At 39.6% G+C, this 60453-nt stretch overlaps 2 protein-coding genes across 10 annotated transcripts; both read left to right on the forward strand.

Annotated features, from left to right (window-relative positions):
- The first annotated feature begins 720 nt into the window (after positions 1 to 720).
- Positions 721 to 49358, forward strand: ubr5 (ubiquitin protein ligase E3 component n-recognin 5). Of its 7 annotated transcripts, none has more exons than XM_032557869.1 (58): positions 721 to 1067; positions 8031 to 8075; positions 8733 to 8814; positions 9058 to 9134; positions 10236 to 10355; positions 11616 to 11916; positions 11995 to 12154; positions 12748 to 12897; positions 14329 to 14540; positions 16480 to 16596; positions 16710 to 16820; positions 16908 to 17062; positions 18035 to 18152; positions 18255 to 18439; positions 18543 to 18652; positions 20747 to 20859; positions 21832 to 21978; positions 22078 to 22189; positions 22276 to 22430; positions 23330 to 23527; positions 24143 to 24353; positions 24532 to 24658; positions 24761 to 24912; positions 25002 to 25097; positions 25858 to 25981; positions 26101 to 26198; positions 26463 to 26611; positions 26751 to 26842; positions 26947 to 27093; positions 28178 to 28296; positions 28412 to 28538; positions 29251 to 29380; positions 29513 to 29673; positions 29774 to 30013; positions 30168 to 30291; positions 31357 to 31468; positions 31585 to 31716; positions 34001 to 34258; positions 34338 to 34606; positions 35025 to 35236; positions 35328 to 35561; positions 35678 to 35751; positions 36163 to 36335; positions 36735 to 36848; positions 39019 to 39236; positions 39339 to 39459; positions 40070 to 40415; positions 40628 to 40715; positions 41837 to 41981; positions 42078 to 42208; positions 44296 to 44356; positions 44492 to 44670; positions 44761 to 44845; positions 44945 to 45100; positions 46676 to 46789; positions 46892 to 47036; positions 47147 to 47232; positions 48585 to 48797. In XM_032557869.1, the coding sequence occupies exons 1-58, from the start codon at positions 1006 to 1008 to the stop codon at positions 48795 to 48797; spliced, it is 8493 nt and encodes a 2830-aa protein (XP_032413760.1). In that variant the 5' UTR covers positions 721 to 1005. The 7 variants fall into 7 exon arrangements, with proteins under 7 accessions (XP_032413760.1, XP_032413756.1, XP_032413761.1 ...); XM_032557865.1 differs by having other exon boundaries at positions 723 to 1067; positions 40070 to 40442; positions 48585 to 49358; XM_032557870.1 differs by having other exon boundaries at positions 725 to 1067; positions 18543 to 18550; positions 40070 to 40442; positions 44489 to 44670; positions 48585 to 49358.
- Positions 49359 to 49987: 629 nt separating this feature from the next.
- LOC116716904 (protein LYRIC-like) lies at positions 49988 to 57469 on the forward strand. 3 transcript variants are annotated; one of them, XM_032557872.1, is made up of 13 exons: positions 49988 to 50665; positions 50887 to 51006; positions 51336 to 51417; positions 51589 to 51780; positions 52035 to 52085; positions 52359 to 52499; positions 53606 to 53674; positions 53784 to 53852; positions 53974 to 54116; positions 54985 to 55101; positions 55260 to 55376; positions 55614 to 55740; positions 56494 to 57469. In XM_032557872.1, the coding sequence occupies exons 1-13, from the start codon at positions 50336 to 50338 to the stop codon at positions 56556 to 56558; spliced, it is 1623 nt and encodes a 540-aa protein (XP_032413763.1). In that variant the 5' UTR covers positions 49988 to 50335; the 3' UTR covers positions 56559 to 57469. The 3 variants fall into 3 exon arrangements, with proteins under 3 accessions (XP_032413763.1, XP_032413765.1, XP_032413764.1); XM_032557873.1 differs by having other exon boundaries at positions 49990 to 50665; positions 51601 to 51780; XM_032557874.1 differs by lacking the exon at positions 53606 to 53674.
- Positions 57470 to 60453: the final 2984 nt, after the last annotated feature.

Genomic DNA, 60453 nt, shown 5'->3' on the forward strand with positions numbered 1-60453 from the left:
TGACCATCTTTCCTGTTCACAGATAATGTGGGAGAAAATGTCAGTTTGTTCCTGATTTCTATTGGTTTAATTTGCTCTGAGGCGTTAAGTTAAATTTATTCTTTGATTGATCTTAGTTCAGTCCCTAATGATTTGCATGCATGCACATATTTATTGGTACCATGTATTGTTTTGTGTAAATAATTATTTCCATCTACCTGAATTGCCTAGGTTGTTCTACCTACAAGATGCTTTGCAAATATAACACATTTCATAATATTTGTGCTGATATTATCTATTAAGAAACTGTAACTGCTTGTGTTACATATTATGCTTTTCTAAATTTCCGTCAAGTATATCCTTTTTTTTTTTTTTTTACCCTAATGGAGAAAACTATATGAAAGGAAGCTAGCATTATATTAAAAAGCCTTAATATAATCAGCCATGATTAGTTTGCAAAGTACTACCACTATACTAATGCGGTTTATAACAAATGTTCGATGTGGTCTCTTCGTTTGACTGTATGTGTAGGGGATATTGTCTTTATTCTACTGTTTTGTCTATTCAAGAGAAAAAACGAATAACATAACTGACCACTGTCTTTGAACTACTCTTTTTTTAATGTACTGACGGCAGTTTAGCCCTTACATACCATCGAGAACTAAATGCATATGAACTAAGACGAAGTATACGCCTTGGTTAGAACCAACGCTTTGAAGCTCGATGGTGTTCCTTTCTGCAGAATTGCTCCTGTGGCAATTTTCGAGGCTACTCCGATCCAAATTGAACACATTTCCTGTTTGTGCTGGAGCTCCAAGCAGTGGAGCGGTTGCATGTGCACTTATCAACACTAACAGAAGAAGCTCGGTAGAGTTAAGATGGCGGCATGTGGGTGAGGAGGCAGGGATCCAAACTCTTGGTTTTTCGCAATTAAACGATTCCTATGAACGCACATACGTACAGCATTTGAAGGAATAACAGTTTCCACACCGTTCACGCATCTGTGTGTGATTTTGGACTGACTCCATGACATCTATTCACTTCGTTGTTCACCCGTTGCCGGGGACCGAGGATCAGCTCAATGACAGGTATTTTGTTGCAGTACACGAACAAGAACAAATTAAGCCACTCTTTATGGGCTGGTTGCGTTAAAGTGCACTCTGCGTTGTGTTCGCCGCCGGTGTTGATACTGTCATGTGTTTGCTTTTGGGTTTGAGCGATTCAAATATGAGCCCTTTGGGATGATAGAAGGCCCGGCATTTTGAGCAGTCCTCGTTAGCTAGCTGCTAACTGTGAAACGCTAGCAGGACGTTTCTTGGTTCTTTGGACGGATTGGCTCGCACTCAAAGTTGAGATAGACAATGCGGGTTGGGGGATGGGGGCAAGAGGGGGGGAAATGTTGGACTTTTAACACAACCATTTTTAAAATGTCCACGCTTTTGGCATAAATTACGTGTATCCACTTGGGGCATGAGTATTAATTTGTTTTGCAGGCGTTCGGGGGATTATTATGATCAATGAAGTAGCTAACGCCTGCTAACTGTTAGTTAGCCACGAATGCTAGCTGGCTAGGTTTTCTCAGCCGCGCGCATAACAAAGGCAAATATTCTTACTTCAGAGTCTTTGGTTCATTTTTTTTTCTCATCTTGTAACTTAGTTGCACATTTTCTCACTAATATTTGAGGAAAAATTACTTCATCTTTTGTTGCTAACGTTGCGCACTGAGATGCATATCTAAAATCTGCGGCGAAGCAGAGCTAGCAACATTACATTTACATGAATCCTATCGACTTTATAACGATGTAGAGCCCAGGGTTTCAAACTGCTTTTTAAAAATGATATCTGAGCACACAGTCGAGTCACATTTATTTTAAATACCGGCTTCGTTTTAAAGGCAAAGTTCCTCAATAACACGGTGCTGTTACATATTCTGTCCTCTGACTCTTACTAGTTTATTTTTACATATGTAAAACAAAAAACCCGTCATGAATCAGTCGTATTTTGCGTTAAAGCGATCCTAGAATTTGGGTGAACTCTGTGTAGTTCGACTCAACATGTGATTTATGTTGGCTCTATTTATACTATCCTTCGAGATCGAACTGATTAATGAGCTGTTCCACTTAGAGACAAAGAGGTGAGAAGTCACCGTTTTGCTTTTTTTAAATTTTATTTTAACACATTGACCTTGAGATTAAAGGCTAGATTAAAGCAGAGTTTTTCATTTTAACTGGGCTTCAGTCTGACAGGAAAGATCAGTTTACTCTGCCGGAGCAATCTTTGGTGAGACCAGCCACAGAAGTGTATTGGTGACATTGGTGACATGGACCACTGGTTTCCTAAAGAGGGCATGGCAGTTCCATCCCGCGTGTCTGTCACCATGTGCTGTTAAGAAATCACCCCCCTCCTCACTCCTCCAGTCTTTCTCATAGCTATCACTGAACTTCCGGTTGTCAAATCAAGTAGGTGGGCCTCCATCTGAAATAAGAAGGGATTGGTCCAGTTGAGCCGTTTGCTGTAAACATCTGGTCCGACTTCCTCAGCTAGATGTCTTTTTTTTTTTTTTGACACGCTGCTGTTTTGTTTTTAGTGTCGCTGTTGCAGAAGGTGGAGCTGAATACATCGAAGTGTAATCACAATATCTCGATTGCAGAAGACTGCGTGGACGCACCGTTTGGGGGGCTTCCTGCCCTGTACCGCCTTCTCGTTTTATAGATTTTGATGACATAGATGCCTCAGCTTGCTATAGGGAATTTTCCACCAATCCGGTTCCAGCGTGTACCAAGTTGGTGGTTCTCCACCGGAGGAAAGAAGCTGTTTTCATGAGGAGCTTGGGGGGGGTGCTCACGGGGAACCAATCAAAACTCCAGAGTTTGTGTTGCATTTCATATCTAAAAGCATAAAAACAGTTCAACGAGAATAAAATGTGAGATTGGTGTCAGGATAAAAGCAGCAGACTGTCTCTCATCTCAAAAAAGAAAAAAAAAAAAAGTCACTCATCCTGAAGTTTTAAGTAGGTCAGTTTGCCGCTGCGCTCACAGCTGATTTATTTTCCACTGAATTTATAAACGTTATTCCTGACTCGGTTCTCTTCAGACTGGTGTTTTTCTTTTTATTAATTTTTTTATTTTACCATGTGGTTTCAATAAATACTGCTTCATAAGCTGCGTTTAATTCCTATGTTCCAACTTCTGGTGTGGATGAGAGGTCAGCTGATCAGGATTGAGAGGCGTTCACAAGCATCTCTGGTCATATAAATCGGCGTTAATAGATTAAGTTGGCAGGATCTGCCAAATAGCATCTATTTGCAGAATTAAAAAATGAATTACCGGTAATCTTTTAATTTTTACCTCGCTCTCTTCTGCAGTCACAATCCCACAAAAAAAAAATCATTCTCTAATACTAAAACGCCATTACAGAGAAGAAAGGTTTGAAATCAGAATTTCTTTATTGTCATTGTGCCAGAAATGTCCAAAATATAAACTCTGGAAGGAAGTGCAAATAAATAAGTGTATATAGTAGAAACACACAAACAAGCTGGTTGTTTTAAAAAAAAAAAAGAAAGAAAGAAGTTGCAGCCAGACTTGCAGCTGTACGCCTGAACAGTTCACAATAATTGCAATTGATTATATTATAAAACAAACGCTGCTGCTTTTATTGATGACCTCGTCAAACCAGTTTGTGAAAATGTAGCTGTGACTGTTTTGGGGACTTTTCAGAGTTTACTGAAAAACTCTATGATAATCACATTAAACTGCGAATGCATTGGACAAACATTATAATAATTGTCTTTTTCCATCCTGTACAGTTAATGTGTCATTTACAGGATGACTGATTTGAGCCGTTTGCTCCTGGATCCCTGCAGTAATTTGGGCTGATGCATGCTCATTGTACGCATTACTTTGAGAGGGAAAAACTTCCTTTTAATAATTTAATTTTACTTATGGCATAAGAAATGAATACTAATACACAGCTTGTAATTTTAAAGCATAAATCTGCTTTTAATTTGCTGCATACTGACGTAATTTTGAGTAACGTTCTTCGAAAACCTGCTTCCCGCACGACTGAAGTATCGTAACATTTGTGTGGATTCATTTAAAAGAAGTTCAAGTTTACAAGTAAAACTGAAGTAAAACCCAAATTCAGCCTTTCATCAAATGAAGTGTTGTGGTGTGTCTGAGATGACTGACTGAATAAAGCTGCCTTCCAGGAAGATTAGGAGGATTGTTGTGACTCACCTGAAAAGAACTGGTCAAACATTTGGGTGGATGTTTAAAAAAAAACCCAAACATCCATGTAATCCAGGTTATGTACAGAGCAGTAAATATAATTTCCTTAATACTCTTAGATTCCAAATGACCCTAAACAGATCAACACTTGTTTGTACTTCAATTGAAAAGTTTTGAAGCGGAAGACGAGATGTTGTGACGTTATCGAAGTTGGAGGTCTTGATGACTCTGCGTTTACATTTCCTTTTTCTATCTTATTGAACATTGTGGCTAAAAAATGAAATATTTCTTCTGTCTTATTGCCATGACTACACATCAAAGTTATAATAGTTTTGGGTTTTTCATTACACTGGTCAACAGACAAAAAAATTGTCTGGGGCTTTTCAACTGTCTTATTTTGATGAGCTGGATCCAAAAATCACATTGGTTTTGCTCAATCAGGTCAACTTTCTGAACTATGGAGGCAACACGAGCATCAAAATGCACGACTTGTTTCCACAAATGGATCAAGTTTCTGAGAATCTGGGATCAATGAGCGATGAGCAGGAGGAGAGATTCAAGTTTGTAACATTTTAATTAATAAAACTCTGTTGGAAAACAATTTTTTTTCTCCTAAAACCTTTTTTGGATGGGAAATATTAATGGAAATTAACTGATAATGTCACAAAAATGTCATCAATTTAGTCAGAAGATGGGATTTCTCTACATCAAATTGGAATAAAAACCTGACCTGATTGAGAAAAATGGACGGCAGTTTTGGATTCAGCGCTGCAAAAATATTCCTAGTTCAGTTGGAAAAAAAACAGACAACTTCCAAAAAATATTTTTTTGTAACCCAGTGTTACAAATGAAATTTAGTTTTATAGTTTTAATTTTATTTTTATTTTTGTTACATCTACAGCTTCAGTATGTTTTAGCTCGTTTTACAAATGGACAATATAGTTCCAGCTGGTTCTAGTTTTTCCCCATCAGCTGCTGTTTTTATTTATGTCAGTTAACAACAAATGTTTTCTCAGTTTCCGTTTCCGTTGTCTCGTTTTAGTAACGACCTCGCCACAGATAACATAGGAAGTTAGGACTGCTCAGGGTGCATTGAATGTTGGCTAATATATTCCACTTGTAATGAACATGAATTTTTCATGCTAATGTAATATTTAGCCAGTTGGACAGTCTCACCGCAGCAGATGCTCACACCGGACTCTAACGACATTGCCCGAAACGTTAAAAGGTCACAGAGGGATGGAAGCTCAGATGAGAACAAGAGGAAATGAAAACAGACTCGTATAACAACTGATATTGCAATATTTGCCAATATTATCCCCACTGGAAGATTTCCTAATATCACTCAACCCAACAGGCTCCGGAGTCTCGTATGAAACAGAACATGTTAGCTTTTCATATTTGCTTTGGGGAGCAAAACCACGACTTAAAAATTCCTCGGCAGATTTGACTCGGTTTGGTTTGCACTTTGTTAGGAGCTGCATGTTTAACCGTGACACTTTGTATTTTTATCCCCCCGCAACAGAAACTCGAATCCAACCTGTGAAAAGCTGATATGTACCTCGTGTTTGTCGCTTTGGAGGAAGTGAGTGAACTAAGCTGTTGTTCTCTGAAGGCTGCTTCATGCAGAGCTGCAACAAGCACAAGTCACCTCGACCTCAGAGTGAAAGGAAAGGACGGTCAAAACCAGGGAATCTGTTGAGTCTTTATAGAAACGGGCCGTTATGTTTTCCGAGGATTTTTTCCCTTGACAATTTTGGTTGCGAGCTTCTTTCAGAAAACACTTAAAATTGTGATAAAGAAACTTTTTTGTCATTTCTGTCTGCTTTCTGAAAGAAAAACGTAACAATCCAGCATCATAATCTGGCTCTTGTAATCCGAGTCCTGTGTTGGTGCTACATGGGTCTGACATAACAAATTTTACATGGGTGATAAATTGTCCCACAAGTTATTGCTGTAAACGTTGACAAAGGGGACATTTTAAAATAAAGGTAAAGCTGTTGTTTCGAGACCATTTCCAAGTAATGTAATAGTAATTGCATAATAATGGAAGAACACATTCTTAAAATTCAATAAACTTTAAATTCTAATGAACATTTAACACTGGAACCGGAAGATGTTTTAAGTATCCAAAATAAATAATCAAAACAACAAATAAAATGAATCTTGAAGTCTCTGTTAACACAACCGTCCTTCGTAAAAAGGGGCTAGTTGAGACCAAAAATCTTTTCAAGACTTTTATCATCCAGTTTTTGGTAGAAAAAAAGAAAACCAATGAAATCTTGCAAATGGAAAGTATTGGGCTTGTTTTATTTCATCATGCAATAAATTGCTTTACTGCTTATTTCCACAGGCTAGAACTTTAGTTTTATAAGTGTCTTGGTAATGTTGAACTTCGCATGATGAAATCAGTTGTATTTTGCCAATATTTTCCATACAGCGTTTTTCATAATTATGTTTCTGTTACACTCTGTTAGCATTTGAATCTTGTTGAACTTGATCGGAGTTGATGTGGGCACCCATCCACCACGGCAAATTTAGAAATCCTAAATTTGGATTTCAGCTGCTAGCGATGACGATAATACTAATGGTTAACAAAAATTTTTTTATATATATTTTATATACATATTTTTTGCTTTTTAAGCATCACAACTGTGCTCTTATTTTGTAAAGTCAGCTGTCTGATGTGCACTTCCACCTGTTTTGAAGGCTGAACCTTCGACAATTCTTTGTTGTTTTTCCAAATCAGTGAAACTAAAGATGGCGGAGTACAGATTTTTAAACCTGGAAAAAAATCGTCTGGGAAATGAACAAAATTATAACAGCATGACCAAAAAAAAAAAAAAAAAACCCCAAAGAAAAACAAATGTCTTGTGTGGGAATGCTTCAAATTTTAAGATAAAAATACATTGATTGTTTAAATGCTAAAATGATTAGGAAAAAGTTTATATGCACCATTGCCACCAGGGTAGTTCTACCTGAATGTGTATAAAATGTCAAGAGATTTTCTTCATGTACCTTGCAGATTAAAATATTTCCATATGGAATTTTGAGGTGAAAACGAAATTGAGAAAGGAGTTATAAACTCCTCAAATAACATTCCTCAAAACCCGTCCGTAGCGAAAAGTGTAAACATCCCAGCGCAAGAATGTCTAAACGTTAATAAAAGCAAAGAGTGAAGCAGTCACTCCTTTTACATACTTGATCTTCAGAATCACATTTCCCTGTCAGTTATTATTCTAGTGTGTCCTTTTAATACTCTGCTATTTATATGTTGTCTCTGTCATAGAAAATGGTTTATTTTTACTGGTTCCATTGCTTCTCTGGTGCCTAAGAAGAGAGATTGAGATACTTTCGATTTATTAGGGGACAATGAGTGAGAGATCACCCAACAGCGGAGCTCCTAAAAGTCTTCATGGATCTCCTAACAACTCTCCGGACAATTTGAAGTTCATAAAGCTGACAGGAAGTGTAGAAAAATAAAAGGGGGGGAGGAATATTTCTCAGGACAAGATGGTAAAGAAAGCCATGGCCTGTTATCCTGGGCAGAGCGGAGTGCAGTGGGTTTAACTGCAGAAAGAAGAGCAGCTATTGGCTTCCAGTTCTTTAATAAAAACATAAACATGTCAGCTGAGCCCTTCGTCAGCCTGCAGCTGGTAAAACAATGTAGTAGATCAGGATATGACTAAAGAATTGCACACATTTGCCGAACCCCAAGGAAGGACGACTACTTTTTTTTTAGTCTCATTTATTTTCTGAACATTTTTATCATTGTTATTTTTAGTTGTTTGCTTTGTGTTGATATATTTTGTTTATTCCGTCCAGGCTTCGGGAAGTCTCAGAGAAACTCAATAAATACAGCTACAACAGGTGAGTGGAGTCAAATTTCAATTTAGAGATGCAAAAATCTGATAATATCTGTATCTGTTCACTCTAATTGTATGTTTTGTGCTCTGAGCGACGTCATGTTTTATTATTTAATACAATATATCTAGAATTCCTAATTGCACTTTGTAAACCATTTAAAAGGTTTGGTGCAGTTTATTTTTTTATGTTTGACCAAAGTGGCCAACCTTTATCTTTTTTTTTTTTTTTTTTTTTAACCTTGGCTGTTATGCTTCTAATTACACTGACTGCACAAATTAAAGTTGTATTTTTTTTCCCATGTTTGACCAAGGTATTGTGAAACGATTTGGCGCACTTTAGTTTACTGTACTGGTACAGAGTACGAAACTTAATTCAGTACCATTTGAAACCTTTTTTTTTTTTTTTTTTTTTTTTTACTGAATTACAAATTTATGTCTGTTTTTTTTTTTTTTTTTTTTTTTTTTAAGCGTTTTGAATTAATTCAGCTGTTTTTCTGCATCAGATCGGTTTCTACAGATACTAAACCTCACATATCGATATTGGAAATGAAAAAGCGGATCGATACATCCCTATTTAAACTGATACTATTTGCTTACTTTAAATAGTTTTGGATAGGGAACATTATTCCTTTGATTCTTAATTGTTTTGTTTTCATTGCAGTCACCCACATCTTAGTCTGCTGGAGCAGGCCACCCTAAAGCAGTGTGTTGTTGGTCCGAACCACGCTGGGTTTCTCCTGGAGGTAAGCTTAGAAGACAGACTTCCCATTGGCATTTGGCAAATATTTGGATTGTGGTTTCAATTGAGCTTTGCAAATGTGTTTAAGTAACGTCTTGTACTGTTCACTAGTTAGACTAGAAGAAGACTGTTTAAATGCCTTCTGCATGAGACGCAGTAAATGCTTGATAAATGTCGGTAAATGTTTTAAATGAGTGACCTTTACAGCTTTAAGTGTGCAGCACTGAGAGTCCTGAATGTGTTTTAGGATGGACGGGTTTGCAGAATCAGCTTCGCTGTTCAGCCCGATCGCCTGGAGCTCAGCAAACCGGATGGCGGCGATGGGTGAGAGACTTTGTTAGGTTCTATCCTGGAGACGATTATATAGATATATAATATATATAATTATAATTTCACGTTTCTTCAATATGTTAATTTATTAGTTTCTGTTGTAGAATTAAACCTCTTTGCTAGGATGATTTCCATCTAGCAGATAAATAGCCATTCCATTTGGAGCTGTGTGTTAAAGCTATCTGTTAGCATCTTTTTAAACAATGTTAAGCTTTTCTATTTGTGCACTAAAACAAACACCGTTATATTTCAACCGTTTTCGGACTCAACTCAGGCTTCTACCTGAGAGTGTTTTTTATTTTGAAATATTTTCTTCTCTTGAAGCTTTTGAATTATTATTTTCTTTACTAGCTGCTGCCTTTTGGGTTGACTGGTTATGCATTTGGCTGAATGTCTGCTACTGATGTCCTGCCAACAGAATATTTATTGGTTATTTCTTTTGAATTAGTTGGTTTTAAACTGTCACAGCCTTTCTGTGTTGCATGCTTGTGGTCTTGTGGAAAAGGGGGAAGGACAAAATATGACTGGGTGTCTTTGGAAGGTTGGGCTGCCTGATTTCTTCCATAATTTAATATCTTTTATAAAAGTTTCATAAATACAGTCAGGATCTTAAAATCTAGTACAAAAGTGCTTTTTCTCTGTATAATTTGATTCTTTACTCATATTCTATAGATTGTCAGGTAGTTTAAAAAAATTTTTTTTGTTTAATTAGCAATTTTGTCTTCTTGCTACTACAAAACAAAATGTAGAGAATTAATGTTTTTTAGAGCAAGTGATTGAAGCAGATTATGATCCATCATAAAATAGGAGAAAGCAGTCGCAGCCCCAAAACCCAAGAACTTTTTACAAAAGAAAAGTCTTGAAAGAGGAACGAGTTGCAGACAATTCTGATTCCCAAGGGTGTTGCCATGCTGGTCTCCAAAAATACCCCTCCTGTTTTTCAGAGTAACAAAATTAATCCTGGACTAAACGTACCGTCAGCTGACCCAGGACTGCAAAGAAAATATATAATAATAAAAAACTCAAAACCACCTTTTATCGGTCCTACTGGGACTGCTGTAGGTTTGTAACTCATCTCCCATCTTTTGTTTCCAGTTCAAAGTTGAGCAGTGGTTCAGGGACAGGAAGGAGCTCCAGGCCAGGCAGGACCAGTGATCCACCCTGGTTCCTGTCTGGTTCTGACACACTGGGCAGACTGGCAGGCAACACCCTTGGGTAAGTTCTGGCAGGGCTGGCAGACATATGGTCCTGTGAAAGGCTGGTGCTTGGAGGACAGCAGCGGGTTAGGGGTGTGTTTTCTGTCAGCTTCGGTGCTCTACACTCCCCACAGGGAGGCGGAATTGAGAAATGTGTCCCAATAATAATAACAACCTGCAAATAAATGCTTTTCTTTTTTTTTAAATTATAGATGACAATTTCTTTCCTCAATATTTTGGTTATCCTCCTGGTATGTTTGTTTCTGCACAGAATTCAGAAGTACCTTCTAAACTTTACCTCGTTAAAATGCAAGCAACTCGTTATTTGAACCATTATAATAAATATGCTCTAGGGCTAAAACGATTAATCGAATTAGTCCGATTAATCGACCATTGAAATAATCTGCAACTAATTTAATGAACAACTAAACGTGGGAAATACATAGACTAAAATTTGCTGTTTACTGGAAGAACAAGGCAATCCGAGCTGTATTTAAACCAAAACTTTAGACAAATGTATACATTTTACATTTAAGATAAAAACTAAATAAAAAAAATAATCCTCTGTCTGTCTGGATAGAACTTAAAGAGCTCCATATAAGACTCCTGAAGTGGCAGTTTTTGCTTCACCAGTTTCAAATTTTGTTAAAAAATCTACTATCACCTTCTGAGGTCAAATTATTAATCAAAAAATGATTAACTGATCAGCTGATGCATCCTTTTGCTACAAATGATGAAATATGCACTAAAAGAATGCTGTTATTGTATTTTAAGCAATAATATTTTCTTATTTAAAAAATGAATTTTCATTATTTTCTTATTTGCATCTTCTAATATATTTCTATGTTTTGTAACAAAGGCTGAGGTGGTTAAATGAAAAAGCTGCAGAATGTGCCAATTTTCTAAAAATCAGATTAATCGATAGACTCTTTTATTAGTTGCAGCCCCATATGTCACTGTCCTCATCTAACAGGCAAAATCCTTGAGCTCAGAATGAGACCCGATTTTAATTAAAAAAATTTAAAAAATCTGATTGTCAGAATAATCAATAATTGATTACTAATACCTTTTTATTTTTGGGTTGTAGTAGAGCTTTATTTTATTGCTTCCTATTTAAAATAAAAGGCGTACATTTGTTCTTACTCGATTTTGCTCATCTAAAAAAAAAAAAAAACAACACGAATGTGGATGTAATGCTGTTGTAGCCCAATGTGTGATTTGCATCTGCTCTAAGTTTCTGGCTGCTGTTTCTGACCGTTTCCCGCTGTGTGTATAACAGGAGTCGCTGGAGCTCCGGGGTGAACGGAGGCAGCGGAGGAGGTGGGAGCGGAGGAGGAGCAGGAGGCGGTGGCGGAGCAGGAGGCGGTAGCAGTGGCGGAAGTGGAGGTGGAGGAGGAGGGAGCGGCGGAGGAGGCGGCGGAGGTGGGAATACGTCAGGCAGGTCATCAACGGCGGCTCGAGATTCCCGCCGCCAGACCAGAGTGATCCGCACGGGGAGGGACCGTGGCTCTGGGCTTCTAGGCAGCCAGCCACAGCCGGTCATCCCAGCATCAGTCATTCCAGAAGAGCTCATTACCCAGGTATGGTTGTTTCTTTAGCAATGTGTTTTATTTGAATTAACTATGCACATTTTGTAATAAACCAGTGCTTTCCTCTAGGCCCAGGTTGTCCTACAGGGGAAGTCAAGAAGCGTCATCATCAGGGAGCTCCAACGGACTAACCTTGACGTCAACCTCGCTGTCAACAACTTGCTGAGTCGCGACGACGAAGATGGAGATGATGGAGACGACACGGCCAGCGAGTCCTATCTCCCAGGAGGTGGGAACACATTCGGCCAATTATTCCTCAGCATCAGAAATGCATTTGTAACTAATCGTGATTAATTATGATCAATGTAATCTTGATTAATCAAGATTAATTTTGATTAATTTGATTATTGTGAATAATTTGATTAATCATGATTAAATTAATCAAGAACAATTTAATTTACTTTTATTTTTGCCAAAGCTTTTCAAATCTTAAAGTTTTAGCTTCACCTGGTTCAAAGTTGCTAAAGGAATGGTATGTCTTTGCATTTTAGGAAAACATTTGTTTATAAACGGAATTGAATCATTTATTTGCATCTTTTAAAGTATTTCTAATATTGCATAAACAAGGCTTAAGTGGATAAATGACAAATCAGCAGATTGTGGCAATTTTTGTATCCAACTAATTGTCAAAACAATTGATTATTAAAATAATTGTTTGTTGTTGCCCTATTTGTAACATTCCATTATTACTGCTCATAAGAACATGGTGAGACTTGTGCAAAGCATCCCGTACTTCACCTCATTTAGTTATAATGATTGAAATGCTGCTAGTTTTACAGTTATCCTTACACACGGATCTTTTTCTTGTTTTTTTCCACGCAGAAGACTTGATGTCCCTGTTGGACGCGGACATCCACTCGGCTCATCCCAGCGTCATCATCGACGCCGACGCCATGTTCTCCGAGGACATCAGCTACTTTGGCTACCCGTCTTTCAGACGCTCCTCGCTGTCACGGCTGGGATCCTCCAGAGGTAACGCAGCATCTCACTAATGACTAATCACAGGAAGGCTTTGGTGGCAGCACTGGTGATGGCTGGTTTCTGTTGGGGTGGCTTCAAAATCCAAAATAATAAGCAGATTTTTTCCCCATCCTACGTCAAAATGAAACCCTCGTGTTTTGCAGGTGTACGGAAAATATAGGTGTGATGTGTAACGTTACTGATTAACTGAGATGCATTGAAAAATTTGAATTTGGCAATTTTCAGGTTGTTTGGTCTTGATCCGGTGGTAGGAATCTCTCATGTCCGATCCTTTTCCAATCAGTGAATGCAGCATACCTAACAATCTTCAGTGCGGATGTGGTTATAGACTGAGGAAGGCACAGTTAGTTAGAAAGGAGGTTAAAACTCTAGTCGGAGAAATAGGAAACCATTTAGAAGAAAGCTGTATTTTCTGTGGCGTCGTGACATTTCTATTATTCACTCAGGCTGCAAGAAAGCCAGAATGAGCAAGGTTTTTTAAGACAGAGTCGTACAGCAAAGCTGCAATGTCTTTTTTATTTTTTAGAAAACATGCTGGTTTTGAAAATGTTGACTTCTTTTTTCAATTAGCCTTGGCATAAGGTCTAGATTTTCTAAGATGAATATCTGTAACTCCAGTGCTAAATGCAGGTGAGATACTGAAGGCAATTTAAAATATGAACTCCAGATCTTTTTTTTTTTTAAGTATTAGTAAACTTCTGTCTTACAGGCTCTCTCATTCTAATAGTGATTATTAGCTGCTGCCCAAGGCAAGAAGGTGTTAAAAGTATGGTGAATGCTGATCTATCTTATATTATAGATTTTACAGAGAAATTGTATTGGCCTAAAATTGATATTAAACTTTAAAGAAACCTGAGACTAGAAAGTAGAAAATGGCCTTTACATTCTGATAGGAACATGTCTATCAAATACTACAAAGGAAACTTTCCTGAATGTTTGTTTGCATATTTTTCTTGATTCAGTTTGTTACGGTGAATATAAATGCTACATGTTTGGTGTTGTGTGCTGCATGGCTGTAGTAAATACTATGAGCTCTCTGAGAAAGGCCCGCCAGGCCCACATGTCTTGATGGGGACCCTATTAGACAGTTTATTTTTTTCCTTAAAAAAAAAAAAAAAAAAAAAGCCCACTTCAATCCATATGCATGCTTTCTTTTGTTCTTTCTCTCCTTCTCCTCACTTCCTGTTAGCTCACTCTTTAACACACGAGCGTGCAGAGTGACTCACCCTTCGTATATTTTCGATTTCCCGCTCAATCCTTCCATGATTGCAACTGATTGATTTGCACTACATTGATTCTAAGCAGTATTTCTCTCTATTATTAAAAACTTTATTTTATTTATTTATTTATTTATTTTTCGACGGGTCTTTCCCAGAGAGTGGCTTACTTCTATCCCACTGGTGTGACCTTATTGCATACCAGTTCTCCTTCTTCCCTTAGAGCGTGACTCAGAGCTGTTGCGCGAGCGTGAGTCTGTGCTGAGGTTGCGAGAGCGCCGGTGGCTCGACGGGGCGTCGTTTGACACGGAGCGGGGTTCGACGAGCCGCGAGGGCGAGCCCAGCCTCGACAAGAAGAGCATCCCCGTCCAGAGCCCCGTCTCGCTGGGAGAGGAGCTGCAGTGGTGGCCCGACAAGGTAGGACTAAAATCAAAGAGTGCTTTTAAAAATAAAGATGCTCAACTGTTTGTGATGAGGATTTCTTACTCATGAAGCAGATTCTGCTAACACAATTTAAAACTCCGTTTTAAACTTCTGATTTATCGCCCGTGTTGTATCCACTTTTTCCTGACTTTTACTCAGTGATATTGAAGAACACTCCAAGCAATGTTTCTTGACAGTCTTACACATATATACATATGTTTAAGCTTGAACTTTCCTACTTGGGAGTTCTGAACATAAACGATTAATCGATTACTAAATTAATTGATGACTAAATCGTCAAGTAATTGATTAATCATGCTTTATCTCATTAATCCAAGTAATGATTTTAGCCCTACGAAAAAATTAAGAAGTCCTGGCTGAAGCCAGTCACCTGTGAGCTGGATGTGTCACCAGGAACCAACAAACAACCAAAGTCACACGAAGCCGATCAGATTGTAGTTCTGCCGACACATCACTGAGTTTAAGTCTGAAATGTTACATCAGAGTAGAACCCCACGTCTTTACAGATTTGTCAGTGATTTTCTGTTTTAAGGTCTGATAGGGAAAATAATGGTTTTATTTATTTCTTCATCCTCTGAATTGATCTCAAGCAAAAGATCTACTCATGTTGGATGGACGTTTTGTTTCTGTCAATAAAACAATGATTGTGAATGTTTGAATGTCTCATTTAACTGAATAAATGATGAGAGCTGAAGTTTCCTTTAACATCATCTGCAGCTCTATGGGCTGAAACGACACGTATCTCATTTGTGATCTTCACGCTGCTCGCTGCATTGACATGTGATTGTTGAGTTAGTTGCATTAGATCTGAGCTGCTCCGTGTTCCCCTGAGTTCCAGAGCCTCACGGTGCCAATAGCAGTTCACCTTCCTCTCTCAACAACCCGTTTCTGCCGACTGTGTATTTGAAAAAACTTTTCTAGAACCAAAGGGAAAATGGAACAACGCTATCACCGTTTTAACAATAACATTAAAACAAAAATGTGTAAATTGATCAAATGGGTTTTACTTGAAAATGGAAGAGCCACAGTTACTACATAGTTGCTGCTTACATAACCTAATCTATTGATTATTACATTAATAATGTCTAGAGCTGAAACGATTAATTGGCTTAGTCATGATGAATTGATTATTGAAATTATCTATTTTAGTAACTGCTTAATTATTACCTGGACTGTACAGACTCAAAAAAGGCCACTTGCTGAAAGAACATGTTGGAGTTAAGATGAGAAAAAACATTCTTTGTCTGAAAAAAATGTTTGAGTGTACCAATTTTTAAAATTCAGTTAATCAATTAATCATCAGAATAATTGATAGATTAATCAGTTTTTCACTGGCCACTCAGACATTTCACCAGCCACAATTTTTTTTTTCTTTTGATTACAAACACCACCAGTACAAGCAAATTGTATAAAATATACGATTTATTCTTAACTCTCCAGCAGGTAAAGTTTGTCTGGTAATTAACAAATCGGTTAGTTCGACACGTTTTTCTGAATGGGCTTATGCGCTTTTAAGCTTTTGTTGTCGTAGTTTTTCTGACCGGTCTCGTATCCGCTCACTTTTCTCGTACTCCGGTTAGCTGAAATGGCGCCACTTGTAACCTTAGAGGGGAGGGGCGGGACAAGGAGGACTGAGGAATTTCATTGGATAAGCCCAATGTCCGTCAATAAAATCAGCCAATGGGTTGTCGTGGTTGATAAAAATTATATTTAATATGCTTTTATTATGATAGCCTAGTTATGGACAGTATGTGCATCAGTCTGTACTCCAGATGTTCAATCCTCCCCTGGACAGAAGTTCAAACTGAATGGAGCTTTTTTTTTTTGTATTCTGTTCAAATGGTCAGCTTAGCTCAAATAAACTTTCAGTTTATGAGCCCTTATTTCCCTTCACCTCTCATTTTCCTTCCAGGAGGGTGTGAAGTTTGTGAGCATTGGAGCGTTGTTCTCAGAGCTGGTGGCGGTGAGCTCCAAAGGAGAGCTTTATCAGTGGAAGTGGAGCGAGCCTGAACCATACAGGAATGCACAGGTGGACGATGACCACCTGCATGAAAGACACTTTAAAAATAAATACTATATAAAATGTGACTCTAATGGATTTTTGTGCTAAACTTGTTTTTAACCTCTCATCTGTCACATCAGAATCCCTCCGTTCACCACCCTCGTGTTTCCTTCCTGGGCCTGGTTAATGAGAAGATCACGTTACTGGCTGCTAATAGCATCAGAGCTACTGTAGCAACAGAGAGCAACAAGGTAGATTTGCCCTAAAAGTGTAGGGTGCACATTTAATACATTGTTCATTACATATTCAGACTGTGTGTGTGCTTTATTTTTCAAAAGGTGGCCACCTGGGTGGATGACACACTAAGCACAGTGGCCTCTAAGCTGGAGCACAGTGCCCAGTCTTTCCCAGAGCTGCAGGGGGAACGCATGGTGTCGCTGCACTCATGTGCACTTTACACATGTGCACAGATGGAGAACAGCCTCTACTGGTGGTGAGAGAGTCACCTTTTCTCCTTTTTTCTCTTTTATTATTGTCTGTCTGTTTTGTGGATCATAATTATTCTGTGTTAGTTACAGACATGGGCAAAATTCATGTGTTTTTTTTTACTGATTTATTTTTTATTAATGGTGCTTAGTTTTATTTCTAAATTTAGATATAACAAACTCAAGTTTTTTAAATTAAAAAATATGTATTTGTTTCTAGAGATGTAGGGGGGAAAAAAATTATTTAATATTTTTTCATTTATTTTAGTTTCCAAGTTATGTAAATTTAGATATATTTAGTTTTTGTTGTTTTTAAATTTAAATATATAATCTTAGGTTTTTTATAGTTTTTTCAGTTTATTTCTCCAATATTTGCATTGAATTTCCACAGAAAATGTCACTTAGCATACTAGTAAAATGCTTTACATAAATGTTTCTTGCCATTAGATTAGAATATGTGCTTTTTTTTAAAAAAAAAAGCAACTTTTGTATAATTTTCCATCCCACAAACATAATCTATCCCATTTTTTGCTCATATTTTAAATTTGACTAATAATTTAAAAAGGCGAATCTTTAAAAATGACAATATATTTTCTACAACAGATATTTATCTAAAATTATAATTAGCCTTTTTTCAAAAAAGTCACGTGACATTTGCAGGTTTATTTGAGAGTAAAAATGGGCTTATAGCTTGATATTACTGTGATAAAGTAACTATAAAAGAAGCTTTTGAAACTGGTACATGATTGTATTCTCGAAGCAAAAAATCTCAAAAATGTTTTGGTTAAGGGAATTTTAAAAAGTTGCAGACCTTTGATCTGGTGTAAAGGTTTTGATTGGCCACTCTGACCAGAAAAGTGATGTTTAAATTGAGTTCATTTGCTATTTCTCCAAAAAGCACATTATGCTTGAACAGCAGTCATTCTCTGTAACCTTTTTCACATTTTGCTAGAACCTAAATAATTTTCATCTTTCTGCAGGGGTGTTGTGCCTTTTAGTCAAAGGAAGAAAATGCTTGAGAAAGCGAGAGCCAAGAACAAAAAGCCAAAGTCCAGTGCTGGCATCTCCTCAATACCCAACATCACTGTGGGAACGCAGGTAGGGGAGGGGGAACCTTGTGATTATTTTTCAAATTTGCTCCATCTTCATCTGAAAACACCCTCCCATTGTGCTGACAATCCAATGGCTGCCTTCTCCTAGGTGTGTTTGAGGAATAATCCCCTCTACCATGCCGGTGCAGTGGCCTTTTCTGTCAGTGCCGGAATCCCCAAAGTGGGCGTCCTGTTGGAGTCTGTCTGGAACATGAACGACAGCTGCAGGTTCCAGCTGCGCTCACCGGAGAGCCTCAAAAACATGGAGAAGACCACAAAGACCCAGGAAATCAAGTCAGTCCCTTCCCTAAAATATCACTCAGTTAATTGGTAAAGTTTTATTGTCGTAACGCTAACGCCAGGGCTAAAACTTGTCCCGTGTTTTCTTCCGCCGCAGGATGGAAAGTAAGCCTGAGCTGGTGAAGACTGAGATGGGTCCTCCTCCATCCCCTGCATCCACCTGTAGTGATACCTCTTCCATTGCTAGCAGTGCCTCACTGCCCTACAGTATGTCTCCTCTCATGCTATCTCAGCCCATAAACTATTCGCTCTTTGAACAACTCACGAGTCTCGGCTGCGCTATCTCCCGGGCACGCCACCAGTTTCTCTCTCGCTGCGCGCTCTCATTAGTCCTTTGACTTTGAAGCAGATGGTGCACAGGCTTTTATCAGCAACTTTCTCTGCTGAATGTGTTCCTGTGAAGCAAATGTGGCCAACTCACAGTATATTTGCCTGCCTTGTTCTTCCTTCTTTTCTTTTTTCTTTTTTTTTTTTTACAGCATCTTATCATAAGGAACATATGGCAAGCTCTTGAGTGTGATAATTAATTTTTCAAAGTTGGCCATCTGTTTTTTTAAAAAATATTCTTATTTAAATGGCATTTAATTTTTTTAATGGATGTAATTAGGGATTTTATTTTAAAACTCTTTGCAATTTCACCCATTTATTAGCTGCATAAAATTGATTCTGTAGAAGCTGTGAGGAGCAGGTATGGGGAATTCGTGAAATTTACAAAAGAGGAAATATTTAAGCAGCATTTGCTTTACACCTCGGCTTAAAATTTTTTAAGGAATAAATATTTATTCCATTTTTATAAAAGGAATAAAAAAATGTGCGTCCTGTTGCGCTCCATATAGAACACACACTATAACTTGACAATAGTAAGGCTGTAACAGAACTGTAGTAGAAAGATGGAATACTGCCACCTGCAGGTTGGAATTAACAGTCACTTAAAGGCCATGTTTTTGACCATTTCTGTTGAAAATTTGCAATACAATCACAATTATGCATTAGCATGCAAAAAATGCAAGCATCTATTGATCTTGCATAAATTCTGCTTTTGCACTATTGTGAAAAACTACTTAAAAATATTAGGTTTTAATAATATTTATCAAATTTTAAAGATCATTAAACAATAAGATTGAGTGGAAGATGGTGGAGGTATCTATAAAACAAAAATAAACTTGTATTCCAGTCTTGAGATGGGGACAAGCGGTTATTGTGAAGGTCTCTGCTTGCTTTATGTTTTTACTTGTCTGATTGGTTGAAGAGCTCTAAAACCGGTGGGAAAAGTATTTCAACTTCCTGCCTGGCCTACTTTCTAACAGCATAGGCTTTATCTGTTAACTTATCAAACCTTACAGTGTTACTGAGAACGAGCCGTGTTGTGCCTTGGTCCCAGAGCCAAGGCACAACACCTCACTGTCACTGCAGTGATACTTACTGAAGAGGATTAGTGCAAATGGGGGGGAAAAAAAAAAATTCTGACTTGAATCTTTTCAGATCAAAAGTCAGAATTCTGAGGAAAAAATCATTTATTTTATTTTTCTTACAATTCTGAGGAAAAAGGTAAAAAGAATTCTGGGACTTTGAGGAAGAAATTCTGAGAAAGAAGTCAGAATTCTGAGGGAAAAAAAAGTTAGAATTCTTATTTTTAAATTTTTTTTTCCATTGGTCCTAGTCCTTTTCCGTAGATACTTGTGCTGGTTCACGACAGCGTTAAATGTTTTACAAGTTATAAATCAGGAAGTCGAAAGTTGATTGTAGTTTTTATCGTTCATAACATAGAAAAATCTTTTTGCAGCTCACTGAAATGTCTCAGCAGACACTTGACAAATCTTAAAATGGAATAATCTTAATCTTAAAGATTATTGTTTTGATTTACCAATTAATGACTCATGCTTTCTTGTTGTACCAACACACACTTTTACCCCACGATCAATAAATCAAGATGCATCATGATGAAAGGGTTAAAATCCTTCTGTTAAATATGTATTTTTTCTATCTGTGCATTGAAAATCCATCAAATTATTAGCCTAGTATTTAGATGCATATCTTATCGACCACAGGAATGCCATAGTAGAAACAATAATTTGGAAGTTTTTGCAATGACACGTCTTTGAAACTTAATTATCTACATACTGGTAACTGTGCAGTGAGGGAGTCACAGGGACTTGAGAATTCCCCTGACAGCCAAAGGCAGCAGGAGGGAATACGTAGGGGATGGAGGAGTGCCAGATATTTAATATGTGCAATTAAGTATTCATTTCAAATGTGCTTTGGAGGAAATCGGTTAAAGTTCACCCTGTGTGTCGTTTTCAGAGCGCAGACGTTCGACCCCAGCTCCTAAGGAGGAAGAGAAGGTGAACGAGGAGCAGTGGCCTCTCAGGGAGGTGGTGTTTGTGGAAGACGTAAAAAACGTTCCCGTTGGGAAGGTGGGTGTGTCTGACAGCTGGAGGTTTAGTGAGCCGGGATTTCATGGAGCTCCATTGGAAACTGCTCCAGAATGATGTGCGTTCATTTGCTGTTTGTGTACATTTAAATGCACATTAGTAGTCCAGTAATAGATTGAGTTTGGATTTATTTCTGAACAAGACTCGCGACAATATAGACTAGGTGGACAAAGAAAAACTTAAAGTGCCTTTTATTTTTTTTATGCAAATTCAGGTGGTCGGTAATGAAATTAAGATGAACTGAAATACTACAGCATAGGGGTGCTCTGATTAAATATTCTCACTGATCACCAGTATTTTATCATTTTATTAAAAGCCTGTAATATCATTACAGATTTTTACATTCATATTATTGTTATTTTTATTTATTTAAAAAATTTTTTTAAAAACTGTCAATTGCTAAAGGTCACAATACGCCTTCGGTGGTTCATATTCAGACCATAGCGGGTGTAGATGAGATCGATGGATGAGATTGGTTTCATATCCAAGTATCGGCCAAAACTTAAGAAGATCGGAACAGATCAATCGGCTGATCGATTGGAGCAACCCTACTGCATTAATGACATGTAAACGTCCGTGTAAAACGTTTTATTGATCTTTTCAGGTTTATAGAAAATTAAATCCATTTCTGTTTTTGTTTTATTTCGCATTAGATAACCTGTAATGACTATAGAACTAACTGATGGCAGGTTGTTTAATGAACCCGATTCTGTTGAAGACCAAACATGCAAAGGATTAATCAGTATTGATTCCATTTCAATTGCCATTGGAAAATAGTCACTTAAAATTTCCATTTACGTATGTTATTGTGTTGTTTTAATCTAAGCAAAGAAACTCATGCATAACATAGAAAATAAATGTTACACATTGAGAACTTGCGTTGAAATCATAATAAACCAAGCTTCTCCTAATCATCTTTGATTCCAAGTGTGCCGTCTTCTCATCACAACCCAGGTGCTGAAGGTTGATGGTGCGTACGTTGCTGTGAAGTTCCCCGGAACATCAAGTAGCATAACAAACCAAAGCAGCGCTCCTCCTCCAGACTCGGATCCATCCTCACTGTTACAGGACTGCAGGCTCCTCAGGATAGACGAACTGCAGGTAGACGCTTCACTTCTACTGTTTTAACGTTTTTTTGTTTGTTTGTGTTTTATCTCCAGCTTTCCAACATCAGGTATATGTTGATGCTTTAACTTTCAGGTGGTCAAAACCGGTGGAACCCCGAAGGTTCCCGATTGCTTTCAGCGAACGCCTAAAAAGCTCTGCATCCCAGAGAAGGCCGTAATCCTGGCTGTAAATGTTGACTCCAAAGGTTGGTCAAGTCTGCTTATGTTGCGGAAATTGGATGAATCATAATAATATTTTGGGACAGTATTGACCCCTTTCGTTGTCTTGCAGGAGTCCATGCAGTTCTGAAGACCGGTAACTGGGTAAGGTACTGCATCTTTGACCTGGCCACAGGCAAAGCTGAGCAGGAGAATAACTTTCCTACAAGCAACCTGGCCTTCCTGGGCCAGAGCGAGTGCAACGTGGCCATCTTCACTGCAGGGCAGGTAAGGTGGCCTCCTGAACAGCTGCAGCTTTTCCTTCAGTCAATTGCATTCTAATTATTAGTGTGAATGCTGCATGCATTCACACTTTTCTGGTTCCACTTTTCTGGTTGCTCTGTAAATTTCGCCGTGCTTCTTCTCCTGCATACTTTGTGCTATTTTCACCATTCAACTCTTATACTGTTCAGCTTGTTCTCCTAATGCCGGCTATATCTCTTGGTGTTCATAACCCTCATACTTTTTATAACATTCAGCTTTTTATGAATTTTTTCATAGAAATGGGGGAAACCGCTCCATTCTGTGGCAGAATTGAGAATTGCAATATAAAATGTCCGTTGAGTTTCACAGTGGATGTTTCAGGTCCTGCCTATTAATTGCAATGAATCATCCAGTTTCAGGGCTGTCATGGAGGAAACAAGGCAGCGGCCATTTTGAAGTTGGGCAGTTTAACAGCTTTTATGCTGTTTAACACCTGGGAATAATTTGAGCTTTTCACATTGCTTTTTTCGTACTGCATGTGACATATATATTTTTTTAGTCACCGTACTAAACGATGCCTCCAAACAAATGTTGATATCTCAGGAACCATAAAAAGTATGGATTTCATTCACCCACCGTTTTTATCAGAAGGAATAGGGGAACGTTTCTGTCCTTTTCAAATTTTAGGTTTTACACGAGTTGTGTGTTTTTTGGTTTTTTTTTTACATTGCATGGAATATGTTACTGTAACCCAGCATGCTAGTGGTATCCTCGATGCTATCATTAGTATTTTAGCTAGTTTTAGCTTTTTAGCTAATTTTGGCTTTTACAAGAGTTTTTCACACTGCATGGACTATTTCTTACCTTTCTGCAAGTCTTCAGCAGTTGACTACAAACGCTTTTGCCATTTTTGTCCTCCCCAGGAGTCTCCCATCATCCTCCGGGACGGGAATGGCACAATCTATCCCATGGCTAAAGACTGCATGGGGGGAATCCGGGACCCTGATTGGTTGGACCTGCCTCCTATAAACAGCCTGGGAATGGGGGTGCACTCTCTGGTCAACCTGCCATCTAACTCCACCATTAAAAAGAAAGCTGCTATCATTATTATGGCTGTCGAGGTAAATATCTGCCTTGAATAATCACATTTTTCTTTTTTTCTGGGAAAAACCGATTGGATAGCAAAAGGTGGTTAGTAGAAGATTTTTCAGAATTTGAATCGGGTGAAGCTAAAACTATGCCCCTTAAGGAGTTCTGGGTAAATTGTATATTTTGTATTTAAAATACAAAAAAACTTTGTAAATATGTTCAACCCAGAACTTCTTGGGTTACAGTTTTTGCTTCACATGGTTCAAATTGTGTTAAAAAGAAAATAAAAAATATCTATATAATTTTCATATTTAAAAAAAGAATTATTTGTTAATTTGCATCTTTTATTGTACTTCTAATATTGTATAAAAAATTTAACTGCAGAATGTGTCAATTTTTTTATCAGATTAATTGTCAGAATAATCTATAGATTCATTGGTGAGTAAAATAATCACTAGTGGCAGCACTAATATTTACAAAGGTGTTTTTTTATATCTCAAATGCAAGATACATACATATGTATATGTATATATATACATCTTTATAGTTTTGGCTTAATTACATCTCTGGTGAGTCTCCAGTTAATGATATTTTCAACAAACGAACAATCACGATTAATCAGATGAATTGTTTAATAATTCTTGCAGAAACAGACGCTGATGCAGCACGTCCTGCGCTGCGACTACGAGGCGTGCCGGCAGTACCTGATGAACCTGGAGCAGGCCTTCCTCCTGGACGAGGGCGGCCAGGGCCTCGGGGCGCTGCTGGGCCATCGCTGCGACGGAAACCGCAACATTTTCCACGCCGCCGTCTCCGTCTGCTTCCCTGTTAGCAACAAAGAGACCAAAGAGGAAGAAGGTTAACCTTTTTCACATTCCAGTCTCTGGTTTTCCATTTTAATGTGCAATATTTTATCTTGGAACGGCAATCTTTTAACGCTATTGAAGGCTAAAATCTGCTCCCGTCACTTTAAAATCCATTTCTTCCTGCGGACGTTTCCTGCAAATGTGACTGACGAAGCCGTTTTGTCTTTTAGAAGCCGAAAGGTCAGAGAGAAACACATTTGCAGAGCGCCTGTCTGCTGTGGAGGCCATCGCCAACGCCATCTCTGTGGTGTCGAGCAACAGCTCTGGAAACAGGACTGGCTCCTCCAGTAGCAGAGGGTACGCTACTGCTAAATCAGTATTGGCACAGAATAAACAAGTGAAGAGCAACTTCATGCTTTAAAAATGAATTCAACCCATCCTGCTGTGCGTTGCCAACAGGCTCCGTCTAAGGGAGATGATGCGGAGGTCTCTTAGAGCAGCAGGTCTCGGCCGCCACGAGTCTGGGCCGTCCTCCGGTGACCACCAGGACCCCGTGTCCCCACCCATCGCCCCGTCAAGTTGGGTCCCAGACCCTCCGCCTATGGACCCTGGTGAATGCATCTAGACAAAAGTTAATAATTGCTCTCTGCAAGATAAGCTTATAACAATCTTAAATGATTTTTTTCCTTCTCATCCACAGATGGTGACATTGATTTCATTCTCGCACCAGCAGTTGGTTCACTCACCACAGCTTCCTCTGGTTCTAACCAGGGCCCCAGCACTTCCACCATACCAGGTTTGTTACTTCCTGTGGAACAAAAGAAAAAAAGTACAGGTAGTAGGGCTGGGCATTTATTATATTGTTTAGCATTTATCGTGATAAGTTTCTTATCGTGATAAGAATTTAGATTTATTGTTGTCTCAATAATTCCAATTAAAAAGCTCCCAAACTGTCTGTATTGTTGGATTGCTACTTTTACTATTTTCTCCAAAGTTCGTTCAATCAATAAATATCAATACATTTGAAAATGTGATTAAATGTAGTGACTCTGCAGCTTAGAGAGATATGTCACACTTCTTCATGACTGGTGTCTTTAAGAAGCCCATTTCAAATGAGAATGTTTTTCAAGAACAATATTTGTGTTTGCAGAGCTATGAATGCTGCCATGCAGTTACAACCATATAGAAGTAATATTTAATCATAATTTTTTATCATTATCACAATAGTAGCACAAAATATTGCTATAAAATTCTAAATCCATATTGCCCACCCCTATACAAAACCAACTTTTACAATTTCTTTCTTGACTACACTTCTATTCAAACAGGCTAAGGCTTTCTACTTTGTGTTCAACTCTTTGCAATGTTATTGCAGATGCTGAAAAAGCTCAAGCTATTTTAACCTGGTCAGTGTGTAGGAATCCCGGTTTGTGAGGATAAATAAAACATTATGACTTTTCAACATCTAAACTCTGTAGTTCGAGTTGAAGCCACATGAGCAACACGTTTAAATGTTTTTAAACTAAACTCCCGTTCTGTGTTCTGCCTTCCTACAGGACCGTCAACAGAGACATCAGTGGTGGAGTCTAAAGACAGGAAGGCCAACGCTCACCTCATCCTGAAGCTGATGTGTGACAGCGTCGTTCTGAGGCCACACCTATGGGAACTGCTCTCTGCAAAGTAGGAGTTTTCAACCGCATGTTCTCCTATAAGGAGATAAATGATCCGCTTTGCAGCCAGTGTTGTTCCTGTATTTCTCTTTCTGAACTTCTTTCCTTCTTTCTCTGCCTGTCTGACAGGGATGCCAGAGGAATGACCCCCTTCATGCTGGCTGTCAGTGGAAGAGCCTACCCAGCTGCTATCACTGTGCTTGAGGCCGCTCAAAAAATAGCCAAGAGTAAGTCAGCTGCTGTTTAAGAAGTGGAGATGAAAAAAGCGGATCGGTTTCAACCCTATTTTACACTATAAACTACTGCAGGGATGAAAACTCATTTTGAGAAATGATACTCCCATTTTAAGGAGTTGGATAATATCTGGAGCATTTCAGGTTATGAGTTAAATAAAGGCTGTTGGGTTTTGTCCCAGTTGCCTCATATTGTGTGTTTCGACTCTTATTTCCCCGTTTTCATTTTTTCCTTTTGTTCAAATGTCTTGAACACAGTGGCCGACCCGGAGAAAGATGATGCGGATTCTATGTTCATGGAGATGATTTGTCCTGTGGGAACCAACCCAGATGATTCTCCGCTTTATGTCCTCTGCTGCAACGACACCTGCAGTTTCACTTGGACCGGAGCAGAGCACATTAACCAGGTCAGCCATGAAGGACAGAAGGAAAAGCATTATAAGAGGGACAATTTGTCTTTTTTCTTTTTTTTCACTTTTAAGCCTTGGTATATCATGTTTGTTTTTGAATAGAATTTTTTTCTAATTCAGAATTTATGATTTTTAGGACATATTTGAGTGTCGAACATGCGGCCTGCTTGAGTCGCTCTGCTGCTGCACAGAGTGTGCAAGAGTGTGTCACAAAGGACACGACTGCAAGTAAGTCCTTGTTTTCACATCAGCTCTGCAGGGACCTGAGAAACATTTTCCTCCTTGCTTATAATTAATTATTTTTATTGTGATTTTAATTTATTCTGCCTCAGGTTGAAAAGGACTTCCCCTACAGCTTACTGTGACTGTTGGGAGAAATGCAAGTGCAAAACACTGATAGCTGGCCAGAAGGCTGCCCGCCTGGATTTACTCTACAGGCTGCTAACGACAACAAACCTGGTCACTACACCAAACAGCAGGTCAGCTTTTTTAAATTTTATTTTTTTTAAAACAGGATTCTTGCTGTAAGTGGTCAAAAATTATTAATTATTACCAGCTAATTGCTCTAAAGCTGTTTGGACATGTGTAAGACAGGGTGTCAGTGTCTTAAATTCATATCTAAATTTTAAGACCTAAAAATGTCTTACAATCATTTTTTTTGTTAAAAAAGTGAGTTGGCCTTAAATACATTCATTCATCGCAAATCTTTGAATTTTGCCATGTCTTGGCTATTTTATCTCATATACTGGCATGTCTTTTCTTTTCTTTCTTGTAGGAACTTTTTTGTCTGAACATTGAGTTGCACACAATTCTCATTGTGTTCTGTGACTCCAGGTAGTTGAGGCTATCGTTAGTTACCTGCTAACATACCCTTGTTGGCCATTAAGCTAACAAGGGCATATTAGCAAGTAGGTATCTAGTTAGGTTTTTTGTGTGCGTTTTCACCACCGGCTCACTTCTTTTGCCAACTTACGAGGCTAGGTGCATTCCTTGTAAAAAAAAGGAAAAGAAAAACAAACAAAAACAAAAAATTTTTATTTGGTGCTGTGGGTGTTAAGGCTGCAGAGAGCCGTGTGAGAAGCACAATTCTGCTGCTGCCAACAGCCACAGACACCCCAGAAATGTAGGTTTTTGCTATGCTTGGTTATGATACAATAGAATCCCCCAACTATCTCTAATATTTATAGTTTTGTGGTGTTAAATGTTATTCACGGTAGCTTTAGTGTTAAATATAAGTTGTTGAAACCTGGTGATATCCTGTAGAAATCTCTTTGCTTCCTCATTTTTTATGCTAAAAATAGCTAAATTTGAGTCATCCTCACTCAGTAATGGCCTCCACACTGAAGAGTATCGCCAGCCGGACATTATAGGTCATAGATACGGTGCATTTATTGATCCTAAAAGGACCGGATTTTTCCGTTTTCGTCTCGCTGGTCACTAGTCAAGCTGAAAAATCATCCAATCCACCTAAAGTGAACTTGCCACAAGTTTTGTTTTTACATGAAATAGTAAAAATAGTGGAAAAGAAAATGAATCTATAACTTTTTTTGATTCTTCTTGCAGGGGGGAGCATATATTACTGTTCCTGGTTCAGACTGTAGCCAGGCAAAGTGTTGAGCACTGTCAGTACCGACCGCCTCGCATCAGAGAAGACCGGAACCGTAAGGCTGCTAATGCAGAGGGTGGGTTTTACCAAAAGTTTAGTTCTTTTACATGCCATTTTGTGCATCCTATGGGATCAACTGTGCTTGTTTTCAGGACTATGTCCCTAAAACAACCGCTGTTGTCTTCTTTCAGACTCTGATATGCCAGACCACGATCTGGAACCTCCTCGCTTCGCTCAGCTGGCCTTGGAGAGAGTCCTACAGGACTGGAACGCCCTCAAATCTATGATCCTGTTTGGTTCTCAGGAAAACAAAGATCCGTATGTATTAAAGCAGAATGTTTGTTTGGGTTTTTAGAGCAACTCGGCCTGTATGAGGCATATTATGGTATGCAGGGCACAAATACTATTCTGTATTAACAGCTGTAGTTTTTTTTACTTATTTTTCTTTACTTTAGGTATACAAATGTCTTGAAATGGGAGAAGGCAACTCTGATTGCAAAATAATTGCAGGGCTGTCTAGTGAATAATGGAAAAATAAAGCAATAGCTTCCAATTTAGCCAGATAGGCTAACCTCTTGTTAATTATTTATTTTTTGTGTAATTTTCATTGTATTTTTACTTTTTAAAAATTATTTAAATTGAGTAATTTGCAGAATATTTCAGTAATTTTCTTTTTTTCATTTGTAATTATCAGGAGATTGTCATAATGACAATCTTTACAAAGACCGTTTGTTTTAATCATGCAATCAATCAAGTTTACTTGTGTAACACATTTCAGCAACAAGGCAGTGCTTTACATCATAAAAACACAAAAATAAATCTGCAAAAAATATGTGAGTTCTATGGAGTCAGTTTTGGTGTAAGGCAGTGGTGTCCAAACTTTTTGTTGTCTTTTTTTGTTGGCCTTTTTCATCGTTCTTGACTTGTTTTCCAGGGTCTGAACAAACTCTTTCCAAGGGCCACACTTTGGGCCCCCCTGGTGTAAGCTCAACATGTTGACTTTTCTTTTTTTTTTTCCCCTGTGTGTCAGACTTAGTGCCAGCAGCAGAATTGCTCACCTCCTGCCTGAAGAACAGGTGTACTTGAACCAGCAGAGCGGCACCATTCGCCTCGACTGTTTCACACACTGCCTCATTGTCAAGTGTGCTCCTGACATCACCGTGAGTCTATATGCTCTTCATAAGTTCACATGTAGTGTGTTCAGCTTAGTTTTGTTTGCTTTAATGCGAAAGATCTAGAATTTTTTTTCAAACGATGGTCATCTTTGAAACTGTTTTTTTCCCCCCCTTTAGTTTATTGACACTCTACTGGGGACTCTGATAAAGGAGCTGCAGAACAAATACACGCCGGGCAGGAGAGAGGAGGCGGTGGCCGTCACTAGAAGGTTCCTGCGCTCCGTCGCGCGTGTGTTTGTCATCCTCAGCGTAGAGATGGCTTCCTCCAAGAAGAAAAAGTAAGACCAAAGCTTACGGTTTTGGGCGCAACCCTTTGAAAATTCACCTTGTAGGTTTTTGTTCTAAAAACGGGTTTCCATGTCTTTTCCCCCCCGACAGCAACTTCATCCCGCAGCCCATCGGGAAGTGTCGGCGTGTTTTCCAGGCTCTGCTGCCGTACGCGGTGGAGGAGCTGTGCAACGTCGCGGAGTCCCTCATCGTCCCGGTCAGGATGGGAATAGCGAGGCCCACGGCTCCGTTCACGCTGGCCAGCACCAGCATAGACGCAGTTCAGGGCAGCGAGGAGCTTTTCTCCGTGGAGCCGCTTCCTCCCAGGTCGTCGCCGGACCAGTCCAGCAGGTGGGCCGAAAGCCGTGAAACGCATGGCTGTTGCAGCTTCTGTTCTCCACAAACCATGAAGACTCGGTTCAGTTTGAAGAACCTTTGGAGAAGATGAGGCTGGATTTTACTTGTTGATGCATCTTGAGGATTTTTCTTGTGTGTTTTTTTTCAGCTCCATCCAAACAGTTGCTTCTTACATCATAAGGAACCCTCAGCCCAGACGGAGCAGCCAGTCTCAGCCCGTCAGGGGACGAGACGAGGAGCAGGACGACATCGTGTCAGCCGATGTGGAAGAGGTGGGTAGCCATGTTTGATCTGTTATAGATATAGTCAACCCAGAACCTCCAGACTCACTAAGAACCTTTCCCCCATATGCCATAACTGTCTTAAACAGCCATACTATTCTATTTTATCCTGATTTGTATTGTCTTTTAAAGTGTATTTTATCTTATTGTCTTTTTTTTCTGATTGTAATATGAATACTACATCAAGGTGCAGTTTTGAATTTTGTTGTTCTGCTACAGTACAATGACAATAATTCATCTTTCTTTCTTATTAATTTTTTTGCACTAACATTTGGAAACAATTGGATCAATTTGTACTTTTGGGTTTTGGCAACTAAAAAAGGAGAATGCCTGCATTTTTTTTTAGTGCAGGCATTCTCTTTATGTGGGCCAAAGTTGGCAGCTCAAAAGTAACTCCAGACCAAGAAATATTAATTTTAAATCGTAATTAGTAGAATATTATTCCAGTGTGCTAGTTCCATTGTAGACAGAAGGCTGTTTTTTTTTGTTGTTTTTTTTTTTTTTTACATACTTGACAGTAAACTAAACATGAACGCTTTAAATTAATCTCTTTTTTTTTCTGTAGATCCAAAACCTTCCCCCAGTTTGCTTATTATTTTGGGCTTGATTGAAGGAAACTGAAGAAATATTTAGTCTATTCTGAGCTATTAAAACATAATCTTGTTCAGTGTTCATTTAGAAAACACTTGCTGTATTTTAGCCAAGTTTTAATTCAGCAATTAAAAGCAGATTGGGTGCAGCAAGGTGGACTTTAGAGTACAGGTTAATGAGTAATGTTATTTATGCTAGTTCTTATGAAAATAGATAGAAGGAAATCAGAAAGTTTTGGAAAGATGATCACTTTGTGTTGCATCTAAAGTAGATTTTGATTTGAAAGCTATAATTTTTCCTAATTTATTTAAGTTCTTGAATTGTAGTCAGGGAGCCGCAAAAACCAACCCAACAGTGAAATAATATATGTTTTCACATGTGTTACTTTGTAAAGTTAGATTGATTGCACCACACGTTGTTTTTTGTTGGGGTTTTTTTGGGGATCTGACTGGTTTTTGTCCTCAGGTTGAAGTTGTAGAGGGTGTAGCTGGCGAGGAAGACCATCATGATGACCAGGAGGAGCAGGGGGAGGAAAACGCTGAAGCTGAAGGTCAACATGACGAGCACGATGAAGATGGTGAGACAGTTTTAGTTTCTTATTGTTTTTTCTAGAGCTTTAATGTTGTTATTGACTTTATCACTGGAAAGAAAACACCAGTCAGCTTTATCATGTTGATTGGTCTGTGCGTTCAGGAAGTGACATGGAGTTGGACTTGCTGGCAGCCGCCGAAACGGAGAGTGACAGCGAAAGCAACCACAGCAATCAGGACAACGCCAGTGGTCGCAGAAGCGTCGTCACGGCAGCAACTGCCGGCTCTGAAGCAGGTTGATCAGCAGCTTTATTTTAGCATTTTATCAACTAATACTAGATTTACTTCTACAGTGAAAGCTTAGACTCTTTGAGACTCTGTTGAACTGTTCTAAGCAGACAATTTCCTTCCTGCAGCAGATGACTCTCTCGGCATCCATTTTGTAAAAATCGAGATTGATTACAAAGGCTGAAGTAAAACAGAATTTTAACCATTTTAAAAGAAATGCAATCTCATGAAGTCTAAAATATGCTTATGCGAATGTTGTTTTACCTTTGAGCCGTTTTCAGTGTTACATCAAGTGGGAATTTACAGAGGAGCTGATGATTACTGTATTTCTGGACTATATCACACTTTTTTTCCATAGTTTGTCTGGTTCTGCAACTTACAGTGAGGTGTGACTTGTACATGTTTTTTTCCCCCTCTTCATGGCACTTTTTTGTTTTTTTGACTGATGCAACATATAGTCTGGAAAATACAGAATTTACAATTGAATGGAGGTCCAGCAGTGATATTCCTCTATAAAAGGATGAGAATGTAATTTACTTTAAGTCAGATTGACTGATATCAAAGTAAAACTGTGTAAAAAGCAAAAACTTTCTATTGGTTTGAATGAGCAACTTTCAATCCACTTTATCGTAAGGAAGGACTGTTTGTCTGACCAAAAACTCTTCGTTCTGAGCGTGCGTTTCACTCAGGAAGATCACCGATGATGCATTACCCATGAAAATGGGACTGTGTAACATTTTAGAAGTCTCACCTGGTCACCTCTCTAACTAGCTGCTAGCTTTAGCCTCTGGGACCAACTAGTTTGGATTTATGGTAAATCAAGATGCTAAGAGAGTCATCTGCTGACAGTAAGATGATAATTACTCAGAACTGTTTACCAGAACCTTTTGTAAAGAATTCTCGACTATCACGTTAAATCTTTCTTTTCTAGGAAACATTCCCCCCCCCCACATTCATTTTAGTTTGACCTTAGTGTTTTATGAGAGAAGTAAAAAAACCAATTGCATTTAAACAATTTCTATATTTTATTCCTGATTTAAAGAAGAGGCCAGTCCTCTGAGAAGCGGTTTGGTTTGTGGGGGATTTCTGTGTAGGAGAGCTAATGATACAGCGGACCAAACTACCCCTGGCTGAATACCCCGTGTATTTCATTTGCAGGTAGTAGGGTGTCCTTGGCATTTCCTATTTTTGGTATGAGCTCCTCTTTATTTCAATGCACACACAGATTGCAGGGCGAGAGTGACTTTGCAAACTGCACACACGGTTTCCTTCTGAGAGTTCGTTCAGTTTGACCCCTTTTTGATACGTCCCGACTACTGCCCCATGTTTGCTAAAGAGCGTCTCTCATCACAAGTGTCGTCTTGTCAACCTTTCACTTAAATAATAATTAACTCAGTTATTGCCAGTGGTTTGTGATGATGTTTTTTCTTTTCCCCTGCCTAAATTTTGTACAGTATATGTGTCCTCTGACGTATCAGCGCCATTGTAGATGGGGGGCGGGGGAGTTGATCTCTGACAAAAAAAATAATAATTTTCTAGAAAAAACTTTCTAGAACTTTTCTAGAAAAGTCTCAATTTAGCTAGAATATTTTTTGAGATTAATCTCAGAAATTTTCTTTTAAAAAACACGGACATTTCTGAGTTTCAGGAGTAAAAAAATCCTACAAAAAAACGAAAATTTTGAGATGAATCTCAGAAATTTTCTTTTAAAAAACACGGACATTTCTGAGTTTCAGGAGTAAAAAAATCCTACAAAAAACGAAAATTTTGAGATTAATTTCAGATATTTTCTAGAAAAAGTTGAAACTTTTAAACTCAGAAAATATCCATGTTTCTTGGGGGTTCTAGCAAATTTTCAAACTCAGAAATGCCCTTTTCTGGAATATTTCTAAAATCTCAAAATTAAAATTTTCAGATGGAAATTTATTTATATTTTTTTTTATTTTTCTTCTATCTACAATGGAACTCATACATTGCCATAATATCCTACTAATATTGCTGATGCTTTTTCTTTTCAGATTCTGATCAGATTAGCCTTAATATTTCTCTCTAGGTACAGTTTTTATGTGGGAAGAAAAAACAAACTAAAACCACAGTTTGTTTAACCCAAGTTTCATTAGACATTATACTTTTCTTCCTGTCATATTTGCTGTGTTCTGCCTTGTAGTGGTGTGATTTACTCATGTGCATTTCTGTCTGTGTAAACGTGAGCGAATGAAAAGTTAGAGATTTAAATCTAACTACTGAACGTGTCTTTTTTCTCTCTCCCTTCGTCTTTCTTTCTGCTGAAGGTGCTAGCAGTGTCCCTGCCTTCTTTTCAGAGGACGACTCTCAGTCGAACGACTCGAGCGACTCGGACAGCAGCAGCAGTCAGAGCGACGACGTCGACCAGGAGACGTTCCTGCTGGACGAGCCGCTGGAAAGGACGACGAGCGCCTCACACGCCAACACTGCCGCCCAGGCTCCCCGCTCCATGCAGTGGGCCGTTAGGAACACCCCGAGCCAGAGAGCGAGCGGCAGCGGCCCGTCCGCCTCCTCAACACCTGCTGGTCTGTAGCTTACCAATACTGAAACGAGTATAGTCTTGCTTCTAAAGAATTGGTCAATTTCAACTGTGTTTTCACGCAGCGAGCTCTACTGGCTTGATATACATCGACCCGACAAACCTGCGGCGCTCCAGCGCAATCAGCTCCAGTGCAGCGGCGGCGGCGGCGGCGCTGGAAGCCAGCAATACCAGCAGCTACCTGACTTCGGCCAGCAGTTTGGCCCGCGCCTACAGCATCGTCATCAGGCAGATTTCTGACCTCATGAGTCTGATTCCCAAGTACAATCATCTCGTCTACTCGCAGTATCCTGCAGCTGTCAAGCTCTCCTACCAGGACGCAGTCAACCTGCAGGTAATGGGAATAAAAGTGTTGCATTCCTGGTTTTTACACACAAGTTCTGGGTGAGGTCGGAATCCATGGAGACTCAAAAAAAAACAGACGATACTTTAGCTGATGCATTCGTTGGGCTGCAGTCATTGTTTGTGTTTTACTGACTGCCTGGCCACCCCTACATGGGTTTATAAGGTATATATTTCTGATTTACCTTATAAATTGTAAAATATTTAATTAGAAGATGAAATAATACATACTTGCTGTATTTAAAATGAAAGCAACTATGGAACGAGTATGGAGCCTTGGGGAACCCCACAGGTTAAATAAACTTTGACAGAGTAGAGCAAAAGTAAACCCATCCGTTTGTTGGACACACTGATCTCCATCATAATAATTTGGGTTAGGTTCTGACTGAAGAGTTGTTGTTTGTCACTAGAATTATGTGGAGGAAAAGCTGATTCCCACCTGGAACTGGATGGTGTCCATCATGGACTCCACCGAGGCCCAGCTGCGGTACGGCTCGGCTCTGTCGTCTGCCGGAGACCCCGGCCACCCCAGCCACCCGCTTCACGCCTCGCAGCACTCGGCTCGCCGCGAGCGCATGACGGCCCGGGAGGAGGCCAGCCTCCGCACTCTGGAAGGACGGAGGTAGCAGAGTCTCCCAGCGGATTTATCCGTTTAAAAAAAAAACTAACTAAAACGTACAATTGAAATAAAACAATTTCTTTTTGAATTTCAGGAGAGCAGCCACACTGTTGACGGCTCGCCAGGGCATGATGTCGGCACGGGGAGACTTCTTGAACTACGCCCTGTCTCTGATGCGCTCCCAGAACGACGAGCATTCAGACGTGCTTCCTGTTCTGGACGTGTGCTCACTGAAACACGTGGCCTACGTGTTCCAGGCCCTCATTTACTGGATAAAGGCCATGAATCAGCAGACCACCCTGGACACGCCACAGATGGAAAGAAAAAGGTGAATTTAGACAAAAAGGGTTGCCCACATTGGGCTCTGTGTATTGCTTCGACAAAAAGTTGTTTTTTTAATTTAAAATCTTAACATTTGTAACCCTTTTTTCCTCTTTCTTTTAGGAATCGAGAGATTCTGGAGCTCGGTTTGGACAATGAGGATTCTGAGCACGAGAACGACGAAGACACCAATCAAAGTAGGGGGAAAAACTCACTGAATTTTAAATACTGCAAAAATACAACTTCTTACAAAGTATTTTTGATCTAGTTTCTTACCGTTTTTAGTCAATAATTCCTTAGTATTAGTAAAAATTGGCAGATTATTTCACTTTTTCCCATAAGTGAAATAATCTGCCTGGGGAACTAGTACTTTTTAAAGTACTAGTTTAAAAAGGAATTAAGTATTTAAAACAGGCTCCTGTATACCACTGAAAAATTACTTGTAAATTAGTTTTGTCGTTTTTTTTTAAAGTGAACTAACATATTTACTCTAGAGCCTAGACCAAAAGTAATTGTTGAGATTTTGTGTTTTTTGCAGTCTACAGCTGTGTTTTAATCTATCACACATGTTATATTCTCAGCTGACCTCCGTTTCTCTCTTACCACAGGTTCGACCCTGCAGGATAAGGACGAGGACTCGGTTCCCGCGGAAACGGGTCAGAACCACCCGTTCTTCAGGCGCTCGGATTCGATGACCTTCCTGGGCTGCATCCCTCCCAACCCCTTCGACATTCCCCTGGCCGAGGCCATCCCACTGGCAGACCAGCCTCACCTACTGCAGGTCAGACTTCCAGACGTGAAACGTGACCAGGCTCCTCTCCTGTACGGCTGATCTGGGATCTGTTCACAGCCAGTCTACATATGATTTGGAGGCTTCTTGGAACAACAGCCAATTATAGGCCTGATTAAAGTGTGTAGCTAGAGTCATTTGGAGTCTTGGTTAAACTCTTGATGGTTAAGCGATATAGCTTTAGATTTTTTTTTCATGAATCAAAGAGTGCTAAGTAATGTTTGCGACAGTGACTTTGATTACTCAAATCTCCCCAAAGGACAGTTCAAAGCGATGACCAAGACATTACAGACGTTAACTGCACTCAGAAGTTCATGTCTGCCGTTATGCCGTACATCTGGGGAATTGTTCTCCGTGGCTTTAACTCCGTTTTGGTTCTTCACCAAACAGCCAAACGCCAGAAAGGAGGATCTGTTTGGGCGTCCCTCTCAGGGCTTGTACGCTTCGTCTTACATGACAACCAAAGGCCTGGCTGAGACGAGCATGGACAGGAACTGCTTGGAGGTAAACCACCAGCCCCTCTCTAACCTGCCCCTCCCCTCCACCTTATTCATACCCTCCCAGCTTCACCAGGCAAATACTTGCAGTTGTTTTTTTTAATGTATGACTGGGACTGCATGATGTGTTGAGTCAAAATTTTCATTGCATAACCAACATCACAATCACAAAGGACTGCATTATGTGGTAGACCGTTACTACAAGGGCAATGCATTTATGGTTTCCATGACAATAATATATCTGGGCTGCTGGATGGACTTTCTTTGCCCCGATGCTAACAACTAATGTAGATTTTAATTACTGCAATGCTGCTGGAGCGCTGTTGACTAGACATGGATTAGTTACTGGATCAAGATACTAAGATGGTAAAAGTTATTCATTGAGATTGTTATGCCGATTTTTGTCCTGATTTCAATCTTAGAGGCTCTGATTATTGGAATGGTTCTGAAAATAATCATAACTGAGATTCCTGCTGTGTGTGTTAAGAGTGATCTGGTTTGGTTGGAAGAATTTAAAATCAACAGTCAAAATGTTGGTTTGTTTTTGGCCTGATCTCACAACATATGTGGTGAACGAGAACGCAGCCTGTTGAATGTGACGTGTAGCCAATCAGAAAGCGAGGTGACGGAAACACAGAGGGGAGTTTTAGATAAAGAAGGCAAAACAACTGTCATGGCACACCTGAAAGTCCAGTAGACTTTGGAGACGTCTTTTTCTGTAGTTTTTTTTTTCTCCATTAAATAATCCACAAACTATCGTCATTGCGTCTTCCCGGTCGGCCATGTTTGTTTACTCTGAGCTCACGTTTGGTCTCAAAAGGTTTTGCGAGATTTCCCGTCTGAAACCTGAATGTTGGTGAGTGAACTCGGTTTGTTTGTGGCTTTGACCAAACCTGTCATACCTCAGATTTTTTATTGTGGTCTCTCGGGTTTTGAAAATTGGCTGACCGCTTTAAAAATCTTGCCATGTGACCTAGGCTTAACATTCATAACTGCATAAATGTTCCCTCAGTCTGTTCCTGCGCTTTTAAACCTTTAACAAGACATTAATTGCAGCTTTCTCCAGCTGCTTGAAGCATTGTGTGACACACATCTCTCCATTCCTCACCTTTTACTGTGCACTGCTGGTCAGCTGGCAGCAATTGGGGTACTACTTTTCACTTGCTTTCAATAAGAATTAATGCAGATGTTTACAATTATGTTCATTTTTTCAGTTTAAAAAAAAAATTTTTTTAATTAAAGTCTTAGTTCATGCTATAAATGTTAAGTTCTGTGGCGCCATGGTATTTTTTCCTCCTGGTTATCATGTTATTAATATCCCATATCAGCCCATGCCACATCATGTATGTGGTTAAATTCTAACCAGTATTGTCATCATAACCTTCAGCAATAATAAAACAAACATTGTTTTCTAATAATACCAGCCATATGCATAACCAAATTTCTACAGTCTATAAAACTATGCAAGATTAGATGTTTGCTATGGATATATTTGCATAATTGAAATGTGGATATTTGAAACAGTTATGATTGACTCGATGTTAAAGTTGCAGATTGTAACTTTTATTAAAAAAAAGTTTTCCATATTTATTAAAACTATCACTATTCGGTTACAGTACAATGTAAGACAGATAATCTGTGGAGAAAAAATGAAGAAGTCCTCTGCCTTCTCCTAGTATTAGCTGCAGAAATCTACCACTTAGTCAGAAACAACCAATCAGAACCAGGAGGAGGGTCTTAGCGCTGTCAGTCAACCTCATGCTCACCCCCTCCCACTTACTCTTTGCTAAGATACACCTGGTTTATCGCCACAGAGCCTGCTTGAATTCTATTGCTAGTTAGCATAGCCACCGATGATGGCTGATAAATGGTTTTCCTAGAACGGCGAGTTGTATTTCCACCATTAGCACATTGAGCAGCGTACAGGAGAGTGATTGACAGCGCTGCGACCCTCCTCCTGGCTCTGATTTTCCCCTCCGTTTTCCCCTCCCTCTCCCCGCTTTTTAACAAGTTGTCTGTTTAATGCCTTACATTTACGTCATGGTGAAAGTTTTCATAAATATGGAAAAGACATATTTTTGTAAAAAGTTCCAAAAATAACTTTTTACATATTGCAACCTTATCTCCTAAAAATGTCTGATGTTGCTGAAGAGCCTCTCATTCCCTCGCTTAATCAGATCCTGCCTACAAAGATGTCGTACACCGCCAACCTAAAAAACGTCATGAGTATGGAAAGCGGCCAGCGGAGCACGGGGAACCAGACGCTGGGCGAGCAGGAGATGGAGACTTCGAAAGCGGGTCCGTCTCCCCGCGACCTCGCCGCCCAGCTGAAGAGCAGCCTCCTGGCTGAGATCGGCCTCACAGAGAGCGACGGGCCTCCTCTCCCGTCGTTCAGGCGAGCCGCTACAATTCCCTTCAAAAACGCATCATGAATGTGAAGGTTTAAATGAAATCGCGTCTAACTTATTTATTTATTTCCCCGCCTCTTGCTGTCCAGACCGCAGTGCAGTTTCATGGGGATGATGATTTCACATGACATGCTGCTCGGCCGCTGGCGCCTGTCACTGGAGCTCTTCGGTCGCGTCTTCATGGAGGATGTAGGAGCTGAGCCTGGATCAGTAAGCCTGATTTAAGTTTTTATAGAAGCTAGCCAAAACGAGGAAAAACTTGAAAATTCTTCCATTTTAACTAGGTATTTTCAAGGTTTGTAAAGCACTTCATTTCTGCATGAAGTGCTTGATTTTCAAGCTGCAATAAAATGCAATGTAATGTTTCATTAAAAGTGTATATTTACAGTTGAAACCACGTTTTTCATACACCTAATAAAAAGGCAGATACATTTTTTTTCTCACCATCTGAAGTTTAAATCAGACCAAATTTCTCTTGTTTTAGGTCGGTTAGAATGGCCAGAATTATTTATATTTGCTAAATTCTAGAAAACATGGCGAACATTTTTAGAGATTTTTTTTTTTGCATATTGTGTTTGCATTTAACTTGAGCAGGAAAGTCATTCACCTCAACATGTTGTGTTTGGATTGTTTAAGCGCAATTAATATTTATTTCCTTCCTAGAAGCTCAGTGACTTATTGATCATCTTATACTTCACGTTAAAGTTGTTGGTGCCGTTCAGCGTCCATCAGCTGCATCTATTCCATTGTATTGGGAGTCATCAAAGCATTTCTTACCGTAGGAGCTTGAGATAACCATCCTGTTGTCTCGTTTCCCCAGATCCTGACGGAGCTGGGCGGATTTGAGGTGAAGGAGTCCAAGTTCCGGCGGGAGATGGAGAAGTTGAGGAACCTCCAGTCTCGAGACCTGGCGCTGGAGGTGGACCGCGACCGGGACCAGCTGATACAGCAGACCATGCGCCAGCTCAACGGCCACTTCGGCAGGCGGTGCACCACCACGCCCATGGCCGTGCACCGGGTCAAGGTCACATTCAAGGACGAGCCCGGGGAGGGCAGCGGCGTGGCTCGCAGCTTCTACACGGCCATCGCGCTGGCGCTGCTCTCCAACGACAAGCTGCCCAACCTGGACTGCGTTCAGAGTGTCAGCAAGGGCATGCAGGCCAGCAGTACGTGTCATCACGATTACAATTCAAGTATGCCAAACATAGAAACTATTGCATATTACGACATTTTATCCTGCCATAAATGATGCTTCAGTCATGCTGAAAATATTTCATTTTGCTGTTGCAAATGTATTTTTGGACAAAACTGCTCCCCGCCCCCACTGAAAATGTATTTTATTTTTCTTTTCTGTCTGTTTTGTTTTTTAACCTTCCAGATTTGATGCAAAGGTTGAGAAACAGAGATCGGGAGCGAGAGCGGAGAAGTGGAGGGCTTCGAGCGGGATCTCGGAGAGACCGAGACAGGTCAGCGCTGATCAGCCGGGGAAAAAAAAAAAAAAAGAAAAAAGATATGGGAACCGTACCAGTACAAATTTTTTCTCATTTCTGATCTCCAGTTTTAGTGACCTTCAGATTCTGATTTCTGTTTAAAGCTGCAGTATCTAACTTTTATAAAAATCTGTTTTTTTACATGTGGTGAGTAAGAACATAATATGACAGATAATCTCTGAAAAGATCAAACTCCTCCATTTCCACCCGGTGCTGCTATTGCAGTCTAAAGAAACGCACCGCTACTGACCAAAAACAACCAATCAGAGCCAGGAGGCTGATCTTGGTGCTCTCAGTCAACCTTGTATATGCTGCTAAATGTGCTAATAGTGGAAAAACAACATACTGCTGGCCATACTGTCAGTGGCCATGCTAACTAACGTAGCATTCATGGCAAACTCTGCTGTGAAACCACCTGTAGGGTAGCAGAAAGTAAGGGGTAAATCACAAGAAGGTGATTGACAGCACCAAGACCCTCCTCCTGACTGGTCGTTTCTGACCGAGTGGCGTATTTCTGTAGTTGACTCTAGGAGAAGGGAGTGATGGTTTTAACAAATATGTACAAAACATTTTTTATGAAATGATATACTCCTGCTTTAAAAGCAAACCATAAAGAACATTTTGAAATACGGTTTTTCTGGTTTTCCAAGTGTAAGCCGGCAATTTAGGATTTATTTTAGCAGTGGAGACATCTTGTGTTGAGATTAACTGCTGTAACACAATTTTTTTACTATTTTAAAACAAAGGCAGAATGATTCATTTCACATTAAGTAGCCAAGCTGCAAATACAGCCGATGGACATATTAGGTTGACTATCTTAGTCAAACATGTAAAAATAAACCACAACAAACCTTCTTTCAAATGGTTCAGAAAGTTCCAATAGGAATTCTACAAATTCTAAATATAACGTAAAAATAAATAATAGAGCATTATATTACTCAAGAGTTCAAATCATAGAATTGGAGTGAATAGATCTGCCCTTATGGTTCTGGTCCATTGTCACTGATGTCAGATCTAGATTTTTTATTTATTTATTTTTTACAGATATTAATATCAGATCGGTGCTTCTGTGGTTCTGACGTTGTTTTGGTCCGTAGGGACTCCAGAAGGCAGCTGTCGATAGACACCCGGCCGTTCAGGCCTTCCTCTGAGGGAAACCCCAGCGACGAGCCTGACCCCCTGCCTGCACACAGACAGGCGCTTGGTGAACGGCTATACCCTCGAGTTCACGCAATGCAACCGGTAATCATCCATCAATTTAGTTAAATCTGGAGGGATTTTAGAGTTGTTCATTATTTCTCAGTGATTGGATGTAATTTAGTGCGTTTTTCTCTGCAGGCGTTTGCCAGTAAAATCACCGGCATGCTGCTGGAGCTTTCTCCTGCTCAGCTGCTGCTGCTGCTGGCCAGCGAGGATTCCCTGAGGGCCCGGGTGGAGGAAGCCATGGAGCTTCTCATTGCACATGGAAGGTAAATCCACCTCACCCGGCGGAGCAGGCGTGTAGTGAAGACAGGGTTTGTACTGGTGCTTGAAATCCTTGAAAATGCTTCAATTCATAACTACATGTTTTAAGATTTGGAAAGTGCTTCATTTGAAAGTGATTGATATTCAATCTGCACAGTTTTGTAATAAAGTGCAAGTTTAATGTTTGTTTAAAAGCCTAAACTTGGAAAGTACTGTGTATAGTTATACCTAGGCCTGTCACGATAACAAATTTTGCTGAGGAATTAATTGTCTCAAAAATTATTGCGATAAACGATAATATTTTTTAAAGACCTTCTTAAACTGATCTAATGGAAATGACGTAATAATGCATGCGATTTCCTGCCAAAGATAGATACACTTTATTTTCAAAAGAACACTAAACACTGGAAATGATGAACAAAATAAACAAAACAACCAAAAACAAAAATAAAATGGATTCTCAGTCTCCATTAACAAAAAATGTGCTTGAATAAAAACTAAACATAAAGCCAAAGTGGAAATAAATACTGCATTCAACCAAAAGAGTGCAGATTATGAAGTCTGTATACTATGTTGCCCTTCAATAATAATTAGATTTAAATAGAGAAAATGGGCACATCGACTACCTGATGCAATAATTCACACTACACGATTTTTTTGCCCAGATTTTCCCCTTACGACAATATTAGACCGTTGGTCGTTCTAAGATTGTCGCTTACGATTTCGTAACCGATCATCCTGTAGTGTGTGGTGTGTTACGGTAGATATTGTTGCTGCTCTGATCCAAATCAGGGGTTTTCCCCGACTGGGAGCGTTAACACAGCCTGTTGAATGTGACAGGCAGCCAATCAGAAAGGGCGAATTGTCCTTCATGCTTTCTGAGGGGAAATTACAGAGGGGAATCCCAAACAGCTGACACAGTGCAACCTGAAGTCCAGCGGGCATTGGAGATGATATGTGGAAACAACATTAATGTTTATTCAACATTTTGTGCAAAGAATATAGAAATGACAAGAGGAGGAGTTGGAGCGAAATTGCTACCGCAGTTGATAAACCCGGTAACTTTTCAGCTGTTCTTCGTTAACGTGACGTAAATAGGTTCTAATGATTTTCATTCAGTCAGGACTTTACGCTGACACTAGCCACATGCATTGCAGGTAGATTGTAGTAAAGCATTGATTAATGCCTGGTTTTAAAATTAGTTCACTGAACTTGTAGCCATTATTTTGTGCCCATTGTTGGACACCACATGGCAGGAACGAACCCGATCGAACAGTTATAAGTAGGATTCCTGTCGGCTAATGTGTGATCTGTCAGGTTTTGAAAATGGGCCGACAGCTCTAAGCTGGTGTAGTGTGCACTGGACATTACACTAAGGAAATGAGGAAGGGAGATGTTGGTGGAGAGCACCAGAGTTGAGCCTTTTTTTCATTCAGTGTCATCAACAGAAAGAGAAAAAGGCCGGAAGAGAAGATAATGCCGATAATTAAAATGACGTCGATAGTTTTCATTTATCGTACGATTAATTGATTTATCGTTTATCGCGACAGGCCTAGTAATACCAGATATTTTCATACAAATAATAAAAATACAGACTTTTTTTTTTTTTTAATCTCAAGTTAAATCAGACCAAACTTCTCTTGTTTTATGTCAGATAAAATCACCTAAATTATTTCTGTATTTGCTAAACGTCCGAAAATTTACTGAGAACATTTGTTGCTTTTATTCTTGAATATTTGTTATTCCTAATGGCTCAAAGTTTCAAAACTTGAAATTTTGCTATTTTAGTTTAAAATTTCCCAGCTGTTGACTGTAGCATACAGATTATTACTGTAAAAAATATTAACAGTAATAATCTGAGCCAGACATATAATAGTAAATTTAAAGGTTTTTTTTTTGTTTGTTTGTTTTGTTCACTTATTGTTTTAATCTCCAAGTGTGGAAAAGTTTGAAAACTTAACTGGAAAATGCTTGAATTTTACTGAAGGACAGCCGGTTGAACCCTGTAGAAATCACAGCAGTGTCTCTTCCATGTAGATGTTCTCTACATTGATTTTTATCATTTAACCAACATCAAACTCTTCTTGTTTAGGGAAAATGGTGCTGACAGCATCCTGGACCTGGGCCTCCCTGAAGCCTCTGAAAAAGCACAGGTAACCCATTTTTTTTCCTTTTTTTTTTTTTAGCCTTCCCTCCTTTTCACCATCACTTGTAAAAAAGAAATAAATAAAAGTGTGATTTATCTGAGATTTCAAAATTAACGAAGCGTTTCCTTACTGTTATAGCAGCAGGATAACCGGAAGCGCCACGGCTCAACGCGCAGCGTCGTCGACATGGAACTGGACGATCCGGACGATGGCGACGACAACGCCCCCCTCTTCTACCAGCCCGGCAAGCGGGGCTTTTACTCCCCCCGGCCGGGCAAAAACACAGAGGCCAGACTCAACTGCTTCAGGAACATCGGCAGGTAAATGAGAAAGGAACTGAATCCCATGACGTTGTAGGTCAGGTGGAAATGTGTCACCTGTAATAATCCGTGACTTTCCTTTCCCTCCAGAATATTGGGACTCTGCTTGCTGCAGAATGAACTCTGTCCAATCACGCTGAACAGACACGTGATCAAAGTGTTGCTCGGTAGAAAGGTAGAAAGCTTTTTGCTGTGTTTATCTGTTTGCAGCTTCTACACATCTGTTTCTCCTCCTGAATGAAATAACGAACATATGTGCGATCTGTCACTGCAGGTGAATTGGCATGACTTTGCGTTCTTTGACCCGGTCATGTACGAGAGCTTACGGCAGCTGATCCGCCATTCGCAGACGGGAGAAGCAGACGCTGTGTTTGCTGCCATGGATCTGGCCTTCGCTATTGACCTCTGCAAGGAGGAAGGGGTGGGACAGGTACCAGCCTCTGTTGATGTCGTTTCAATATACAACCTGACTAAAGGGAGCAGCTAGTCGTCATAGTTTCAGAAGTTAAAAAAAAAAAGTACTTAAAACTTGAAGAACTTTGACCTTTATCTTTGACTTGTTGAACAATTTTAAAGGGGCAATATTATGTAAAATCAAAAAATTTTTTAGCTTTACATAATGCTATAAAGTTATTCCCTCAACAAAAACATATCTGGAGAGTTGCCTTGATTCTTTTATCCATGTTTAAGAAAGCCTTTAATCTCCTATGACAACCATTCAGTTGTGCAAAACTGGTTGGGCCTACCTCCGCCTTCGAGGTGCAGCTCAGAGCTGCAGTTTCTAAGCTTCCTCCTCACAAGAGCAGCCCTCCCCTGCACTCCGCCACTCGGCTCCTTCAGACTAGCCAGTAGCAATTAGCAAACACCTGGTCGAACTGCACATCAGCTGAGCTCATAATAGGAGCTACTTCTCAGTGAAATGCTGGTGAAAATGTTAAAGGGTTATTAGAGGAGCCATGTTTTAATGACTTCCTGAAGGCAGAGTTTCAGAAAGAGCAGGATTATTTTTATAGAGACAGAGACCCAATTTCAAGGCGTTAAATTACAAAGTCAATTTTCTTTTAAGTCATATTTGAAATTTATAGCATATTGATAACAATGGAAGTCAACATATGTACTTGATTGTGCTATTAAGTGGCACCCTTTAATTTTTGTCAAACGTTGACTTTTAGATTTTTGATGTTGTGACTGACACTCCAGATAAACGCTCTTTCAAAAACAATAGGCATTGTTTTTGGCATGTAGATTACCTCACTTCAGATTTGGGTTCTAATCTAGGTTCATGGTTCTTAAACCAACTTGGTGTAAACGCAAAGCAATCAAACAACTATTTTTGTTATAAACTAAGATAAAGATTCCAAAGATGCACAAACTGCTTAATTATAACTGAAGTTTGAAACGTGATTGTTGGTTTTACTAAGTTTAAAACTAAACATTTGGTCGTTTTGCTCCTGAATCCAATGAGACTTCAGGATTTAGTGGTTTAGTGATTTGTGGGAAATAGTGGAACAAAAAGTAAATGTCTCATACTGCCAATTTCATTGAAAAATGACGGTAAAATAATAAGAAAAAAAGAATTTAAAATGAATTTTTGTTGGAATCTATAGTGTTAGGAATCTCTCAGGAAATGTTGAAACTATTTTCTCAGTGTATATTTGAAAATGTATTGAGCTAAACTCATACAATGTGGAAAAGAAATCTTGAAAGTTTCAAAAATGATAAGAACACTTATGCTACAAGATAAACTCAGTGAAGATAACATTAAGCCCTATAAAGATGAAAACAGTAAAAATCTCAATTAAAAAAAGTGATCAAAGATAAACGGAAAAAATATTTAAATTGGAGTTAAAGTATGAAATAAATTCTGAGTTTGAACTGCATGAACGGAATTAAATGATGATTTAATTAAGACATCAGTAAAGACTAACTGAACCTGCCTGAAACCAGTCATCTCAATAAAAACACATCTGAGATCGTTGATTTAGTCATTTTGTTTGTCGTGTAGGTTGAGCTGCTGTCGGGCGGGGTCAACATGCCGGTAACTCCACACAACGTTTACGAGTATGTGAGGAAGTACGCGGAGCACAGGATGCTGGTGGTGGCCGAGCAGCCGCTCCACGTGAGTCAAACACTGATGTCGCCTTTGAGACCGGTGGGGTTTATTTTGGGGGCAAATGTGGTGTGATTCACCAAAAATCTTTTCCCTTTGTTTCTTTGAAAGGCGATGAGGAAAGGTTTGCTGGACGTTCTTCCTAAAAACGCCCTGGAGGATTTGACAGCTGAAGACTTCCGGCTGCTGGTTAACGGCTGTGGAGAAGTCAACGTTCAGATGCTCATCAGCTTCACTTCGTTCAACGATGAATCAGGTCTGTCGCTCGCTGCAGCCTACGTTGGACCTGGTTCCGCTCTGATGATGGTTTCCTTCTTAATGTTTCTGCCACAGCGTATTAAGCAAAAACACTTGTTGGTCTTACAGGGGAAAATGCAGATAAACTACTCCAGTTTAAACGATGGTTTTGGTCCATAGTAGAAAAGATGAGTATGACTGAGAGGCAAGATTTGGTAAGTTCTTCTTATTTTTCCTTAAATTAACCTTGAATTAATGATTATAAATTGATTTAATGGGAGATTTACATTTTTTTCAGGTTTTCTTTTTAGAAATGTAAGGTTTTCTTGCCGTTTTAAAACACTTTCTAAATTAATAATTGCTTTTTAAAAATCTAATAAAATAATGTTAAGATCAAGAGTTCAGTAAACATGAGTGAATTTCCTCAAATGTTGCTTCTGTATCAAAAGTGAGCTTTGTGATGCACTGCAAAACCAGCATTCAATCTTTGTCAACCTCATTTATTAGCAGAATGTGCTTAAAACAGCCTGAATAAATGTTTTTTGCAGAATAAAATAGTAGTACAGTAGTAGTATGCCAATAGGCTTTTTTATACAAGTAAATAAGTTGAAAAAAAACTTCAAGATAAATGCATCACATTTGCTATCAATATACAGGAAATGGGGAATTAATACTTGGCAGTTAAAAGAAATGTCTGCATTTTTCTTGCCAAATTTAATGCTTTACTGGTTTGAACTTTCCTATGAATGATTGAACTACTTTGTTATGGAACCACTCTTTCCAAGAACTGCATTATAATTTGTTGTGTGGAGCCATCAAACAAACCTAATTCATACTGGTCAATGATTCCTGGGATAATGTATGACAAATAAATGTGGCCTAAGCCTATTCGACACGCGTTTTGTTTTCACAACCATGGACCAAATCCACATGGAATTAAGCTTAATTACAATCTAAAGTCAAATAAAACCCATTTGAGCTAAAGCTGCTGTATGCGACTTATACAAAAACATTTTTTACAGATTTAATGTCACCATGTCATGACAGTAAAATATGAGACAGATAATCTGTGAAAAGATGGAGGAAGAGCTCCTCCACCTCATCTATGCTACTATTGGGGTCTGAAAAAATGCATCTCTCCTGGTCAAAAACAACCATTCAAAGCCAGGAAGAGGTTCTTTTCACTGTCAATCAACCTTGTGAACGCGCTAATGGCAGAGAAACAGCTTACCATTACAGAAAAACTGCTTATCTCCTGTTAACGATGGCCTTGCAAGCTAACCTTGGCATCTGTGGCAGGCTTCTGTTGTGGTAAACCAGCTGTAGCAGAAAGTAAGGTACACAAGGGTGACTGACAGCGCTAAGCCCCTCCTCCTGGCTCTGATTGGTTGTTTCTTTCTGAGCAGTGAATTTCTGCAGATGATGGCAGGTCCATATAAGGCAGAGGAGCTCAATGTTTCCAGATCTCGTATTACACTGTCACAAGACAGTGACAAATATGTAACAAAAAAAACCCCCATAAAATGTACATACTGCACCTTTAATAACACATTGGTTTGGTCATCAGGTGTACTTCTGGACGTCCAGCCCCTCTCTGCCAGCCAGCGAGGAAGGCTTCCAGCCAATGCCCTCCATTACCATCCGGCCTCCAGACGACCAGCACCTCCCCACAGCCAACACCTGCATCTCACGTCTCTACGTGCCACTATATTCTTCTAAACAGATCCTTAAACAAAAACTCCTGCTAGCAATTAAAACCAAGAATTTTGGTTTTGTGTAGAGGTTTGACTGAAAGCTGGAATAAAAAAAACAGAGGTAAAAAGGTTGTTGTGTAATATTTACCTAGTTCCATTTTTGTAGATTAATTATTATTTTTTTTTGTCCAGTTTTATTAAATTCAACATATGGTCTCTGTCTCCCCATTAGTTAATATTTGTTTGTGTTCTGAACACAAACTGCATATTTTAATTTTTATATATATATAAGTATATATATATATATATATATATATTTTTTTTTTTTTTGCGGTAATGAAGAGGTCCATAACATTCCTGCATTGGCACTGTAAAATGTAAAGCCCACCGCTCTATTCTATTGGCTTAAACCTTTCGCTTCCCAGGAACTGGGTTTGCCAGGAAGCTGTCAGCCGAAAATCCTAGCCAAAGATGACAGCAGTAGACATATGAACAGGACGAAAAAGACACTGTGGTTACAATTTTGTTTCCTTCCCTATGAAAGTACTATCTCTGACAGATCACTGCTGCCTTTGTGGAAAGTTTTTCTTTTTTCTTGTACAGGGGGAGTTGGGAATTTCAAAATAAACTTGGATGTAAATAAGTTGTGTATGGTGTTTTGCTTCTTTTGTTTAGAAGGTTCCTTTGCACTTTTTGGCTTGTTCACTTTGTGACTTTGTTCGAAACTGTAAGCTTTCAGTTTGTTCTTTGGCTTGATTTAGAATGGCCATTTTTAAAATTATAATAGATTAGAATGTTTTCTTGGTCACAACAACATCAAACAATACTGAAGGAAAATAATATAGCAATTCTCTTAAATATATAAAAAGATCTTCAACTATTTTTTGTAAACTGTGCCTCAACTAATCAGGTCCTTGCACCGTCCCATTTAACAGCTGGTGTAGATTTTTGGGGGGTTTTGTTTTTGAATCAAGTATGTGATTATATTAATGTCTTTGGGTGGCAAACTTAATTCAAAAGTAAAAGCTGTGAAAACAGAACGGCATATTATGTGTGGCTGTTTTTGTACAATAAAATAATTGGGCTGAGGAATCTAGTGACACGAATCTAGGACTAGTCTCTCATGCAAATATTTTCCCGTCTTTGTCGAAATATTTTAATGATATATTTTTTGGAGCAATAGTTAAAACTTATTAAATCTTTTTTTTTTGGAATCCTACTACACTACTACGACTTGTTTATACGATGTACAGCCTGGAATGTTGATTTTCCTACCGCCTTGAACGCAGCATTTCCCCAGCCATAACGGAGCCATATGAGGTGAACTTGCTGTTCGCGCAGTCACATTAGATATATTGTACTGCTCAGATTAAGGGCACATAAGCTAATAATGATAACCGTTGGCTCACTGGCCAGTTAGCTGATATACTCTCTCTCGGCAGCGATTTCAAGGTCCTGTGAGTCAGCAGTGTCCCCATCTTGGCCGATGCTGCTGGCTGATGATTTCATTGTTTGCCATCATGTCGGAGTTGTTCCGTTATTTTTAGCTAGCGTGGCTTGCTAGCTCCGCGAGTAGCGGTGAGCGCAGCGTGAATAATCAGTCTGTTGTCTGAAATAAAGAGGGATGGAGCAGTGGCAGGACGCGGCCTCTCAGCAGCTCAGGCTGCTTACAAGCCGTCTGAATGAATTGTTGACCAAAGGCCTGGAGTGGCTCCGCTCCGAATTCGGCGTGGACGTGGGACTGAAGCCGGAGCTTATTCCGCCATGGATAATCCTCCTTGCGGCGTGCAGCGGGCTTCTGCTGATGGTCGCCCTGTGGGCCTCAGTCTGCCGGACTATCTTCGGGAAGCGACCCGCTGTAAGTCCTGTGGACGACGGGGTCGAGGGAAAACGAGGAGCCGGTAAGCCCGTGAAAGCGGAGGAACCGAAGAAAAAGAAGAAGAAGGCAGAGAAGGTGGGTGAATGAAAACGGGGCTGTTGAGCCGCGCCGTTTGCGGGGCTAGTTGACAGGCTAACGGCCACGGTGACAGTTGCAGCAAATGTGACGGCTAACCTAGCTAGCCACTGGCTCAAGAGGGAGTTGGCTCTATTTGAAGCTCTTATTTTCAACTGAATGTTGGTTTGACTGTTGAGAGACTTTGTGGCGTTCTTTCTTCTTCTTCTGTATATTCTTAGAAAGCTCAGCCGAACGGGAGAGCTGTTGCTGAAGCCCAGGAAGGAGCCACAGCGTGTGAGGAGAGACTGCCACATCACCAGCCTCCCCCACCGCAAGTCAAGACCGACAAGGTTGCAGAGGTACTTCTTTTTTTTTTTTTGCAGAGGTACTTCTGAATGGGAAACATTCCTGTTCCTGATTACATCTGCGTCAAATGTTGCACCCTACTGAGAAAAGCTTCGCAATTTTTGGTACATTCATATAAACACAGAGCAGGAAAGTCCATTCCACATTGTGAAAGTCCATAGATTGAAATCTGAGGTTCAGTACATTACCTGATTTAGGACAGTCTTTATAAATTTGAGGGATTTTTTTCCCCCTTCTCACCGTGTTATTCATGTTTTTCCTTTTTCTTGTTCCTGTGTAATAAATTATACATTTTAACCCTATTCATATTGCATATTTACAGACAAAAAAGTCCAAAAAGAAGGCCAAACCAGCTGTGAAGGAGACTAAGGCAGCAACTGGGGATGGCAAAGAACCAGAAGAAGGTGAAATTATAAAAAATAATTGTTTAGTCAGCGGTAAATGGATGTAAATCTGTATTACATGAGTTAATTTTTTATGTCTTGCATTAAATTTAAACGCTTCAGCACTCTTCACGCGTAACTGCAGCCTCATGTTCTTTCTGAACCATAATCAGTCCCTCTAACGCTGTGAAGTGTGCGTTTCAGGCACATGGGAGACCAAGGTCAGCAACAAGGAGAAACGCGAGCAGCGCAAGAAAGATAAGAACTCGAGCGACGGCTCTGCCAGTCCTGGAGGAGGAGACACACCTGTGAACGCTCCGCCGGAGCAGCCCAGAGCCTCGGCGGCGCCACCTGCACCTCCTGCCAGCCAGAAGAAGAAAAAAGGTTACATTTGTTATCTGGGATTTAAGATGAAATGTGAAGGTTTCATCTTAAAGTTATTTTGTGTGTGTTTTCTTGTTTTGTTTTCGCCTCTCCCTGGTTGGTCTCCTGTTGATGAGGCGTACTAAAAATATGATTACCGTGGGGAATTAAATCTTCCGTGAGCGTTCCCTGAAGCGGCCGAGTGTGTTTACCCTTTGAGAACAGCCTCGCCTGGATGGCGCTCGTGACCTTTGTTGACCTTTTTCTGTTCTCAGGAGAATCCGCCGAAGCGAAGGCAGAGAAGGCTGAAGCTGCTGTCTCTCAAGGTAATTACCAGCACAAGCGTCTCACTTTAGGGTAACCCTAACCCTAACCCTTACCCTAAGCCTACCCTAACCCTTACCCTACCCTAACCCTACCCTACCCTAACCCTAACCCTACCCTCTCAACCCTTTGCCATAGCAGCTTTAGGTAGGGGAATAGACATAAGTCCTTGAAATCTGAAGCCTTTCCAGTGCAGTTTTCAGTGTTTTTTTTTTTTTAAATTTAATTTTACTTTTTATTTATTTATTTTTTTCATTTTTTTCCTTTGCTGTTAGCTAACAGCAGCGTGGTGCCGGAGGCGGCCGCTGCCGCCGCTGATATGGCGGTCAAGGTCGCGCCACACAGCGCTGCTCTAAAGACGAGCACCTGGACAGCCCAGAGGCAAACGGCTTCACTTTGGAGAGCAGGTTCAGATGGTAAACATGTTTCCTTCTTTATTTTCTACTTGGTATGACATTGTTTCGGAGAGATATTAATTGTTAGAAATTTTTAGATATTTTCTTCTTTTTTTTTTTTTTGCACTACAGGCACAAAATAAAATAGATGTTGGGGAGGATTCCCTGTAGAAATCTTAACATAAAATGTTACTTGTTTTAAACGTGTGTAAAACGTTTCACAGTCATATTGTCTTTATTCTTATCCTCCTTGATACAATTCAACCAAATCAAGAGACCTAATCAGATGAAGCTTCTCTTGTTTTACAAGAACGAGAGATGGTAGCAATTTATTTATTAGTGTGTTCAAAATAGTTTTCTGGAGTTCTGGTCCGTTTGTCCTGACAGAACAGGTTGACCCGAGTCCATTTTGCTTTCACACACCTGCTCACATCTACCTACAACTTTTCCATAGAACTGAGATTAGGACTTTGTATTGGACATGTCTTAAAACTAGGGCTGTTGTAAAAGAATATTTTGGTAATCGAGTACTTTATAGAATATTTTTACGATTAATAGAGGAATCGGATCTCTCTCTCTCTCTCTCTCTCGTATTCTTATCGTTCCGACAGCAGAACATCTGTCGTACTCCAACCATTGCTCTGCAAAATTCAACGATCCTTATTTGTCCCCAAACCCTCACAAAACGCCGCACAATTCACCACCATCCTGCTAGCACTTCACAACAACTCAAAGGCGGAAGTAAGAGCGCTGCCCCCAAAAATAATGATCCGGGCGGAACACGGTGCGCTACATAAAACATAATTTAACGAAGCTTCGAGGCAGATACATTTTCCTCAAGGAATTTTAATAATCGAGGTACTCGAATCATTTGAGGAATCGTTTCAGCCCTAATAAAAACATTGACTTTGTTGTGCTTAAGACGCTTTGTAATCATTTTTTGCTGTATGCTTTGGGTCATTGTCCATTTGGAAGACCTGTTTGAGCCCAAGACCCTTTAATATTTGTCTGTAGAGTTTATCCCTGACCCACTGGAAAATACAAATGTAGCCAAGCAGATTTCTTGGTTGAGTTTCAGTCATTTAGTAACTGAATTGAGCTTCAGTGTGTGTGTGTGTGTGTTTCAGAATCATGGACTGTGCCGGTCCCCTCAGCAGAACTCAATCTGGTATCTCTAACCGGTCTGGGAGCTCCTCGTAAGTTTGCTGCTCATTTTGTAAAGTGACTCGCCACTAGATGGCGCAGTCTTCCACAGTATTTTTTTCCCCCCCTCTGTTTATTTGATGAACTGGTTGCGTTTTGTAGAGGCCCAACCTGTGAGCGACCTGACCTGGCTCAGTCAGCGCAGAGTGGACGATGAGTGGTCTGGACTCAGTACGCTGTGTTTTTATTTATTTTTTTTCTTTCCTTTCTTCTCTTAAAGCCTTTCTTGTTGAAGTAACGCACCATGGTGGTTAAGATCCAGCCGGTCAATGTGATTCCATGTGTTTTTCAGATGGAGGTTCAGCCGACCCCAGCTCCGACTGGAACGCTCCATCTGAAGCCTGGGGGAACTACGAGGAGCCCACCGCTGAGCCGGCCGGGCCTCAGGAGCCGCCCCTCCCTGAGGCAGCCACGGCTGCTCTGATCGCAGCGGCTGTGAGTCCACACACCATCCTTATTAACTTGATGGGAGTCAGCTGGAAACTATGAACAACTAAATGATGGGTCTACCTTTCCATATTTTGCTACATTATAATATATGAGCTTCATTGTACATGAAGAGATTTTATTTTGAAAAATACCCAATATAGACACGTTGCAGCGTGACGTCAGGAACACAAGATCCAACCACCCAGCTTCCTGCTGGAGGGCAAAAAAAACAAAAACTACTCTCTGACGATCACTACCGTTTTTTTTTAGCTGCCAAGTTGTCAACATAACGTGCTAAATCTTAAAAGTACTCTTGATATATAAAAGAAAAAGGAATGCAGTGCTTTGCTACTGTCAACACAACTAGATAAGGTCCAGGAAATCGGTGGTTTATTCCTGAACTCTCTTCCGACTTGATTCTTTAAAAATGTTTTATTTCTTGCAAAGATATGGACAAAATAATAAGTGGTAAATTCTTGCAACTTGAATGTATACTAAAGTTAACTTCATCTGATCATACAAGTTCAAAAGGTTGTCAAAAAAAAAAAAGAAAACCAAAATAAAACAACTCCTGGCAAACTGGACATTTGATATACAAAAACCATCTCCATCCCCATGTGTGTTTTTTTTAACATCTTAATATAAGTAGGGTCTAAAAGTTGCCAAAGTAATTAGAGCATTTCCAAATATAATTCATTACAGTTTTGAGTTCCAAAGTAACTCGGGTATATTCTAACTTCTTGAAGAAGAAGCTAAATTGATACAACGTACGACTTAGAAGAAGTTCCAAGTACCTTCACAAGGCGCTGTTTTTTTTTCTGCTTGTTTGGCTGTTAGACTTTTTTTGTTTGTTTGTCCCTTTCATTGTTTAAAGGAGGATGACGAAGACGATAAGGACAAAGGTGATGCCACTACTGATGGAGCGGCCAAAACTAAGAAGAAGAAAAAGAAGAAGAAGAAGACTTCCGAGGAGGGAGGAACACCTGGCCAGGTAAAGATAAAACCCTAACCTCTAGAGGAATTCAGACGGCTCTAAGGTCATTTTGGTTGTGGAATCAATCAGACGGTATCATTGACCTTGTTTGTACTTGACTAAATTTCCCAATGAGTTTTAATTTAATTTCCTCCTCTGTCCCGCGTCCTGTGAAGGTGCCGGACGAGCCGGCGAAGGAAGCGGCACCAGCACCTGCCGTTTCGGCAAAGAAGCCGCCACCTGGTCAGGAGAAAGCTGCTGCCGTCCAGCCTGTTAAGGCAGCTGCCGTGGAGGTCAGTGGGGCCGCCGGGGCAGGAGGTGACATGGGATCGGATAAGCCGTGTTAATGGCTCATTCCCTCATAAGCTCATCTGGGTTCAACAAGCGGCTGAAATAAGATCAGATGCCGTAGCCATCGCAAGCAGAGTGTTTTTTGGTCCATCTTTAGTCTGAACAGATTTTTATTTTTTTCCCAGCTTCCCCCCACCCCAACAATAATGTCAAAGTTTTTCTTTCCTTTCTCTGAACAGGCGAGAGGAGATCGACCTGTGAAGAACACCATATCCCAGAACCCCCCTGTCACACAAGTGCCACAGAAGCCAACCGATGGAGAGCCCGCTTACAAGCAGAACAACCTTCCTGCTTCGACAGAGCAAAGTAAGAACGTCGCACTTGGTCCAATGCTTCTCAAGGGGGCGCTGTTCAGGCATGTTTTGATTATACTTGCAGTGTAGTCATACCTTTTTCTAAGTAAAAACTAACGAATCAGTAAATTTTGTTATCAAAGTAAACAACTAAAAATCTATTTTGCTTTAATTTTTCTATTTGGTAAAAAAGAAAAGTTGTAAGACAATTAATAAGAGTTATTAAAGGGACAGTATCATCATAAATCAACTTATTTTTTTTTTGTTTTACATTATAGCGTATCTGGAGTGTTTCTTTCATAAATTTTCAATAAATACTTTAATCTCCCATGGCAACCATTCACCTGTGCCAAACACCTGGCAGGACTTAGCTCCGCCTTTAAGACGTAGCTCCTCCTCAGTTTCCAGCTTTCTGCCTCACAGAGCGGCCCTCCTTTACAACTCTCCACTCAGCTCCTTCAGACTAGCCAGCAGCAATTAGCAAAACACCTGGTGGAACTGCTCATCTGCTGAGCTCATTATAGGAGTCGGGGTAATTTGGTCAGGCAAGTACAAAAATGTCTTGGATTAGGCATTTTAAATGCTGAAAAGTCAGACTTGTTCCCAAAAAATTGCAAAACTAAAAGAAAATCACAGAAAGTCGTTTTTTTTTTTTTTTTGGTAATCCAAGAGTTCTATTGTGCTTCAACTTTTCAAAACGACTAGTTCTCCATGATTAAATTTTCTGCCTCATGCGTTGAAGGTGTTCTTTGCCTCGTTTCCACAGAAAAAATCGAAGAGAGCCAAGTGCCCAAACCTGCGAAGAAGAAGAAGGCGAGGAGAGAGACATGAGACGCCTCCGTATGCAAGAGACTTCACATCCTGCTTATGCAACACCTTCTCTGACAGGGATTTGGAACGACGGTCGCCGTTGACGAACTTTACCAGGAGGGAGGAAAAAAAAAAAAACGTGTCCGAAAACAACTTTTTTTTTTTTTTTTTTTTTAAATACACATCATGTGCCAGTTTGGTGGATCCTTGAAAAGTGAAATTTTAATGCAGTGCAATCTAATGTGATGGGGTGTTGATGGTTTCTATGTATGCATTTGATCTTTCTGATAATGTCTTCTAATTCCACTGAATCAAATAACTGAAGGAGCTGTAATTTAGTCCTTAGACCTGTAGGAAAAATACTGATGAAGTTTAGAAATCTGTGGCGGCGGCTGACGAGCGCCGCTCACTGTGCAGAGAGTAACTGTTTCTCAACACTGGGCCGAACGGGGTGAACCGGCCTTCTTTTAACCTGCTCTGATGTCGGTGGTTTCAGACCAGCGGCTGGAAGCTCTACGAGATGTAAACTGTCGTGATGTAAATGAGCCTCGTCAGGCACAGGAAAGGGACTCGCGTCGACTCCGCGGTTCTTGCTTTTTCTTCCTGTGATTCTGGGGGAAAAAAAAATGTCACCACCTCTGTCCATCTTGTTCGTCTCGTCCGTTTTGCTGCCGTGTGTCGACAAAATGTTCTCTTGCTGTCTTTTATTTTTTTACGGCCGGTTGCTGTCTTTCAGCCGCAGTCTTGCTGAAAGTTGGGGGGCATCTGATGGCAAATGCGTCATTGTTGTCAGCCTCTTAGTTTTGTTTTTGTTTTTTTTGTTTTCCACCTCTGCTTGATTCAGAAGTCCTCAGAATCGTTTTGTAAAACTTATTTGTAATAAAAGAAAAGCTAAAGCCATATGTAAAAAGACTAAATAAAGGCCAGTTTTTTCTATCTTTGGTCTAATGAATACCACTTTTACAATCTCATGATACATTGATATAGCAAATACGGTACTTTTATTTAAAATAAGTGTAAATCTTAAATTTGAGTAAATTTTGAATCCTTATAGCTTTTATGAATCTGTTCTGTTTCAAATCAAAACATGGGGGAAAAAAAAAAAAAGTCAGGAAAACTCCTTTCACTCTATAAACTGAATAATAGCGAGCGTCCCTGTACTACTCATTAATTGTGTAATCACTTTGTTCTATGATTAAATGAATGAAGTGTATGGAGTTGACCCCATTGATATACACTGCTAAATATCAGAGATGGATTCCATTCCAGAGCTGTACTATTTAACAAGTCGTCTACATTTCTTGGTTTTTTACCACTTGTGATGTAATCTAGTTCTCTGTTGGTTCAATGTCTGGCGAGTGAAAAAGTTACTTCATGACATGAATCCTGCTGATCTGGAGCCAACAGATCTGGAGCCAACAGCTCACTTGTCTGTGGTTGGCTTCTTGAAATGCACATTATCAAGATCAAATCCTCTTCAGTGTAAGGCAATTACTTTTTCAAGTTTTTTGGTGTATTCAATCTGAGCCATGATCCCAAGTATATAATAATAATAATAATAAGGCCTGAGATCAAAGTATGAGATCTCAGGCTCCACATGGCATTGAACAAACAAACGTTTTACTGACATTTCCTGACTGGATCGCTCTTTAAAAACATCATCTACTGCATCCATAAGAGCAATCTGTTTTTCCACAGAATGAATGATGTCACTCATTCAGGTCTGAACTTTTAGATCAGACCTAAAAGTCAGAACCAGTCTAGGATCTGACTTTTAGGGGTGCTTAGCCCCCAGTAAGGCTAAGACCCATGAAAAGATATTTGCTGGTGCAGTTTTCTAAATCTAACTGCTTATTTACATACATTCACAAACAGAATGAAGAAATATGTTGTCAGTAATTCATAGAGTAAACAATATTCATTTTACTCAAACATATACCTATAAAGAGTCAAATCAGAGAAACTTTAAATGTTTTCCAGAGGTGTATAAACTCAGTTTGAAACAGAATCTCAAGATCACATCATACCTGCCAACATTAATGAGACACAAGCAGCTGTGGAGAGACAGTCCTGGTGTGATCTGCTCTCCCAGAAATTAAAATCAAATCTACTCAAAACTGCATTTAAAGTCATTGAAGAACTTTTTCCTAAATTCATAGGATTAATAAACCTAAAACCAGTTTATTATCAAGGTAGAAGTTCAGGTTAATGACTAGTGAAAACTAGTCATTAACCTGAACTTTATTTGAAAATCATACTTAGAAATTTAATTACTCTTATTTTATTTGAACATTATGCGGCTGTTGGCCTTTTTACAAGAATGTTTGTCATTTATAGAAAAGTAGACATGATGAGTCGAGTTTTACTATTTCAGTTCACAGTTCATGAAGTGGGCCTGTCATAGTTTCAGTACCAAACACCTTTCTGGTCACACAGAAACATCCTAACATTCTGTTTCTGTTCTTTAGTTGGACATTATTTAAAGTGACTCCAGAGAGATTTGGGAAATTAATATATATAAGGTGTGAAGCCTTTTAATTGTCATAATTAAAGGCCTCACACTTTTAATTATGACATTAAAAGTGTCATAATAATGACACTTTTAATGTCATTATATACAGTATATATATATATATATATATATATATATATATATATATATATATATATATATACAGTATATATATATATATATATTATATAATAATACATTATATAATAATATATTATAATCCTCTCTTCTCTTCCTCTCTTTCCTCTCTCTCTCTCCTTCTCTTCCTCTCTCCGTTCCTCTCTCTCCGGTGTGCGGCCTTTTCCATTTTCCTTGTCCTCCTTCCCGGCCTCCCCCTTTTCCTTCTGCCCTTCCCCGTGTCCTCCTCTGCCCCTTTTCTGTCCTTCTCTCTCTCCCGTATATACACTGCCTGCCAAAAAAACAGTCGCCACCAAAAAAATGGTCACACTCTCTAATATTTTGTTGGACCGCCTTTAGCTTTGATTACAGCCCGCATTCGCTGTGCATTGTTTCAATAAGCTTCTGCAGTGTCAAAGGTTTATTTCCATCCAGTGTTTGCATTAATCTTCATCACCAAGATCTTGTATTGATGATGGGAGAGTCTGACCACTGCGCAAAAGCCTTCTCCAGCACATCCCAAAGATTCTCAATGGGGTTAAGGTCTGGACTCTGTGGTGGCTAATCCCATGTGTGAAAAAGATGTCTCATGCTCCCTGAAACCACTCTGTCACAATGTGAGCCCGATGAATCCCGGCATTGTCATCTTGGAATATGCCCGTTCCATTTGGGAAGACAAAATCCATTGATGGAATAACCTGGTCATTCAGTATATTCAGGTAGTCAGCTGACCTCATTCTTTGGGCACACAATGTTGCTGAACCTAGACCTGACCAACTGCAGCAAGCCCAGATCATAGCACTGCCCCCACAGGCTTGTACAGTAGGCACTAGGCATGATGGGTGCATCACTTCACCTGCCTCTCTTCTTACCCTGATGCGCCCATCACTCTGGAACAGGGTAAATCTGGACTCATCAGACCACATGAACCCTCTTCCATTCCTCCAGAGTCCAATCTTTATGCTCCCTTGCAAATTGAAGCCTTTTTTTCTGGTTAGCCTTACTGATTAGAGGTTTTCTTACGGCTACACAGCTGTTCAATCCCAACCCCTTGAGTTCCCTTCGCATTGTGCGTGTGGAAATGCTTTTGCGTTCACAATTAAACATACTCCTGAGTTCTGCTGTTGTTTTTCTTCAATTAGATTTGACCAAACATTTAAGTAATCGCCGATCACGATCATTCAGGATTTTTTCCGACCACATTTCTTCCTGGAAGACGATGGTTCCCCTCCATCCTTCCAGTTTTTAATGATGCGTTGGACAGTTCTTAACCCAATTCTAGTAGTT

The sequence above is a fragment of the Xiphophorus hellerii genome, chromosome 3 (genome assembly GCF_003331165.1).
Source record: "Xiphophorus hellerii strain 12219 chromosome 3, Xiphophorus_hellerii-4.1, whole genome shotgun sequence".
Classification (NCBI taxonomy): Eukaryota; Metazoa; Chordata; class Actinopteri; order Cyprinodontiformes; family Poeciliidae; genus Xiphophorus; species Xiphophorus hellerii.

What these genes read in the sequence shown, in the direction of transcription:
- ubr5 (XM_032557864.1), top strand. Translation starts at nt 1,006, where the DNA reads ATGACATCTATTCACTTCGTTGTTCACCCGTTGCCGGGGACCGAGGAT. An exon ending in TCATTATTATGGCTGTCGAG is followed by an intron (nt 23,528 to 24,142) that starts GTAAATATCTGC and finishes TAATTCTTGCAG; the next exon opens with AAACAGACGCTGATGCAGCA. An exon ending in AGAGACCAAAGAGGAAGAAG is followed by an intron (nt 24,354 to 24,531) that starts GTTAACCTTTTT and finishes TTTGTCTTTTAG; the next exon opens with AAGCCGAAAGGTCAGAGAGA.
- LOC116716904 (XM_032557872.1), top strand. Translation starts at nt 50,336, where the DNA reads ATGGAGCAGTGGCAGGACGCGGCCTCTCAGCAGCTCAGGCTGCTTACA. An exon ending in TGAAGCTGCTGTCTCTCAAG is followed by an intron (nt 52,086 to 52,358) that starts GTAATTACCAGC and finishes CTTTGCTGTTAG; the next exon opens with CTAACAGCAGCGTGGTGCCG. An exon ending in CGATGAGTGGTCTGGACTCA is followed by an intron (nt 53,853 to 53,973) that starts GTACGCTGTGTT and finishes TGTGTTTTTCAG; the next exon opens with ATGGAGGTTCAGCCGACCCC.